The sequence below is a fragment of the Helianthus annuus genome, chromosome 7 (assembly GCF_002127325.2).
Source record: "Helianthus annuus cultivar XRQ/B chromosome 7, HanXRQr2.0-SUNRISE, whole genome shotgun sequence".
In the NCBI taxonomy this organism is placed as follows: domain Eukaryota; kingdom Viridiplantae; phylum Streptophyta; class Magnoliopsida; order Asterales; family Asteraceae; genus Helianthus; species Helianthus annuus.
In genome coordinates this window covers 126,267,970-126,340,058 of record NC_035439.2, presented here as the reverse complement: position 1 = coordinate 126,340,058, position 72,089 = coordinate 126,267,970, and the positions used below count along the sequence as shown (strand labels likewise).

The 72,089-nt window shown below is 39.0% G+C and overlaps 2 protein-coding genes across 3 annotated transcripts; one reads left to right on the top strand and one right to left on the bottom strand.

Moving 5' to 3' along the window:
• The first annotated feature begins 34,084 nt into the window (after positions 1 to 34,084).
• On the top strand, positions 34,085 to 41,657 carry LOC110868518 (potassium channel AKT1). The gene is made up of 10 exons (XM_022117698.2): positions 34,085 to 34,353; positions 37,822 to 38,190; positions 38,345 to 38,402; positions 38,500 to 38,817; positions 39,389 to 39,634; positions 39,729 to 39,827; positions 39,924 to 40,142; positions 40,244 to 40,438; positions 40,526 to 40,601; positions 40,685 to 41,657. The coding sequence occupies exons 1-10, from the start codon at positions 34,139 to 34,141 to the stop codon at positions 41,575 to 41,577; spliced, it is 2,688 nt and encodes an 895-aa protein (XP_021973390.1). The 5' UTR covers positions 34,085 to 34,138; the 3' UTR covers positions 41,578 to 41,657.
• Positions 41,658 to 42,920: 1,263 nt separating this feature from the next.
• On the bottom strand, positions 42,921 to 47,023 carry LOC110868519. 2 transcript variants are annotated; one of them, XM_022117699.1, is made up of 6 exons: positions 46,591 to 47,023; positions 45,144 to 45,229; positions 44,906 to 45,052; positions 44,250 to 44,373; positions 43,234 to 43,500; positions 42,921 to 43,072 (listed from the first exon to the last, which is right to left on the bottom strand). In XM_022117699.1, exons 1-6 carry the CDS (start codon positions 46,661 to 46,663, stop codon positions 42,957 to 42,959), a joined length of 813 nt encoding a protein of 270 aa, XP_021973391.1. In that variant the 5' UTR covers positions 46,664 to 47,023; the 3' UTR covers positions 42,921 to 42,956. The 2 variants fall into 2 exon arrangements, with proteins under 2 accessions (XP_021973391.1, XP_021973392.1); XM_022117700.1 differs by having other exon boundaries at positions 45,144 to 45,196.
• Positions 47,024 to 72,089: the final 25,066 nt, after the last annotated feature.

Below are 72,089 nucleotides of genomic sequence, written 5' to 3'. Positions count from 1 at the left end.
TCGACAATTCCTGCATCTCTGACGGTGCAAGTCTGTAAGGTGCCCTAGCTAAAGGCGCGGCGCCTGCAACTAAGTCAATGTGAAATTCAACTTGCCTTTGAGGTGGCAATCCTGGCAAGTCCTCTGGGAAGACTTCCGGATATTCCCTCACGATAGGGATGTCTTCGATTTCCGGCTCAGCAGCCTTCTTGTCCACGATGTGTGCCAGGAAAGCAGCACATCCCTTTTGTAAACACTTTCACGCCTTCAGGCAGCTGATGATTCTTAAAGGCGTATCACGCTTTTCTCCATGAACCACAATTGTTTCACCATCTTCGGTTGGAATACGAACGACCTTTTCGTGACAAACGATCTCAGCCTTGTTACTCGATAACCAATCCATTCCTACTACCACGTCGAAGCTCCCCAGCTGGACTGGTAGCAGATCCAAAGCAAACTCACGTTCTCCCAACTCGATTGCACAACCTCTGACCACTTCATTAGCTTCTACTAACTTTCAATTAGCCAATATGATTGAGTACGGGATATCTAATTTACTAGCGGCTAAACCAAGCATATTCTTAAACTCTAACGATACGAAGCTATAATCGGCACCAGTATCAAATAAAACGGATGCAAAGCGTTGGTTTACAGGGAACGTACCAGTAACAACATTGGGATCCTGGCGCGCTTTCCTTGCTTCGATATTGAAAACCCTTCCACGCGCTTGATTCAACTCTGGGCAGTTCCTCTTATAGTGCCCAATGTCACCACAGTTAAAGCAACCTGGTCTTTGCCCGTTTCCACCTCCATTCCCAGCTTGATTGTTGTTCTGATTTCGATTCACATTACCAGCTTGATTCACATTGTTTCCTCGATTCCCATTTCCTCCATTGTTCCCCTGTGGGCGATTCCTAATACCACCACGATTATTATTTCTGTTCCCAAATCCTCCTTGGCCTCCCCGGCCAACAGTGGCCCAGCAACTATCCTTTGAGTGACCAGTTTTTCCACAAGCTTCAGATACTTTTGAACCACACCGGCCAGAATGGTGACGCTGGCAGGTGTTGCACTTGGGATGGGTACCCATATACCCCTTTCCTTTCCTTCCACCACCGGCTGTAGCTTGAGCTGGCGTGCTTGACTCTCCTTTCTTAACAACCCCACTAGTGCCTTGTTTGAAGTTCGAGAACTTTCATTTGTTACCCCCGGATGACTCGACGTGAGTCTCCTTTTTCTTTGACTCATCATCAGAAAACTTGTTTAGGCGGATAGCCTCCTCCGTGAGAGCTACGCTCAGATCGATCGCCTCAGTGATTGTTGCAGGCTTGGATGAGGTCACCATACTTATGATTTGAGGAGCTAAACCCCAAATGAAGCGTTCAATCCGCTTGAATTCTGGTGTGACCATATAAGGTACCACATGTGACAGGTCATGGAACCTTTGAACATACTCTGCGATTTTCGGACCTTCCATCTTCAAATGCCAAAACTCAGTTTCCAACATTTGAATTTCTGCACGAGAGCAATACTTTCTACGCATGAGCTCTTTCAGCTCGTTCCATGTCATTGCGTAGGCTGCGGCTTCACCAAGGGTTTGAACTTGTAAATTCCATCATGACAGGGCTCCGTCCAAGAATAGCCCAGAAATGTAGGTAACTTGCTGGTCTGGAGCGCACTTGCTCATGCGGAGAACTGACTCTGTCTTCTCGGCCCAACGAACAAAAGCAACAGCACCTCCGGTGCCGTCAAAGTTTACAGGTTTGCAGTCTAGGAATTGCTTGTAGGTGCACCCTGCACATACGTTACAATATATGAATGGCATTAGCAACCTTGCTAGAGATATCCAATTGTATCATGGTATGTTTTAATGACTTAGTATTACCATGAGGTGGATTGTTGTTGCCGGTATTGCCAGAATTACTTCCGCTAATTCCTCCTTGAGAGGTTGCGTATTGCGCGATGGCGGCAGCGATGACCTGCTGAAGTTCTGCCTCATTGGTAGGCATGCGTGTCTGACGTCTCGGTGGCATCTTCTAAAAGATGTGTTCACATTGGTCAGGTCATAGTAAAGTGTACGTATATAATGATAGTAGTAGTACATAACATCTCATGTTAAAACAAACCAATCACATAACATCCCATGTTATAAATAAATCAATCACATAACATCTCATGTTATAGAACATAAATAATCAATCAAACATCACATGTGATGAGAATACTGCGATTGCATTGCCATAAATTGAGACCACGAAGTAAAGTTTACAAGTACATAACTGTAACATACAACATCAACGACTAAGGGCTACATCACCCCAGTCCAAAATATCAAATCAATGTCAACAATATCCCATATACATAACAACAAAAGTCATGATCAATATGCAGTCTCCAAAAGCTGTGTAGTCTGTGCAATCGGCGTCTTCTCAACAAAAGTCCACCCGTGCTGTACAAAATAGCCCTACGATGATGGCGGTGGAGGAGGGGGGAAATGAGAATAGAACAAACGGCGCATGTGGAGCCAATCCTCCTCCATGGCTCGGTGAGAACGCAACAAGAAAGCTATCTGCTGCTCCTGTGTCCAAAAACGAGCAGCTGAATCACGTGATAATGGTCGAGGGGGATGTGATATCGCAGGATGAGGAGGGCACTGGCATGGGGGTCGTTGTGCTCTCTCGAGCTCCTATACGCGACGCGTAAGTGCCTCCTGCTGGATCATGAATGACCTGAGAATATCCTCTACAGAAGAACCCATGTGATACGGATGATAGGGATCCGATGGTGGCATGATAGGTGGTGAAGTCCAGAGAAAAGGCTCACTAGCTGGAGTAAAAGGTGGCACGGTAAACGGTGAAACAGGGGGAACAGCAATATGATGAGGGATCTGTGGTACGAACTGATCTCCTCCAGTCAGAAAAGGTGCATGGCCGAAAGGCTGACGAGAAGAGCCCTCTCCAGGACGTGGCGGAGGGATCTCCTGGAGAAATGTGATGGGCAGATCTGTGCGGTGAGCATCAGCAGTGTGGGTGGGGAACAAGGGTGCATCAAAAGGAGCTGAAGCTGGTGCTGAAACAGGTGTAACTGGTACCACAAAAGATGGAAAATCATCATCGTCCTCTATCCACCCATTCCGGGTGTGCGCATACTGAGGGTCGACATGAGTCGCAAAGAGTGCATGGTCGGGCTCTAGAGGCACCGGGTCAGGAAAAGGAGCAACAACAACAGGCTCAGCGGGTATATCAGCAATGTGAGGGGCATCAATATGAGCATCAGCAACAACATGATCATCCTCCAATAGTGGAGCAACTATAAGATGATCATCGATAGGTACATCAGCGATCAAAGGATCAACTGCGGGTACATCAGCATGAATAGGGTCATGCTCGAATACGGGGTCTGGAGCAACTACTGGCTCGGGGGCCACAGCAGGCTCCGGGTCGTCAAACTCCATCTCGAAATCTGCGGGGTCAGCAAACGCAGGATCAACGGGGTCAACAGGGTCCTCAATGGGCTGATCTAGGTGTATAAACTCAATGTCCTGGTCTAGATCGAACCCAGGTGGGAAGACAGGGTCAGAATCCTCATCAATGTCATGATCAATAGAAAAACTCGGGGCAGGGGCAGGTGCAGTAGATGACGCCCTATCGGGGTCTGAATCATGTGAGTAGTGCTGCGCGCCCTGCGCGTGTGATGGTGCCGATGCCACAGACTCGACATCACATATTATATAATTTCTGTACATGCTTTCAATTAGCAATTAGTGTTTAAACATCCAAAACAGCATCAACATCACATATTATATAATTTCTATTATACACATTATTTATTTGTAGAGTAAACTACAATTTTAGTCCTTGTGGCAAACACTTAATGACACGTTGAGTCCCTATTTGACAAAAATGACCAATCAAATCCTTGTGGTTGTCGATTTGGATCAATAAGGTCCCTCTTAACAGAACCTGTTAGTCAACCGTTAGTTAACCCGTGAAAAGTCTAAAATAACCTCATTTTCAATCTCACTTCATCTCCAACCTCTCATAATCAACCTCAGTTCCATACAATTTGATTCCCCCAAATCAAATCATCAAATCATCCTTATTGAAACAAACGTGGACTCCAGAATCAAGATTTCATTGGTAGAAACATATAAAAGACAACAAATTCTACCTTTAACTCGACTATGTTCAAGTAGTTTTATGTAACTTTTTTATGTAAGCATACATTTAAAGTCTACCTCAAATTAATTGCAATACGGTCCACTAATTTGTTCACGTAGAACACCCTCTTTTGGATTGTAAGTAGCAATTAACAAAGGTTTACATGGGTGGGGAAAGTTGATTCCTTTTTCTTTCAACAATATCAACACCATCTGTCAACACATTAAGAAGCAAATTACTTATGCCTTCATCCGGTTTTGACAGATTCTTCAACATCAACATATCCAAATTACTTACGACTCATTATCTGGTTCATGCTTCTAATTCAATAGATAATGATGTTTTTAATGGCTGCACTTAAATGGTGATGAATAATATAGCGTAGATGTATGAATTGCTCATCTATATGCTATTGATGCATTTTTTGATAAACTAAAAGAAATATGGTTCCCTAAATGGCTCAAAAACATGTATGACAATTTTAGAAACTACAAGCCCTAACTCATATGTGTTTATTAACTAATTAGTGTATTTTTCATGTCTGACTTTCATGTCTAGCTTAATCATGAGAAAGTCGAGTCATGTAATCATTAGAATACTAGAGCACACGAATACGCTCGCTCTATTCTGTTGCATAAGCTGGATACAACTTCCATAACCATAATGGTGGTGTATGTGTGAAGGGACATAATACAAGGATAATGGGGAAATGGGTTAATGCTTTAGATTTTATATTAAAATAAATTAATTTAGTTTTGGGGAATTCTGGAGAAAACCGGGGCGACACCATGCATTCTAGGAAAAATTGAGAAAGTGAGGAAAAACTGATATGGAGCTGACGTGGCACATGGGGAAATATGGGGAAAACAGGACGACTCCTCCACCCCTTAAGCACAAATGACTAATTTGAACACTTATTTGCATGTGCTTGAGAAACAACACAACCTATTGTTTAATATCTAGCGGTTAAGAATTGTTTTTTTTTTCTTTTATTCGTAGACCCCTTTCAAATTTGACACGTCTAGCCAATGGGACACATGTCTCCCACTTCGCTATAAACTTAAAGTTTCTGTCTTAATATGTAATGTCTAACAGTGTAATGTAATTTGTTCATCACACGTGGAATGTAATTTATTTATCTATAACATTTGAAAATATAATGCAACTTCAAAGTAAGTTGTTATGACCTAATGTTGAGTTGTTCAAATTAAAGTATCCAATTTACATATGGTAAGGCCCATTAAGGTCCATAAGTGTAAAGTAATCGTACATATGTATTGTTAGATTCAAAATGACTTGTTTTAACCTAATGTTGTTTTATGTAACCTAAAGCAACCAATTAACACATTGAAAAGTCTCATGAAGGCTCACAAGTGTACAATAATCATAAACATGTACCAATAGGACCAAAATGACTTGTAATGATCTAATATTGTTTTGTATATGACAACATCCGTAAGTGTAAAGTAATCATATACATGTATCACTAGGACCAAAATGACTTATTATGACCTATTGTGTGTTTGTAACCTAAACTAACCTTGTAACATTTGCCAAAAACGGATATCCAGAAATCCGGCCCGTTTTGAAATCCTGATCCTAACCTTTGAACCTCGGAAATTTTCGCGAAATAAATAACCGTTGAAGGGATTATTCTTTAATTTAATCCATTTATCGATTTAACTATTTATTTATTTACTTGTTTAATTAATTTAATTAATATTTCAATTAAAATTATAAATTTCATAATATAACACAGTTAGTTTTGCTGAGTTTAAAAGAAAGTTTTTAAGGTAAATAAGTTAGTAGCTAAGTTAAATTTTTAGTAAAGTAGAGGGACCATTTGGGATTTAGTTGAAACTTAGGATCCTTTTATTAAAACAAAGAAAGGAAAAAAAGGGGTATAAAAACCGTAGACCACAGGGATCGAAACAACTCACACCACTACACGACACTTCCATATCTGACTAAACTCACATCCCTTTAAATCTTAAAGTTCAGCGCTGAGTTTAAATATCATACATTTTGCCGCCCAAACGCGATGAATGACAACAATAGAAACCATTGATTTTTCGGGATTGAAATCCCGTTACCGTGTTACCATGTTTACGCCAATCATGAACATGACCTTAATCATGCCCCGATCACCTATTTCGCTACGGGTCGGGGTGTGACAGATTGGTATCATAGCCAATGACTTTAGGGATATAGGATAGGGTATTAGACCCCTAGAACCTATGCTTTAGTCAACTAGGACCTATGTTCTTATATGATTTCATGTTTTGTTTAACTTATGATTTGCTATTACTCACACGTTTAAATTCCTTTCACTTCACACACAAACGCATGCAAGCATTCTATTGCTACTTGATTATGTGATACAACAATGTGTTATAATTATGTCATAAAGCCTACATATATGTTACATACATACATATATATATATATACATATATATATATATATGTACCTCACTGTACTTGAAATGTACCAAACAAAACTTATAAAACCCTTATTTGTAAGTTCTCAATTTCCTCTAAATTTTTGAAACACTTCCCTCCATTTTCAAAAACTTATTTTTATGTTATTCAAACTTTTGTGATGTTTTTGTTTTCAAATCTCATCAAAGTGAGTTCATGTGATGGCCATGTAGTAACTGGAAGGGTTCAAGTACCGGTAGTCGGGACCTCCTGTCTAGGATTGGCATTCGTATAAATTCGAATTAACGCACCAGTTTGCCTACCTGGGGACTAACGATGAGAGTACGAAGGACCTATAAGGCCAAAGCATGGCACACCAAACGTAGTGTGAACTAACCCCACTTTGAGTTGTCACCATGTCCACACCAGGATACCTTCCGACTTTCATACATTACATTCATATTTCTTGATTTTCTCTGGGTTTTAGCGTACGTTACCAGGCTAACACATGCGAACCATACGAAAGCTCGGTAATCATGGGGGCCCACATGATTACGAAGGTGAAGTATGGCGGCATGCAAGGCCCAATTACGAGCAAAGCCCAAGAACACTTTAAAAGTGTTGTATTATCATGAGTTACTGTTTTCTAATACACCCCAAAAGTTTTCATTTTATCATACGTTTATATTTTTCGCATATCTGCTAGCAATTCCATCAAAAATCTCACAATCTCGTTTGCGTTGATTTCTGTAGATGTCCTCTAGGCACCTTTGCGGGGGAAAAATAACCGGAAACTCTGGTAAACACATGGCTGCCCGAATTGCCAAGCAAATGGCTGTCGTAATTCCCAACATGGTGATCCAAGTCCAACAAGCCTCGCTGCTAACCAAGTTAACCAAGTCAATCAGGCCGAACCAAATGCCGTCAATGCTCATGCAAACCTATCCAAGTGCTCCTATAAGCACTTCAAGTCTTGTGACCCTCCAAAATATGAGGGAACTGAAGGGGTCACCGCACTCCTTCGATGGTTCGAGGAAATGGAAAGCACCTTCCTAAATTGTGACAGCTCTGACGACTGCAAGGTTCGTTATGCTACTGGCCGTCTCATTGGGGTAGCTTTAACCTGGTAGAACGCTAAAAAGAGCCGAAGAGGGGCTAAAGCTGATGTGGCCCTAACTTGGGAACAGCTTAAGGAACTTATGACCAAACGATTTTGTCCAAGGAGTGAGATCAAGAAATTGGAGGATGAATTTTATTTCTTAAAGCAAAATGATGGGGATCATATGACCTATAACAAGCGATTTCTCGAGCTGAACCTGATGGTCCCGTATTTTTTCACTCCTCTTTATCGTCTCATTGAACATTACACTAGGGGTCTTCCTTCCGGTATCCAGGATTCCGTGATGAGCACTGTACCCGCAATTTTGGAAGTTGCAATGGAGTTGGCCATTGAACTCACGGAGAACCATATCCGAAATGGAGACATTGACAAAGAGAGAAAGTGTCACACCCTGACTTTGCGGAAGCGTGGGTTAATTTGGTGTGACTTCTTAATACCATAGCTTAATCATAACTAAGCTATATGAATGTAAAACCATGCAGATCATCCATTGATTTAAGTTTTAAAACAAAAGTAACATCACATTGTCTTAAGGCGTTGACACATGCAACGGAAATTACAACCTAACAACATAAAACATTGTTTGAAAGACACAACCACAAACTTAAAATAAACGTCGTTTAAGACTTGCGACTCGTCCAGGTAAAAGTCGCAATTCCCTAAACGTGGATGATCCCATACTCTAACGCAGCGTAGCATACCGTGCCAGATCTTTAGTTCCCTGAAATACATGTAAGTTGGAAATATCAACAATAATGTTGAGCGAGTTCATGTGTAGTGAGTATGTAAAACCTTTGTAAGTATAAAAATCCTGCTATGTAGCAAATAAGGAAATAAAGAGATCACCAATGGTTTGCAAGGCCATTGATATGTGTGATGTGCAATAGGAAGACTCAAACCTAGCGGATTTTGCGTTGGGCACAAAGTCACCCCGAGGTCCGTTCAGCTGGGCCTGGGGCTGGGCTCGCTACACCCAGATAGATCTATCGCTACTGTCCCTCGGTCCTACTCTGAGGATTAACCTTCAGTTCACGCCTACCCACTCACATGATCTAAGTAGTAACCCTCCTTACGCTAATCATACCATGTGTAAAGTACTCGTAAACATAGTAACATGTATTTCACCCCCACAGTTTGGAAAACTGAAAACAGTTAAGAGAAAAAGGGGGACATGAACTCACCGAAGTGCGTCTCTAAAAAGTATCTCCCAGAAAATCTGTTGTGCGACGACCTACACGTACTAACTTCTATTAGACGGACGGCCGTGCCTTAGTTTAAGGTTTAAGTTTTTGGGAAACAGTTAGACAACTATTTCGTGATTACACTTCGTAATTAGTTGGTAAACATTTTCCTTCCCAAGGATGGGGGTTTTAATACATGTGCGTTCGTATAACCTCGAAATATTAAGTCACACCTAAAATATATTTTAAACCTTATCTCCAAAATATAAATATTTTTCCCAAAAATATTATATTTTATTCCATATAATTTTCCAAAATAATATTTTTATCAAAACACGCGTTCAATAGTATTTTCCGAAAATACGTAAGTTACGGATAAAGATCGGGTGGTAATAATAATACCGTTGTAACTTAATATTTAATGTGAATGCGTTAGAATTATTTTGGAGTCGTTAACATTCGGTAATATTATTTTTACCCTAAAAATAATATTTACGTAGTTCACAAAATAATTATAAAAATCTCACAAGTGTTGTTACGTAAAATATATACTAAATATATATGTATCAAGTTTTATTTTGTGAAAATCCCACCTCCGACTTTTGGAAGTTTTGTAATAAAAATCGTGGTGAAAGTTATTTGGGAAAACAAGTTAAAAATATATCCATAACACTTGTGATAAAAATATTTACAAGTGTTAGATTTTTGGAAAAATTTCGCCAGAGTTTTCTTTGTAACTGGAGGTGGCCACGCTTTCAAGCGTATCATTTTCTTTTAAAAATTCAAATCAACAATGTTTCCAACATTAATCAACAAAGTTTCATCATCAAAATAGTCAAAATAGATATAAATCGCAAAACACATGAACTTGTGGTTTGTGTAAAATATGTAGCAACTTTCCCCATATTTTAGTAGATCTTTTTATAAATAAACTCGGTTCCATTGAGAATCTTATTTTTAAAGAAGATATGTCTTTACAACTTCTTGTCAAAAATTACAAAAATAATTCTTGGTTAAAACTTTTTGTTAAACAAGTGTCCACACACTTGTGTGTTCACAAAAATCACTTTTGTTCAGGGAAAGATCCGGCTTTCAAAAATATGATTTCACCTTACACTTGGTTCTTCGAAAATACCACTTGTAGATCCTTAGATCTACTAGTTTAGAACTCCATTTCATAAGAAAAATTATTTTTATACAAGTTCATGTTTATGTTGGAAAGGGTTCATCATCAAGAAACTGTACGACTAAACATAAGGCTAGTTCATGTTTCGTGAACATAATCTAGCGTGGTTTGATGACGATCCATTCCCATACTAGCAATCAACAACAATAAATAATCATAATAAAACTAGATTTATAAGTTTTACACTATTATTTACTTATTAACCATTTTGTTTATCTTTTTTTTTTTGTAGACTTTAAACTTTGATCTCTAGTGTTTATGATTTTTGCCCGTTAAATCTTTTATTAACCACTTTAGAATAGATCAAAAAGGCGTTTAGAGTCACTTACTACTAGCTCGAGGCTAGGGAAGAAACTAATCGAAAAACGGGTGGTTAATAGCAACGTAGAGGGGTCCTTGTGTTCCCGAGTGCACCGAGCTTCCTTATGCGTGATCCTTCACACTAGTATGTATGTAGAATGCCTTGAATGAAATCAAAAGGTGGTGGTGGTGTGCTTGTGGTTCTCGGCCGTAAGCAAAGAAAGGAGGGAGGAACTTTCTTTTTTTTTGAGATGGTGATTTGTAAATGAGAGGCTCTAATGCCTTGATGGCTTATTTATAATCAAATCTTATTATCCAACATATTATGTGTTTCATTGTCCAACAACAATAGCAATTAAAATAATAAAAAGGATGGTGTGTGTTCCCTTGAGGGAAACAATTGTTGGGTTTTTTTGTTATAGTTAGATCTTAACTAGTTAGTTAGATCTTAGTAACTAGTTAGTTTAATTAGGAGTTTAGGCTAGATTCTAGTGTGTGGCACTTTATAGCGGGTGTTAGGGTATTCGGGGACTCTAACTGGCTCAGAAAAGAAAAATAATGTTGATGTCAATATTTTTATGTCCCGGGTTATGTCCGGTTGTTCGGTAGGATACTGATCCGTTAAAGTGCTTATTAAAGCTTTAAAGTGTCGTTAATATTAATTTTCGTGACACAAAGAATTCCCGACACTTTGGAAAGTGTCTAATATTATTTTCCCATGTTTTTGCACTTTACTAGTTTGCTAAAAAGCTGAATTTTTATATTAAAGTGCAGAATTTGTGTTTAGAATATGTTTTAGGCACATCCGGTCACTATAACTATCACCTAGTGACGCAGTTCTACAACCCTCATTTCCCTACACTCTCTACTAGTGTAGTAAACTATTCCCGGCTCATACAGGCCTTAGAGGCAGTGCCTGCCTGGTGCTGGCTATGTCCGCACGTTTACTGGGTTATCCGTTTATTGTGCTACTGTGCTTTTGTGCATCGTGTTTGTCACTAAAGTTCTGTATGTAAATAATGGAGTGACAGTTAATAAAGTATGATGCAAGTAAGTGTACGTATCAGAATTCAAGTAGCAGTGTATCCACAATTGAAGGCAAGCAGTAATTAAATAGTAATTAATTCGTTCGGATACCTGATTTGGTGAGGGTTGTCACAGAAAGAAGGACTTAGTTAACAAGGACTCAGTTAACAAGGCCTTAGTAGAAGAGCCAAAGACAACCAGGACTTAATCAGCCTTCCGTTTCGATGCTAACGAAAGCGTGACGGTAAAAACTACGATGTTGCCTCGACTAACCCAGCCCAACAAGTTGTACCTCTTCAAGCCATCCCAATCACCCAAGTGGCACCCAACCCGTCTTACCCAAACAAGAAACCCTACACTGGTCCTCACCCTCAACGCAACAATTGCCACTTTCACCATCAACCCACCGTTTCTTGCCGAATGTGTGCCAATTGTGGGCGTTATGGTAATTTGAGTAACACTTGTTGTGCCCCTCAAAACCAAGCTCCACCTCCTGCCCAAAACATAACCCAAACCTACCAGCAGCCAAACTACCCCATGGTACCTTATGTTAGAGCTCGTTTCAACTGTGGAGATCCTACCCATTTCAGAAACACGTGCCCTAGGCTGGTTAACATCATCAACGCTCAAGCCCAAGCAAACCCAGTTAACCAAGCTAACTAGGCAAACCCAGCACCCCCACCAGCAAGAGGTAGAGCCTAAAACATCAACATCAATGCAAACCCGGCTGACGTCAACGACAACAGTGCGAACGAGCAACCTAACTAGCCTTTTTTCCACCATGAAGCAGCTTCAGTTTAATTGCTCTATTTTCTTTATTATTCCAAGCCTTTTAACATTTTTATTTCTTGTATCGACAGTTCAAGTATCTTTATTTTCAATTTATGTATTAACATTTCAATTTATCATTATTTCATACTATTGTTATTATTTGCAATTTCAATTTACATTACATGTCATTTTCATCTCGGCAAAACCTCATCTCATAATTTAGGAAACATGGATATCGCCTTATTTTTTCATAGGTTGGCCATTTCCTTATAACATGAGATGGAGTCACTACTAACATTTAGTCTCGCTTTCTTCGGACTCGAGGCTCAAGCATTGGTTGTTGTGTTTGTTTATGTTTGGTAGATTTTAGGACGAGTCTCATTGAACTAATCATAACTTGATAACAAAGCCAATGAAAATTTGAGGACATGGTGGATACGCCGTTGGTACTTCCTATATATAAGTGTTCTTGTCAAATGATCAATAGCATTGTTAGACTGTCATGGGAAGTTCTGTGTAAGTAGTGCCAATCACGATTTAGATAACTATGTGGTTAATGATTTGTTTTGTGATTTCACTTGTAACTTTATCATTATGACACTTCGATTTTTTCTCAAAATCCCTTACCATTATACATTATCCAGTTAGCCATCATGAGTATAATCACAATTTAGTAGTAAACCCTCTATCATGTTATAAGTCATCTACGTGTCATAACATTTCCATTTCTACACCTCGGGCATCAAAAAGCGATTTCTGTAGCAGGATATTCAACCCTTACTAGAAATGTTACCGCCTCAATTAAAAATCCAAACTTCACACCCACCTGGTTATGTATATCTTTAGCACCATCGAGATTTTTATTACTTAGCTTACTCGACATCCAATCTATAAGAAACCCTATTAACTAACCCTCAAGAACGGTTTCCCTCCTAATTTCGGGACGAAATTCCTAAAATTAGGGGAGACTGTAACATCCGCCAAAAACGGATATACAGCAATCAGACCCGTTTTGAAATCCGGATCCTAACCTTTGAACCTTGGAAATTTTCATGAAATAAATAACCGTTGAAGGAATTATTCTTTAATTTAATACAATTATCGATTTAACTATTTACTTATTTAATTTTTTAATTAATTTAACTAATATTTCAATTAAAATTATTAATTTCATAATATAACCCAGTTAGTTTTGTTGGGTTTTAAAGAAAGTTTTTAAGGTAAATAAGTTAGTAGTTAAGTTAAATTTTTAGTATAGTAGAGGGACCATTTGGGATTTAGTTGAAACTTGGGATCCTTTTATTAAAACAAAGAAAGAAAAAAAAAGGGGGTATAAAAACTGTAGACCACAGGGATCGAACCCGAGTCTACCCGGCTGAACAAAACAACGCACACCACTACACCACACTTCCATATCTGACTAAACTCACATCCCTTAAATCTTAAAGTTCAGCGCTAAGTTTAAATATAATACATTTTGCCACCCAAACGCGTTGAACGATAACAATAGAAACCACCAATTTTTCGGGATTGAAATCATGTTACTGTGTTACCATGTTTACACCAATCATGAACATTACCTTAATCATGCCCCAATCACCTATTCCGCTACGGGTCGAGGTGTGACAGACATAGCTATGAACCGAACTGAGCGGGCCTTTGCTCATGCTCGGTTCATTTCAAACCGAACCGATCTAAACCGAGTGCCTTTTTCAATCGAGTAGAATCGAACGAGCAAATTCCGAACATTTTTCGATCGAGCAACGAACGAGTCTCGAGCGTCGAGCAATTTGAGCAGCCCTAATAATGACTCGGTTTTAAGGGTCTCAAATTACCCACTAATATATGGCAAGGCCCATTAAGGCTCCAATAAAAATTGTTATTATACACATGTATCAAAAGGCCAAAATTGACTTGTTTAACCCAATGTTGCTCTGTGTAACATAAACCAACTCATTAATACGTGACAAGACCCATTTTTATGTATGTGTATTTACGTGTATCTTATTTGTATGTGTGTATGTGATTTTTATGTATGGTTATGTATGTGTATGTGTGTATATATGTCACACCCCAACCGATGGCGGAATCATCGGGGCATGGCACTGAGCGAAACAGATTGTCTGGAAATTTCCATAACAACTATCATTACCAATCAATTTAAAATAACATGTCCCATACCATGTCTCAAAAGGTAAACAAATTATTACAGACAAAATCTAGGCAAATAGTTCTATTCCGACAACTCAGATTTTTAAGTAGTCCAATTGTTTATCTGCTTCTAGAGACTCCTGATTACATTAGTACAGACAACTATTTGTTGGCCTCTAGAAACTTATTGTTGCCTCGCTTTCCTAACAGATAAGCGTCCTAATTACCTGTCACATACGTTAAAATAAAATTCAATACATGTAGTGTAAAGGCGAGTATACAAGTTTGATAATAGCATATAGAGTTCGAAATAGTTTACGCCTAACCAGCACGTACACAGAGGAAAACGATGCATGTTAGTTATCGACATGAATCTATCGATACCAATGACTGCGGGTTGACTACCCAAGGCAGTTCGTAATACATGATCACCACTGTAATCCATGCAAATAATTGTCCTTAACAACCCCCGTGTGAACGGGTGCTGAGTCCAAACTATAGTACTATCGTCGTTAAGGCAGGTAGACAGCATTCCATGTGTAAACATAACAAACAAGCATTCATTAAGTCACGTAATACATGCGGTAACGGTTAGCGTTAAAAGTATTGCGTAGTGTGTTCGATTGTGATTTTGTATAAGTAACGTATGTAACACCCAAAAGTGCATAAAGCAAAAAGGGATCGAGTATACTCACAGCGGTTGGATAGATTGAAGGGAGCGCTTGAGAGTAAGATTAGCCTGAATAGTTCGATAGAATAACGATAAGTGACACGTAAAACGAGGATAAGTTTTGGTGGGTCGAACAGCGGGTCGATCGGACGGCAGTCCGATCGGACAGCTAATCGTGCGAGTGACTGACCGTTCGGACGGCTGTCCGTTCGGACGGCTGTCCGTTCGGACGATTGTCCGATCGGATGGTCGTTCGAGTGGATTATTTCTTCCTTTAGGAATGATGTGTTTGTGTATGATGGTTTGACTTTTGAAGTTTTTGTTGTAGCATTTGAAAACAATGAAGTGTTTCTACCTTTCAGGTCGGTCGATCGGACAGTCGTTCGATCGGCCGGTAATCCGATTAGTTAGACACTTTAGTGGGAACAAGTTCACGGCAGAATGCCACTTGATCGGACAACAGTTTGATCGGGTGGCATCCTTAGTGCCTTGAACATGTTGAAAAATCGATTAAGTGTTAAAGCCTAAGTATCTCATGATCCGAAGAGTAATTCGATCGGATGGTAGTCCGATCGAGCAGCAGTTCGTTCAATACTCAAACTTCTAAGATTAGGAAAAGTGATTAAGTGTGGGACCCATAGTGCAAGCCGTTCGGCTGACCGGTCGATTGGGTGGTTGTCCGTTCGGACAGCAGTCCGATCGGACGGCACCTCGTCCTGGTCGTCATGTTCGTCTCACACTTGGTTATCTTGATTGTTTGTCGTTTTGACGAGGCATTTTGATGACGTGTAAAACAACTATAACCTTGTCACTACTTGGTGTTCCTGATCGGACAAGAATCACCCAGATCCGGTCAGTTAACTTTTCGTGACGGTGTTCCATGTTTAACCCGAAATCGGTAAACCTAGTGGCTAGAATCCAGATCTTGAGCCACACAACCACAAGAATGAGTAGTATGTCGACACAAGGTCTGATTCCACCGGTTTTAAGTGCATTGAGTGTAAAAGATGAGAAAACTTGTGGTTATTTCTTTCAACTCTTTTATCCTTTTGAAAATGTTCAGATCTATGCGAGATCGTTGTGAAATCATGTGGAAATCCTTCAGATCTGAGTTATTCTTGGTGGAATGAGGTCAAACCTTGAAGTCCATAAGAACTTCTTGATGACATCACCCTAGAATACCCCAAATCTTGATGATTTCACGATTAAAAGTTGAGATTTAAAAGATAGAAAGGTGTAGGAGTGCGTGTAGATAAAGAAAGTACAAGATTTAGGACGAGATCTTACCGGAATTGAGAGAAATCTGAGAAAAGGTGAGGAGGGCGTGCTGTTAGGTCAAAGAGTTTCCAGAAATGGAAAGTGTGAAAGTGACATGGGTATTTATAGGATTCCAAAAGAGGAAAGGGCTAGCCGATCGGTCAGCAGCTCGATCGGACAGCCTGTCCGATCGGACAGCAGTCCGAACGGACGGCTGATCGATCGGCTGGTGGCCTGATCGGTCGGTCGCCTGTTTCGAGTGTTCGGTGCGACGAGTTTTGTTGTTTGTATTTCGATTGCGAGCGTTGCGATGCGATAGAGTTTCCTAGTCAAATTACTTTTAATCCCAACTACTCATATCGCGCGTTGTCTCTTCTCCACTAATTATCATACTATATCTAAATACAATCATCCTTATTTCGTATTCGGTTTGCGATTTCGATTTGATTGCGATTGAGTTCGATTGCGTTTCGATTGATCACCACACATTATATAAATAAACATGCACAAGTAACACATAAGGCACACACACACGTATATAATTACTAAAATGCGAAATTCGAGTTTGCGAGCGTGATGTTGATTAGATTAGATTGATTAGCGTTTAGTTAACTTTATCGCATTGTTACTTCCTACCATTCACAGTCGTAAAGCGATTCGTAGCGATAAATATTGGATTACTTCGATTGTAATTAATTACTCCACATAATACAACTAACGTAAAACATAAAATAGACTAACTACAGTCAAAGAAGTCAAAACAGGGATTCTGCAAGGAGTGACAGATCGCAATTAGCGATCTTTTCTTCCTTTGACTTCAATCTTGACTTTGACTTTGACTTTCGAAACACTGGGGTGTTACAACCTCCCCTTGTTTAGGGAATTTCGTCCCGAAATTAGGTCGAAGCCATAGCAAACAACTGCGGGTACTTCGCCTTCATGTCGCTTTCGAGTTCCCAAGTAAACTCCGCGCCTCGTTTGCCTTCCTATCGGACTTTCACAATAGGAATGCGCGAGCGTCTGAGCTACTTGGTTTGGCGATCCATGATTTCGACAGGCTTCTCCACGAAGTGTAGTGTTTCGTTTATTTGGAGGTCATCGAGAGGTACGATTAAATCATGCTCAGCCAGGCACTTTCGGAGGTTCGACACGTGGAAAGTCGGGTGGATGTTACTAAGTTCCTCCGGTAGTTCGAGTCTGTAGGTGACTTTTCCGATCCTTTCCAGAATCTTAAAAGGTCCAACATATCGAGGCGCTAGTTTCCCTTTCTTTCCGAATCTGACCACACCCTTCCAAGGTCATACCTTGAGGAGTACGTAGTCGCCAACGTCAAATTCAAGGGGCTTGCGTCGTCTATCGGCGTAACTTTTCTGTCGACTTCGAGCTTTCAACAAGTTGTCTCGAATTTGGAGAACTTTGTCAGTCGTTTCTTCCAATAGCTCAGGACCGATTAATTGCGAGTGACCGATCTCATGCCACACAATTGGCGAACGACATCTTCTTCCGTATAAAGCCTCGAATGGTGCCATTTGGATGCTGGTATGATAACTGTTATTATACGAGAATTCGACTAACGGCAGGTATTTGTCCCAATTACCACCGAAGTCTATGACACACGAACGGAGCATGTCTTCAAGAGTACGAATCGTTCTTTCGGTCTGGCCGTCGGTTTGAGGGTGGAATGCGGTACTCAGATTAAGCGTAGTGCCAAGAGCAGCTTGTAACGTTTCCCATAGTCGCGAGGTAAACCGAGCATCACGGTCAGAGATGATGTCGCGAGGCATACCATGATTACAAATGATCTCATCGGTGTAGATTCGGGCTAATCGTTCCACCTTGTAGTCTTCCCGTATTGGCAAAAAGTGGGCGGATTTGGTTAATCGATCAACAACAACCCAAATGCTGTCATTACCTGATGACGTGTGCGGAAGTTCTGTTATGAAGTCCATAGCTATACTCTCCCACTTCCACATAGGGATTGGGGGTTGTTCGAGTAAGCCAGAGGGCCTTTGATGTTCAGCCTTGACCCTTGCACAAGTCAGGCATTTCCCAACGTAGAGAGCAATATCCCTTTTCAAGCCCGGCCACCAGTACTTGTAATGAGGATCCTGGTACATTTTGTCGGCATCGGGATGAATAGAATACCGGGATTTGTGGGCTTCATCCATCAAAATCTATCAGAAATCGGTCCGTTTAGTGATCCAGATTCGGTCCAGAAAATGGAAGATCCCATTCGATTTACTTACAAGTTGAACTCCATCGTGATAGATTCTTCAGAGTGCGTTCATTAGAACAAGCATGCTGGGCTTCGCGAATGAGAGTTTCAAGATCGTATTGGGCTTGGGTATCGCGAATGCTGAGCAAATAACCTCGTCTGCTAAGAGCATCGGCAACGACATTTGCTTTGCCTGGGTGATAACGAATCTCACAGTCGTAATCGTTAAGAAGTTCTACCCATCGGCGTTGACGCATATTAAGTTCTTTCTGATCAAAGATATGTTGTAGGCTCCTATGATCGGTGAAGATCGTACACTTGGTACCATATAGGTAGTGTCGCCAAATCCTTAACGCAAAAACAACCGCGCCTAGCTCGAGATCATGGATTGTATAGTTCTTCTCGTGGATTTTGAGCTGTCGAGACGCGTAAGCTATAACCTTGTCCCGCTGCATGAGGATGCACCCAAGACCAAGGTTGGAAGCATCACAATAGACAATGAAACCGTCGTTCTCATCGGGCAATGTGAGAACAGGAGCAATGCAGAGCATGTGCTTGAGGGTTTGGAAAGCAGACTCTTATTCGTTTCCCCAAATAAAAGGCTTGTCTTTATTCGTAAGAGCGGTAAGCGGCACAGCGATCTTGGAGAATCCCTCGATGAACCGTCGATAATAGCCCGCTAGTCCGAGAAATGAACGGACTTCAGGCGGGTTCTTAGGCGTAATCCAACTCTTAACTGCTTCAATCTTCGCGGGATCGACATGAATACCTTGACTATTTACATTGTGACCCAGAAACTGAACCTCCTCTAACCAGAATTCGCACTTGGAGAACTTGGCATAGAGTTGATTCCCCTGGAGTAGCTCGAGAACCAAACATAGATGTTGCGAGTTCGGCTTTCGATTTAGAATAGATCAAGACATCATCGATGAATACGATGACGAAACGGTCTAGAAATGGCTTACACACACGATTCATCAGATCCATGAAAACCGCGGGTGCGTTGGTTAAACCAAAAGGCATAACAACGAACTCATAGTGGTCGTAACGAGTGCGAAAAGCGGTTTTGGGTATATCTTCCTCTTGGATGCGTAGTTGGTGATAGCCTGAACGGAGATCGATCTTCGAGAAACATGTAGCACCTTGCAGCTGATCAAACAAATCGTCGATGTGGGGCAGGGGATAGCGATTCTTGATGGTTAGCTTATTCAATTCCCGGTAGTCGATGCACATCCTGAACGGCCCATCCTTCTTTTTGACGAAGAGGACTGGCGCGCCCCAAGGAGAGGTGCTCAGGCGAATGAAGCCTTTTTCAAGCAATTCCTGGAGTTGATTTGAGAGTTCACGCATTTCGGATGGTGCGAGTCGGTAAGGGGCTTTGGCAACAGGGTTGGCTCCAGGAATGAGGTTGATACGGAAGTCGATATCACGACTTGGCGGTAATCTAGGAAGATCATCAGGGAACACCTGAGGAAATTCACGGACCACAGGGACGTCTTTTACTTCCGTCTTCCTTTTCTTTTCCTTCTCCGCTACTACAATGTTTGCCAAGAAAGCTCTGTATTGCTTGCGGAGATACTTGCTAGCTTGGACACATGACATGAGCTTGAGACCTTTCGAAGCAGTTTCACCATAAACACATAATAAATCACCATTTGCGAGCGAGAATCGAATCATCTTGTCGAAACACACAACTTCGGCATGGTTTTCGCGAAGAAAGTCCATGCCTACTATGACGTCAAAACTTACGAGTTGCATCGGAATAAGGTCGATTGGGAAGATGTGATTGTTGAGCTCAAGAGTACAATCACGAAGAACAGAATTTACGACGACAGTTCTTCCAGTGGCGACTTCAACATCGAATGCCGAGGAGAGATAAGAGTGCTTACGACTAAGGAGCTTCTCAAATTCGAATGACACAAAGCAATTATCGACTCTAGTATCAAACAAACATGATGCATAAATACCATTCACAAGGAACGTACCATTGATCACGTTGTTGTCGGCCTGGGCTTGGCACACGTTGATGTTGAAAGTTCTGGCGCGTGCGACTTGTTGCTGCTGCTGAGGCTGTTGCTGTTGGTGACGCTGCTGCTGGTGATGCTGGGGCTCCTACTTCACGACCCTGTTAGGGCACATGTTCGTAAAGTGGTTGGGGTCACCACATGCGAAGTAGACTCTGGCGTTGATCGCGGGTGCCTGAGCTGCTTGTTGGCCTTGCGGAGCCGGGAGCGGAGCTTGATGAGCAGTGGCTTGAGCTGGGGTGTTGCGGGGACCAGTATGGCAGTTAGCAGTGAAGTGGCCGTACACGTTGCAGTGAGCACAGAAACGACAGGCAAGACCCACCGGATGATGATATGAGCATGTTGGGCAAACCGGGTGTGGGCCTGTGTATGCACGCTTGGCAGGTGGTGCATAAGTAGTTGGTGCTGGACAGTGATGGTGCTGCTGCTGGGCCGGTACGGCCTGGAAAGGAGCAGCAGTGGTAGTGACTGCGTAGTTCTTGTTGCTGGAGCTGCTGTTGTTGTTCTTCTTCTTTCGGTGTGAGGACTTTGACGGTTGAGCGGCGGCGGTTTCGGCAGTTGGAGCGGGGGCGGTAGCTTGATGCAGGTGCTTCGAAGTTTTATCCCAGACACCAGCCTTGACCCACTTGTCGTTGATTTCAGCGGCCAGTAAGTAAGTCTCCTCGATCATCTTAGTCTTAGCCGCTTGCACGAAATCTGCAACATAGTCAGGCAGGGCTCGGATATACTTCTTGATTGCCATGTCAGAAGTCTTCACTTGATCCAGGCAAATGATACTGAGCTGCTTGAATCGAGCAGTTAGAGCAGCGTTTTATCCATCCTTTTGCTTTATGTGCCAGAATTCATCTTCTAACTTTTGGCGTTCATGAGGAGGGCATAATTCTTCCAGCATAACTTCCTTGAGTTCGTCCCACGATAGACCGTAGGCTGCATCGTTCCCTCGTTTGTTTCTCTCGGCCGTCCACCAGTCGAGTGCGCGGGACTGGAAGACGCCAGTAGCGTTGAGAGTGCGGAGATCGTCGGGGCAACCGCTTTGTCATAGGGTGACCTCAATGGAATCAAACCATTGGAACAACGCTGTAGGGCCTTCCCCGCCAGTGAATTCCTTTGGCCCACAAGCCTTGACCTGCTTGAAGCTGAAAGCAACTTTGGGAGTAGCTTTAGGAGCTTCGGTTCTCGACTCCTCAGATGATTTGCTGACGTTCTCATAGACATCACTCACAGCCTTTGCTGCAGCTTTGGGAGTAGCTTTAGGAGCTTCGGTTCTCGACTCCTCAGATGATTTGCTGACGTTCTCATAGACATCACTCACAGCCTTTGCTACTTTTTTAGCGATGATAGCAGCAAGACGTCAGTCTCTCTTTTCTTGGCGAGAAAGTGGGTGACGGGATCCTGATGACGGTCCAGTTGACATTGTCTGCAACAGACATCGTCATAGGTCTCAGACACATCATATCGGATCTCACCTCACACGTCTAATACTTACTAAAACTTAGGTACACACTGTGTACTACACAGGCGCATAATCACATAAACACATAAGCACGAAATCACAGATTCACATAAACACAGTAGCACAAAAGCATGTAGGGCACAGAAGCACAGAAACACATACGCACGTAATCACAGAGGCAGTCAGAATACAGAAACCTATCATTCAAAGTCCACGATTGTTCGATTATAGCGATCGCATTTAGCGTAGTGTTTAGTATGGTATAAGCGTATAGTGCAGCGAGCTTCTTAGCGTACAGCGTTTCCTCATGAAAATAGCGACTTGTTAACGTTTTGAGATAGATAAGTAATGCGAGTCCTGTGTGTCGATTGAAGCGAATACAAAAATCGAATAGGTCTCAAAATTTAAACACATAAACAGATAAAATCAACGAGTCATCAGAGTCAGCAGTTGCGGGCTCAGAATCAAACACGTAAAAATCGAGAAATAGATTGTCTGTGGCTATTAGACATTGACTGCCCAAAGCGATTCGACTATTCTCAAGGACTTGTCATTCACATTTTAACCTTCAGGATTGGGCCTCTGCCTCGATTCTTGGGCATCCAGCGCACATCCCTCTAGTCATTCTGTGAGTCCACGTCGTTGGAGTCCATCGAGACTTTGGTGAGAGTTTTGTAAAACCGTGGTCAAGCTGTCAAGGTTAGGGTTTCACCCCTAGCTTGACAACTTCCCTTTGATTTTAATAAAATAGAGGAGATTATTCATCAAAATATGGATTTCACTCCTGATTTGGTATAATTCTCCCCGCTGGTAAGTAAAAATGGGGGTTGATTAAGCAAATTTTAGTCGAGAGTTTGCGGTTTTCACACCTAATCTCAACTTAATCGCTTCTCTACTATTGAAAATTCGAGTGCAGTGATAGTGTAGTATAGGTGAGAATGGCGAAGATTAGCGGTAAACTCATACATAATCCCTATTGGACATGCACGAGTTGATCTATTGGGTCCTAACAATAGACTAGGTCTCTAGGACATCAACCCAGACTAGGTCGAGTCTTGCCTAATTCCCTATAGTTATGGCTCTGATACCAATCTGTCACACCCCAACCGATGGCGGAATCATCGGGGCATGACACTGAGCGAAACAGATTGTCCAGAAATTTCCATAACAACTATCATTACCAATCAATTTAAAATAACATGTCCCATACCATGTCTCAAAAGGTAAACAAATTATTACAGACAAAATCTAGGCAAATAGTTCTATTCCGACAACTCAGATTTTTAAGTAGTCCAATTGTTTATCTGCTTCTAGAGACTCCTGATTACATTAGTACAGACAACTATTTGTTGACCTCTAGAAACTTATTGTGGCCTCACTTTCCTAGCAGATAAGCGTCCTAATTACCTGTCACATACGTTAAAATAAAAGTCAATACACATAGTGTAAAGGCGAGTATACAAGTTTGATAATAGCATATAGAGTTCGAAATAGTTTACGCCTAACCAGCACGTACACAGAGGAAAACGATGCATGTTAGTTATCGACATGAATCTATCAATACCAATGACTGCGGGTTGACTGCCCAAGGCAGTTCGTAATACATGATCACCACTGTAATCCATGCAAAAAATTGTCTTTAACAACCCCCGTGTGAACGGGTGCTGAGTCCAAACTATAGTACTTGTTGGTGCATCCGTCTGTCGCCTACGTCTTGTATCGAGTCTTGTATCGTATAAGATAGAACAGGGCATGGAATCCTATAAATTGTTCTTAGGAAGTGATTCCGCTCCAAATGACATTTTGTCATTTGGAGCGAAACCCCATAGAATTCTGATTCCGCCCGAAATGTCCTAGGTCTTGATTCCGCCCAAAAGTGTTTGTATTGCTGATTTCGCCCGAAATGTAAACAATCTGATTCCGCTCCTGATGTTCTTGCATGTTGGAGCGAAATCAGAACCACTATATATAGTGATGTCTTAGGAGCGAAATCACATAGTTCATAGGGTCATTATCTTCCGGTGAGCCACGAAGTGCTGCCGAAGTGTTGTCAGAGCTTGTAATCGTTTCAGTGATCAATAAAACAACAGTTAAAAGTGAATACGGCTGAGATTGCACCAAAACATTAGTTTCCGCCTCTTGTTTTGGACAGGAACTCTTTTGATCGACTCATCCGGGTCCGAAAACGATCCTACAAGTGGTATCAGAGCTCAGGAGGAAGAATTCTTGCCATTTCAGCTGTGTTTTCTGATTTTCTACACCTTCTTCTTAAAATTTGAAAATTTTTCACGGTAAAACCAGCTCAATTTCACACACATCACGCGTAATCATGGTTTAATAAACCCTTGAAAATTTTAAAGCTAAAATCGATCTAAAAATTGAATTTTACTTGACCGCTCGAAATGCATCTCGGATAAGTGACGTCATTGTGATTTCGCTCGAAATCAGTTCTTGATTCCGCTCCAAAATCACACTTTAAGTTAATTCCGCTCCAATAATTCAGGTTGATTCCGCTCCAAAATTACATTTCAGTGATTCCGCTCCAAAGAATCAGTCTAATTTCGCTCCAGCTGATCATTGTCTGATTCCGCTCCAAGCAAAAGCCTGATTCCGCTCCAGTTGTTCATCACATCTAATACCGCTCCAAACTACAAAGTTGATTCCGCTCCAAGAACACAAAAGTGATTTCGCTCGAAACAGAATTGGTGATTCCGCTCCAAGATCCTGATTTTGCCTAAAACTTGGAATTTGTGAACTTTTGGACAATTGAACAATGGACAACGAATTTACAATGCCTTTGCTAGTCCAATTACAATCACTCAGAATGCTTTGCTTGAAAATGAAACCGGGACATCTCAGAAACCGCCTAAGCTCATGGATATTGATGATTACAATGCTTGGTCCGAACGGTTTGGAAATTGGGTTGAAGCTTATCACTTGGATGCGTGGGAACACACTGAAGAACCATATGTTAGACCCACAACGAATGGTATTCAGCAAACAATTAGAGAAATGAGTACTGATGAGAAAAAGAAATATAAAGATGAAAAATTGATGGTGAGTCTGCTTCAGCAAGCAATCAAGGAGGACATTTTGATATTGCTTCAACATGATGGAACTGCTTATTCGATCTAGACTGAATTGGAAGCAAAATTTGTAGGAAGTGATGATATGCTTAAAAATAAAATGTCACTCATGAAGAAAGAATTTGATCTTTTTCGTGGTTTGAAATATGAAAACACCAAGCAAATTATTGAAAGATACTGTAACTTGGTGAGAAATATGTCGAAACTTGGAATTAAAAAAGATACTGATGAATTGATTGAAAAACTTGCAGATGCGCTACCACATGAAATCTGGGGAAATTTTCTGATGATGCTGAGAAACAACAGAAAAGAATATAAAAAGCTAACACTGGGAGAGTTCATCAAACAGCTGGAAGCTCAAGAGATGGAGCAGAGAAAGATTGCTAGGATAAAGAACTACGATGGAGAACAAGACATCAGTCTGTATTTCAAGAGTGGTGTTAGTGAAAAAAAAAAATCTTTCTCCAAAAATTGAAACAGCTTACAATGCAAAAGATTCTTCTGAAAAACCATCTCAGGGATCAAGCAGCAGAACAGGATTCTCTTCATTTCCTACATATGATCCTCAGTTCACTACAACAAAGAGTGGCAAAGTTCTTCAATGCAACATTGCCTTAAAGCTGGAAAATGATCAGAACTATACTGAAGAAGTTGCTAAAAGCCACATGTCTTTGTTAGTGACTGTGCTTGAATCCTACGGAGGCTTAGTTGCAGTGAGGATCGGTAATCCAATGCTCACAAAAGAGGATTATGATCAAATTGATGCCGAGGAAATGGAATTAATGGATATTAAATGGTGCATGGCTAGTGTGTTGAGACGGGCTAAAGAGTTCAAACAAATTACAGGCAGAGATGATTTTCGCGAAGCTCATGTGTCAACTTTAGGTTTTGATAAGTCTAAAGTTACTTGTTTTCGTTGTAGGGAAAAGGGGCATTTCAAGAGGGAGTGCACAAATAGAGAAGCGAGTGGAGCTCAAAACCCTTTTGGAAACAACGACTACCACAAAAAGGCGATTTATCATCAAGTCACACCACAGTCGTATCAACAACAACAGGCACAGCATCAAGCACAAACTGCTCATGGTAGAATGGAGATTAAAGATTCAAAGAGAGCTTGTTTGGGAAAGAATGGTGGTTTCAGTTGGGATAATTACATTCCAACAAACAGCAAAGTGTGTTTGGCAGATCAAGATGATGAAAAATTGGCTGAAGGCTTTAGTTGGGACAATTTCTGCCCAGACCAAGAGTTCATGGCCAAAGAAATGTCCAAAGACACATCAAATGTTAAAGCTTTTATTGCTAATGCTTGCGATCTGAAATGGGCAGAAAAATGCAGAAAAGTCAGGGAAGCTGCAGAAGAAAAGCGGAAAAAGATTGAAGAAGAGGAGGAAGAAGAAGAAGAAAGATTAAGAGCTGAAGCGGAAGCCGAGAGAAAGAGAAGAAATGAATTTTTCTAATCAAACAGAACAGTCAAAGATGTTCCAGAGTTTGAGATCAAAGTTGATACTGAAGCAATCAAAGTTCCTGCAAAATGTCTGAACTGTGATTCTTTGATCAAGCAAAACAATGAACTGTTGCATAATATTAACAGATTAAAAGAATCATATGATACAATGAACAGAGAGATCAACAAGTACACTGAGTCAAACTGTGAACAAGCTGTAGCAATGAATACACTCAAAGGAGCTTACAAAAGACAGCTTGATGAGGTCAATTTTTACACAAAGAAGTGTGCTGATCTGGAGTTGAAGCTGGCAACACAAAGAATAGAAACTGAGAGAGTTAAAAATCTATTGGATAGTTACTCATGTTCTACTTTTGTTGTTGACAGGATTTATCCGATTGTGGAGATTTTATAGACTTTTGAAGAAGTAAAGAATTCTGAAGAAAAGAAATCCGTGACAAAAGACGAAGATGAAGTGAAAATTTCTGGTAAGAAACCAAGTTTGGTCTACAATAGATGTCCGCCTCCGGTCGAAAATGGATATTCGCCTCGAAATCCAAATTCAGAAAGAGTCAAAAAGGCAATTAACTTACAATGGGAGTCTGGGCCATCAGATAACTTGCCAGAAAATATTGATGTCACGTACACATCGTCCGACACTGATCATGAGTCAAAGTTGATAAAAAGTGTGGTCGATCAGGTGTTAGATAAAGATGACTGTGAGGAGTCAAAACAGGAGTACAAACCCGAGTCAAAGTCTGAGTCCGTTGCGTCAAAGCCAACAATCTAAAAGGACAAACGGATTTATGATAAAGAGTTTTTGCTATCAAAATCTAATTTGAATGACGAACCGGTCAAAGTAGCATATACTTTGAAAGATTCTGACAAATTATATTCTGATGAAATTTTTCCAATAAGAAGTGTTAAATTTGAAATGATTAACAAGGTTTCCAAATTACAGAAATTAATATTTCTGAAATAAAAGATTTAAATCTTTCTTGAAAACCTAAACAATACACTTCAAGAAACCAACAAAGAATTAACAAGAAAATGGGTTACAATTGTGGTTACAGTTTTCAAAAGAAACCAAACCATAATCGTAATTTCAAAAAGAAAGGTCTTGAATTTAATCAACCGAAAAATTATAAAAATGAAAAAGTTTATAAACCAAAAACTGTGTTTATTTCAGGGAAAACGATAGAGGCTGAGAAAGAGCAAGCATTCAGAAAGCAGACAAATCAAGAATTCCTTGCAAAGAAGCAACAAGAGCTGAAGAAGAATGTTGTTCAGAAGAAGATTGAAACGAGAACCTGTTTTCAGTGTAAAACTGCTGGTCATGTTGCTAGAAATTGTCCGAAAACATTCAAACCAAAACAAGAAGTCTCTGGTAAACTAAAAGAGAAAGTTGTTGAGAAAACTGAACTTTCAACTCGAAAATTTACAGGCTTTGAAAATTCAACCTTTGAGGTGGGAGAATGTTCAAAGAATGTTTTAAAAAGAAAAGAAAAATTAAAAAATCAAAAATGGGTTGTTAAAGGTTCAGGTAACAGTTCTGGTGATGAATCTGATTCCACAAAATCAGAGGAGCCACATGTTGAAAGAAAGGTTGAAAGATCAGTTCCAACTGTGAATGATGAAAATTTTCCACCTTTGCGTGCTGAAAATTTTATGAAGAAAGTTGGAAAAGTGGAAATTTCAAATCAATTTTATTCTGACAAGAAGAAATTTGATGTTAAAAAGACTTTCAACGGAAATGTGAAACACATTTTTGGCAAAATGGGCAATGGTAAGGCCAAAAGTGTCAAAGAATTTTATGCTGCCAAAAGAAGTGTTCACAAGTTTATTGAAAGTAATGATGAAGAAGAGATTGTTACACCCAAGGCTGGTCAGGCTTAGGTGGATATATTCTTCAAAGAATAGAAACCTGACTTGCCGGCGCTCCCAAGTTGGTAATCGTGGAGCATGAATCGGCATCTTTCTCTAAAATTGAATTTTGAGAAATGTGAATTGCCGGAACTCCCAGGTAGGTAAGTGTGGAGTAGGAATCGGCACCTTGAGAATTCAACCGACAAGAGGGTAATTGGTTGAAAAACAGGTTTGAGATGTTTGATCCTACAAGTGATTCAATCATCGATTTTACAAGTGGTTAATCAATGTCATTAAGTTAAACTTGATTTAACTATTATTCAAAAGTTTTGATAAACAATGTGATGAAATGACCCAAAACCTACAAGTGGTTGATAAACGAACTTATTTTCCGGAAAAACCATTCTGATTAAAACAAACTTAAGTGTTTTGAAATCTTAATGGGAAAATAGTTTGTTGAGAGGGGGAGTTCTGATTGTTTATGCCAAGCGGATGGAGAATTGAAGCGATTCATATCAGTTGTCATGTTCTGTATAGTTTGTTTTTCAATTTCTTTAAATGTTTTTGAATTTTAGGGGGAGTAAGAAATTTTCAGAAAATCTAAAAACAATAGAAAATCTGAAAAAAGACAAAAACATGATAAAATGAAAAATGAGTTTTTGTTGCATAAAAGAGGAAATGATAGTACATCAGTGGGCTATCACAACACGCTAAAAGAAATGAAAAGTCAAAATGTGATAAACAATCTCACTGCGGATGTGTCAGTAGGTTTTTACACATTTAGTAAATTGTGACGAGATATAAACCTAAAAATTCAAACTTGTTTATCTCGTGGGGAACAACTTCTTGGATATATGGGTAACCCCTGAAATCTTGTTTGAAAGGTCCCTTATTCTGAGATACTAGGTCTTTATGCTCAGTGATATCTGGGGTATTATACCGGGACTTCTGCTGTATGGAAATACTGACCTAGTCCCCTTGTAATGCTTTCTGCAAGTTGCTTAAAACATAGCAAAAGCCCTCAGCAATTATGATTAAACAATAAAATTGATAATCATTGCTATTGAAGAAAAGATCCTCTAAAGGGGACACACCGAAAGTCGAAGCCGTCATCTCTTTGCGTATACGGAAGTATCGACCTGAGCTCTCACGGCCCTCGCAATTTAACCCCTTTACAGATCTCATTTGTGGTATACTCACCTGTAAGACTGAATATTGGGATCTGGATACAGGAGTATATTCAAGTGGTGGGACACGCGAATAAGTTTAAATAATTAAGACACTAATAGCGTATATCGAAATAGTTGAACGTTGTGTGAAAATTTAAGAGGACAAACATACTGACAATCTAGGTGAATTGTTTAGAACTTAAAATTAAATCAAGCTTAACGGTGTTAGTGATATGTCTCAAAAACTGATATGATCCTCTTGCACAAACTCACAAAAATATTGACTGTAAATATTTCATTTCTGCATTTACTTTCGCTTAAAAATCCAAAAAGAGTTTAGTGTGTTTTAGCATAAATTTTTTAAAAAAAAAATCCAAAAAGATTTTCGACAACTAGTGTTGAAAAGCTGATTTTCAAAATCTCAAAGTGCTAAACATGAAGAACAGGTTTGGGAGAGAGTGTATGAAGATGGTATGTTTACAAATGGTTTTCAAAGAACAAATCATTTTAGATATTATCTGAAATAGTTTCTAAATTTTTAAAGATTTAATCATTTTGAAACTTATGTGTTGGGTAGAGATTATGCAGGTAACCTGAGCTAGAAAAGAGCCAGATTACGATCCTAGAATGAATCTGTGAATTCCAGACTATGATCCCAGTAAATTGAGAAGGGGAGTCGGAAGGCAAAGTTGAAGAAGCAGTAAGAACCAGTGATGATTCTGGTATTACTGATGCTGATCAAGTTTAAAGATTCAACATTCGAGGAAGAGGAGTTTGTTGCTGATAAAGACTGAAGGATGACAACCGAAGACTCGACACTGAAGACTCTGTCAACATCCGAGGGGGAGTTTGTTGGTGCATCCGTCTGTCGCCTACGTCTTGTATCGAGTCTTGTATCGTATAAGATAGAACAGGGCACGGAATCCTAGAAATTGTTCTTAGGAAGTGATTCCGCTCCAAATGACATTTTGTCATTTGGAGCGAAACCCCATAGAATTTTGATTCCGCTCGAAATGTCCTAGGTCTTGATTCCGCCCAAAAGTGTTTGTATTGCTGATTTCGCCCGAAATGTAAACAATCTGACTCCGCTCCTGATGTTCTTGCATGTTGGAGCGAAATCAGAACCACTATATATAGTGATGTCTTAGGAGCGAAATCACATAGTTCATAGGGTCATTATCTTCCGGTGAGCCACGAAGTGCTGCCGAAGTGTGGTCAGAGCTTGTAATCGTTTTAGTGATCAATAAAACAACAGTTAAAAGTGAATACGGCTGAGATTGCACCAAAACATTAGTTTCCGCCTCTTGTTTTGGACAGGAACTCTTCTGATCGACTCATCCGGGTCCGAAAACGATCCTACAGTACTATCGTCGTTAAGGCAGGTAGACAGCATTCCATGTGTAAACATAACAAACAAGCATTCATTAAGTCAAGTAATACATGCGGTAACGGTTAGCGTTAAAAGTATTGCGTAGTGTGTTCGATTGTGATTTTGTATAAGTAACGTATGTAACACCCAAAAGTGCATAAAGCAAAAAGGGATCGAGTATACTCACAGCGGTTGGATGGATTGAAGGGAGCGCTTGAGAGTAAGATTAGACTGAATAGTTCGATAGAATAACGATAAGTGACGCGTAAAACGAGGATAAGTTTTGGTGGGTTGAACAGTGGGTCGATCGGACAGCTAATCGTGCGAGTGACTGACCGTTCGGACGGTTGTCCGTTCGGACGGTTGTCCGATCGGATGGTCGTTCGAGTGGATTGTTTCTTCCTTTAGGAAGGATGTGTTTGTGTAAGATGGTTTGACTTTTGAAGTTTTTGTTGTAGCATTTGAAAACAATGAAGTGTTTCTACCTTTCAGGTCGGTCGATCGGACAGTCGTTCGATCGGCCTGTAATCCGATCGGTTAGACACTTTAGTGGGAACAAGTTCACAGCAGAATGTCACTCGATCGGACAACAGTTTGATCGAGTGGCATCCTTAGTGCCTTGAACATGTTGAAAAATCAATTAAGTGTTAAAGCCTAAGTATCTCATGATCCGAAGAGTAATCCGATCGGATGGTAGTCCGATCGGGCAGCAGTTCTTTCAATACTCAAACTTCTAAGATTAGGAAAAGTGATTAAGTGTGGGACCCATAGTGCAAGCCGTTCGGCTGATCGGTAGATCGGGTGGCTGTCCGTTCGAACAGCAGTCCGATCGGACGGCACCTCATCCTGGTCGTCCTGTTCGTCTCACACTTGGTTGTCTTGATTGTTTGTCGTTTTGTCGAGGCATTTTGATGATGTGTAAAACAACTATAACCTTGTCACTACCTGGTGTTCCTGATCGGACAGGAATCACCTAGATCCGGTCAGTTAACTTTTCGTGACGGTGTTCCATGTTTAACCCGAAATCGGTAAACCTCGTGGCTAGAATCCAGATCTTGAGCCACACAACCACAAGAATGAGTAGTATGTCGACACAAGGTCTGATTCCACCGATTTTAAGTGCATTGAGTGTAAAAGAATGAGAAAACTTGTGGTTATTTCTTTCAACTCTTTTATCCTTTTGAAAATGTTCAGATCTATGCGAGATCGTTGTGAAATCATGTGGAAATCCTTCAGATCTGAGTTATTCTTGGTGGAATGAGGTCAAACCTTGAAGTCCATAAGAACTTCTTGATGACGTCACCCTAGAATACCCCAAATCTTGATGATTTCACGGTTAAAAGTTGAGATTTAAAAGATAGAAAGGTGTATGAGTGCGTGTAGATTAAGAAAGTACAAGATATAGGATGAGATCTTACCGGAATTGAGAGAAATCTGAGAAAAGGTGAGGAGGGCATGCTGTTCGGTCAGAGAGTTTCCAGAAATGGAAAGTGTGAAAGTGACATGGGTATTTATAGGATTCCAAAAGAGGAAAGGGCTGGCCGATCGGTCAGCAGCTCGATCGGACAGCCTGTCCGATCGGACAGCAGTCCGAACGGACGGCTGGTCGATCGGCTGGTGGCCTGATCGGTCAGTCCCCTGTTTCGAGTGTTCGGTGCAACGAGTTTTGCTGTTTCGATTTCCATTGCGAGCGTTGCAATGCGATAGAGTTTCCTTGTCAAATTACTTTTAATCCCAACTACTCATATCGCGCGCTGTCTCTTCTCCACTAATCATCATACTATATCTACATACAATCATCCTTATTTCGTATTCGGTTTGCGATTTCGATTCGATTGCGATTGAGTTCGATTGCATTTCGATTGATCACCACACGTTATATAAATAAACATGCACAAGTAACACATAAGGCACACACATACGTATATAATTACTAAAATGCGAAATTCGAGTTTGCGAGTGCGATGTTGATTAGATTAGATTGATTAGCGTTTAGTTAACTTTATCGCATTGTTACTTCCTACCATTCACAGTCGTAAAGCGATTCGTAGCGATAAATATTCGATTACTTCGATTGTAATTAATTACTCCACATAATACAACTAACGTAAAACATAAAATAGACTAACTACAGTCAAAGAAGTCAAAACAGGGATTGAGCAAGGAGTGGCAGATCGCAATTAGCGATCTTTTCTTCCTTTGACTTCAATCTTAACTTTGACTTTGACTTTCGAAACACTGGGGTGTTACAATATATGCTTAGTTAATCTGTGTATCTACGTGTTTACGTAATTGTATGTATATGTAAGATTGATTTGGTGAGATGATGCATGTATGCATTTTCTTGTAGAAACTAAGTAGAATGGATATATAGAAATAATGACATAGTCGTAACCCTAAGTTTTATTGATGGAGTGAAAGATTTCTTAGATTTTGTCTATTTCACTGTAAAAGTATGTTGAGAAAAAGGAAACTGCTTACAGGAATAGATTATTATTTGATACCCTTGTATAAACGCGATTTCATGCCTAATAATAATATGTGGTAGAACCATGGTGAAGAAAGGCATTTTACGACTCATTATCTGGTTCATGCTTCTAATTTGATAGACAATGATGTTGATGACTACACTTCAATGGTTATGAATAACATAGCGTGGATGTATGAATTGCTCATCTATATGCTAATGATGCATTTTGGATGAAGTAAAAGAAACATGGTTCCCTAAATGGCTCAAAAACATGTACGACAATTTTAGAAACTACAAACCCTAACTCATATATGTTTATTAACTAATTCGGGTATTTTCTTTATTTCTAACTTAATCATGACAAAGTTGAGTCAAGTAATTAGTTGAATACTATAGCACACATACACTCGCTCTGTTACGTCGCATAAGTTGGATACAACTTCCATACACGTTGTTGAACAATCCAACCGTAATGGTGGTGTATGCGTGAAGGGACGTAATACAAGTAATAGTATGTGTTCATTTTGAAAAAAACGTCTTGAGTTAAATCTCAAACAAAAAAAAACAAGAAATATTTTGTGTAATTTAAAAGTGAATATGATACAATCATATTCACAGTTTAAAAAAAACAATAAAAAAATACTATTGGGTATCAATTTTGAAGTTCTGAAAACAATTAAGAAAGTTGACCAAGTGTAGAAGACTCTCTTGTAAAATGGGCCCCACATATCAACTGGCTTTGTACATATATATAACCTTCACGATATATGCACAACAACGCATAAGAAGGAGAGAGCTCCAAACAAAGTCCAAAGTTAGCAATGGCTGAACCCTTTGTGACTGATAATAATTTCGTCAAGAAAAATGGAGTTTTCAAGGTTTCAATGTGTGGTGGCGCTCAAGAACTCGAACAGATATCGAGAGATGGCAGCCAATACAGTTTAACCACCGGGATCTTACCGTCTCTAGGTGCCAGTAGCAATCGACGTGTTAAACTTCGCAACTTCATCATCTCCCCTTATGATCGCCGTTACAGGTAAATTTTTTTTGAACGGCAAATTTCTTTTATTCTCTGCTGTTTTGGGACTCGAACCCAACACCTTCCCTCCCATAGCGTTTACGTTGCCTTTACCAATGAACCATCACCCAATTGATTCCGTTAGGCATATACATACAAACATAGACACACACATATATATATACACGTGTGTGTGCGCACGCGTGTTTTTACATACATGCATGTTTATGTGTTTTCATATATGTTCGTTCACATGGTAAAACGAATGACTCACTAACAATTCTATCCATCAGCATTCTGTCGGTGAATTATTTTTCAAAGAGGCGGTGATGCAGAGACTTGATAGCACACAACCGCAAATAGCAGTAGTAATAATAATTTGAGTAAATTACGATTTTGACCCACGTGGTTATATCACTTTTACCCTTTTAGCCTAAATTTTTTTTTAACATCTGAGTGCTCAACGCCTTTTTTTCTAACCCTTTTGGCCCCTAATGTCTTTTTTTTTTCTAATCTTTTTGGCCTCTAAAATTTAATGGATGTGGTTAATGTTAGGGGCCAAAAGGGTTGAAAAAAAAACGTTGAGGGCTCAAATGTTAAAAAAAAAAAAAATTAGGCTAAAAGGGTAAAAGTGATATAACCACAGGGGTCAAAATCGCAATTTACTCTAATAATAATAAAAAAATAATACGAAGAAAATCTCTCTCTGGTCTGAATTGTTATTATTTTAAAAAATTTTATTACAGAGAGAGAAAACATTTAATTGTTGTTTTTAAAACAGTTGAGAATCTTGATTGATTTTTGAAAATATTGTATTTACATCTGAATATAAGATTATTTATTTTAGTAGCGATATTTTATTTATATTTTGGAATTTGATTTGTGTGCTAAACTTTAATTGTATGATATCAATTTTGAAATATAACATGCTTTTTAATAAAAGTAAAACAAGACAAGTTTATTGGGGTATCTTTTATTATTGGACGGATATATTTATAGATTCTGTTGGCTTTTTGGTCTTGTAAATTCACAAGAGGTGTTAGGAATATTTGGCTGGTTTTGGATGGTTCATACAATTCTATGGATGCATTAATTACTATCATTTATATATGTATAATATTTATATATTTACATTCACACATTCGAATCAAGTTTAAGCATACTTTCCATGTATTAAATTTAAAGCTAAATGTACACATTTATGTGATTACCTTTATCGGGAGGTTCAATTAAAAACACCTAATTAAAGTGAAAACTTGAAAACTAATTAAAAAAAACATGCCAATTTTTTTTACAAATTTTTGCTACTTTTTATATATAAAAAAAAAAAACTTTTTTTCAAAAAAAAAAACTTATACTGCACCTATGCAGTATTTTTTTTTTTTTTGAAATTTTTTTATATATAAAAAGTCGCAAAAATTTATAAAAAAATTGTAAAAAAAATTGTATGTTTTTTAGGCTTTTTAGTTAGTTTTCAAGTTTTCATAATAAAAGGAGTTTTCGTTTGAACCCTCCCCTACCTTTATAAAAGGTTCTCTCTGTGTGTATATATATATATACTATTTAAGCAGATTTTTTATCTCAGTTTTGAGATGAGTTATTATTATGAATTGAATATAGTTTTTTTTTTTAAAAGTGAACTTCATTAACAAAACAAAGCTACCTCAAACCGAGGCAGTCACCGCTACAACAACTACAAATTTACACCAATCATTCCACGAAGTCAAAATACCCCTATTTCTATTCCACGAATTGAATATAGTTTAATTAGCTGAAATTGATGGAAAAAGAAATGAGTAATGGTCGCTTTTAAATTTTGACAAATTTTGATAGATAATAATGATTTTGCTAAACGTTTCCTCCAAATATCTGTACCTGTAATAGATAATATGATTTTGCTAAACGTTTCCTCTAAATATCTGTACCTGTAAACTGTAGTGGAATCTTTTAAGCATTCTAGAAAAGACATACCATTTAATTTTCTCTTCTATTTATTAATTTGGTTCAGATTACCTGCAACAATTAAACACCTCTTTCTTGTACGTTTTCCTGAGAACCCTATGATTATTTATCATCTTATACTTCCACCAATCCAAGTGTATCTTGGTTCTATCGATATTATATATACGTGTGTATATATAATACATACATATAATAAGTAGTTTTTTTTTTTTTTTTTGAACAATCAACAAAAGTCTGATCACCCGAGTAAACCCAATGGCAAAAGGTCACTTACGCCCGCAAACACAGACGGCGCTGATGACCCGGTCCACCACCATTCCAGAGGAAACTCGCTGCCCATAGGCCACTGTGGTAAAACCTTGGCTCACCTCAAATTATATATTTATTTTTGCTCCGAGTGACCTCCACTTTGGAAAGTCAAGGAGCTGCCAACACACTGGCTACATATAATTGATGCCCTTGTCCCAACCAATCAAATCTTGCCATGTTAAAAATCTTAAAAACTACCCTTAAGTCACAAAACACTGGCGGCGCCTTGTCATAATTTTTTTTAATTCTAATAAAGTCAAGTAAACATTATAATTTAACATAAAAATTAAACATTACATAATTCAACATAAAAATTAAAATTACATAATTCACCAAAAAAATTAAACAAACATCCTTATAATTTGCCGCGCCAAAACGTGTTTAAAGTGAGGGGCGTACGTATGTTTGTACTCCACAACGGCCACTGGAATAACGTCAACTTCCGTGACTCACCGTCAGCATTTTCCACATTGTTGAAGAGCACATCAAATCTTGCACTTTTCCCCGGATATCCATGAAACGTGAATAAAGTTCATCCTTGTTTCTGTTGCTCTCACCAACTTGAATACAAAACTGTTGGAAACCCCTGTCCCAAAACGTAGCTGTTCGACTAGGAGGGCGCTTCATCATGAAGGGTTGAGAGCCAAGATGTAGCCAACGTAATCTCTTCTTCTTCGGTCCATGGTATCCTTGCCATTTGATATATATATTTTTTTTTTTTTAGAGAGAAATAACGTGAAAATTAACAGAGTTTTGTGTGGTAAAAAGTTGGAATGGGTTGGATTAAAATAGAGGGAGTTATTTGGTTTTTTGAATTTGATTAAAAAAAGCAACAGTCATAATTAATTACCTCGCAAACCACACCTAGTTCACGGGTTTTCTTCCCCGTTCAAACAACCCGCCAGCCCTACTCTTAAGGGTGGCGGCGGTGTTGTGGGACCATAACAAACCCGGAGAGGGTATCCGCAAAGTGGCAATGTTGAAACTTGTTTAAGAATCGTCAAAGTTGGAAATTTTATTATTTTAGCTTGTTATTTTAAAAAGGTATAGCAATTCCTTTTACACTACTAGTAAGATGGTCTCAAATTATTATTTTTATGTCCAATATGTATGCCTTTAATTTTCGTGTTGTTCTTCTCAGTGTTTTTTTGGTTTTACAATTCATACTTGTATGTTAATATTTATTTTTACTGTAACTGAATTGAAATGTTTCAGGATGTGGGAGACATATCTAGTTGCATTGGTGTTGTATACGGCATGGGTGTCCCCATTCGAATTGGGTTTCTTAGAAAGACCCGAGAGACCACTCTCGGTCATTGACAACATTGTCAACGGGTTCTTTGCCGTCGATATCATCCTCACTTTCTTCGTAGCTTACCTAGATAAAAGTACCTATCTTCTTGTGGATGACCGGAAAAAGATTGCTTGGAGATATACATGCACTTGGTTGGTATTTGATGTCGTATCCACCATTCCTTCGGAACTAGCTCACCATTTATCAGCTCGATCGACTTTGCCATCCTATGGATTATTCAACATGTTTAGATTATGGCGTTTGCGCAGAGTTAGCGCTATGTTTGCCAGGTACAACTTCCATTAACGTTACTGAAATGATGTCGGGTCAAACACAAATATAAATTATCTAACAGACAGGTCAAAAGTTAAAGTTGTCGCACAAAAAGTATTTCGGGTCAACCTATTTCAACTCATGACTAATCTCTTTTCCTCTTGGGAACAGGCTCGAGAAAGATAAGAACTTCAACTATTTTTGGGTTCGATGCGCCAAGCTTATTTTTGTAAGTCCTAAAAATGTGATTATATACATATATTTGTGTTTATATAAAACAAGTTTTGAAGTAAAACTAACATAGTGTAAATGATTATATATAACAGGTGACCCTGTTTGCGGTACACTGTGCTGGATGTTTCTACTATTATCTTGCTGCGACATATCCACATCCGAAGGATACTTGGATTGGGTATGATAACGAAAATTTCAAAGACGATAATTTAGGGGTTCTTTACGTGACATCCATGTACTGGTCAATCACGACTCTCACGACTGTTGGATATGGTGATTTGCACGCTCAAAACAAAAGAGAGATGATATTTGTCATATGCTACATGCTTTTCAACCTCGGATTGACATCCTATCTCATAGGAAACATGACCAATTTGGTTGTCCATGGCACCAGTAAAACAAGACACTTTGTAAGTGTACTTGTTCTTATGTTCAAAGTTGTAACCGCCCAATCCGAGCTAAATCGGTTGGTTTAGCTAGGTTAGGAGTGAACTGGTCCGATTATGGTTTGGAGCCTGCCAAGTATACCAAACTTGCCTAGATTTAAAAAGATCTTTATAATTTTAATAAAATATTAAAATAAACTAGTTTTTTCTCACTAACAATTATAATTCATTATACGTATAACGGTATAACTACTTTTGTTATAATATGTATTGCTTGTTAGTTTAACCAAGCTCAAGGCTATTAAGTTGTTTTTTTTAGTACTTGTAAGGTAAAATGTCTAGTATTCTTTTGTAGGCCTACCATTTTATAAAACGTTCGAAAATCTAATGGGTCGTGTAAAAAAACCCAACCATGTCCAACAAAACTAAATAGTTTTGGACGGTTCAGTTTAGTTTCTCCAAAAACCGTAGTTACTGGTTTGGCCAAGAAATTCCAACAAAACCAACTTATCTGGACCATAAACATCCCTAGTTTTTGAATCTTAGTGTTTTTATAAACATTTGATTAATTGGTTATAATGTTATCTAAAACTAGCGCGACACAATTCAAGCGGCCTCGAGTTTTGCGCATCGGAACCAGTTGCCGGGTCGGTTGCAAGAACAAATGCTGGCACATTTGTGTTTGAAGTTTAGAACTGACTCAGAAGGACTTCAACAACAAGAGACTATTGATGCACTTCCGAAAGCCATTCGGTCAAGCATTTCTCATTACCTTTTCTATTCACTTCTTGATAGGGCCTATTTGTTTCATGGTGTCTCCAATGATGTCCTCTTTCAGCTGGTATCTTCCATCACTTTATTTACAAAACTGCCATCTCTTTTTTAAATTAACATATAAACTTGTTCTGACTTAATGTATAAATATATATTTTAAGGTTTCAGAAATGAAAGCTGAATACTTTCCTCCAAAGGAAGATGTTATCTTGCAGAATGAAGCACCTACAGATTTCTACATACTTGTTACAGGAGCAGTGGTTAGTGTTTTAAGTTCTTAATAAAAAAAATATATTAAAAGAGTCTAAAGTTATCTTATATATAATTTATAACTCTTTTTTTTTTAAATTGATCAGGAACTGATTGTTATGAAGAATGGAGTCGAGCAGGTCGTAGGTGAAGCGAAACGCGGTGATCTTTGTGGTGAAATCGGAGTTCTTTGTTATAGACCTCAACTTTTCACAGTGCGAACCAAAAGGCTAAGCCAGTTACTAAGGCTAAACCGCACCACGTTCTTGAACATCGTTCAAGCCAATGTCGGTGATGGGACCATTATCATGGACAATCTCCTCGAGGTTTAAGTTTTCCCATCTCAGGGTTTATTGTTTATATAGTTGTTTAGCATGATTTATAATCTAAAACACTGTCGGTTTTTGGTTTGGTTTGGTTTTGTCAGCATTTGAAAAACTTAAATGATCCGCTTATGGAAGGAGTGTTGATAGAGACAGAGAAAATGTTGGCGCATGGCAGGATGGACTTGCCGCTAAGCCTGTGCTTTGCTACTCGCAGAGGAGATGACCTTTTGTTGCACAAGTTGTTGAAGAAAGGTCTTGACCCGAATGAATCGGACAATAATAATAGAACCGCGTTGGTATGGATGTTGAACATTTTCACATATTCGAGTGCATATGAATCTTTGCTGCTAAATTAACATGTATGTGTTTTGTGTTGTTCTCAGCACATAGCAGCATCAAAAGGAAGTGACAACTGTGTGCTTTTGCTGCTAGACTATGGAGCAGATCCCAATTTCATAGGTGATTCTTTTTTCTTCATTTGATTGAATGAAAATAAAAGCCTACTTTTCACTTGACAAGTTATTGTGCATTGACCTATACAGATTCAGAAGGCAATGTTCCATTGTGGGAGGCTATAATAGGTAACCATGAGACGGTGGTCGGACTTTTAGCAGATAACGGTGCCACCCTGTCGTATGGTGATGCAGGCCAGTATTCTTGCTTTGCAGCTGAGCAAAACAACTTAGATCTGATAAAGAAAATTATTCGGTATGGAGGAGATGTCACTCGTGGCAGAAACGACGGAACAACGGCCCTTCACGTTGCAGTCTGCGAAGGTAACATCGAGATGGTGAAACTTCTATTAGATCAAGGAGCCAACATCGACCAACAGGATCATCACGGTTGGACCCCCCGAAACTTGGCTGACCAACAAGGACATGAGGATATAAAAACTTTATTCCTCTCTGTTAAGGTTCCTGAAGACCACTCGTTCACCCAACCACCACTCCTCGTCTCGATTCCTGAGGAGAAACGCGTGAGGTTTCTTGGAAGGTTTAAAAGCGAGCCAACAATTACTCGGCCCGGCCCCCAGGATTCAGATGAAGGATCTTGGAGCCGGTCACGCAGGAGACGAACAACTGATAGTTTCCATAATTCACTTTTTGGGATAATGTCAACTGCTCGAGAGGGTGAGACCGGTATTGACTTGGTGTCACCAAGGCCTAAAAGCATAATGGATGGAGTTGTCGGGCGGGAGAATCCCAGTAGGGTGGTTGTAAGTTGTCCGGAGAAAGGAGACGTTGCAGGGAAACTTGTTTTTATCCCGAGAAGCTTTCAGGAACTACTGGAGATCGGCGTGAAGAAGTACGGTTTTCTGGCGTCAAAGGTTGTAAACAAACAAGGGGCTGAAGTAGATGAAATAGAAGTAGTTAGCGATGGTGATCATTTGATATTTGTTAGTGATTCAAGGCCAACGGTTGAGGAATCAAATTAGCAAGAGTAACAACATCAGTTCTAATCTCTGTATTTGTTTCGGTTTCTAACTAATTTCAAGCAGAAGCAATTATATAGATCTTTAACTTTCTTCCTGATATAAATGGGTTGCAGAAGCAATTATATAGATCTTTAACTTTCTTCCTGATATAAACGGGTTGCTTTTGGGTCAACCTGGTGGGTTCATGGGTTGACCCATTGAATTTTATAGCTACATTTGTTTAAAATGTATTTTGTGTGATAACTTAAACTGATTAGGTGGTTTATGTCAATATTAAAAGATAAAGGAAAAATGAGCATTCAAGTTTTATAGTTTACATACATTATATATTTGGTTGTAAACATGCAATTTTAGAGTTCAATGAGTGGTGTTGGTGACAACGCGCTAAAATCAGACTGCATTGGGGTTCATGTGTCTTGACTCGATTTCAAGTTGTGTCATGTTCGGTTCATGTCATATTTTCAGGTTTGTGTTGGTTACCACCTGCATACACGACCTATTTAAAGCTACATATTGTAAGGCGGCAAAAAGAACACAAACAACTTTAAAAGATGATATATGTATGTAACTATGTATATATATGTGTATGTGTGTATATATATATATGTGTGTGTGTGTGCGGGGGAAGGATCAAATACAAAACAATCTTAACGTAGGACGTGTAGGAAACTGGGTCAAACGAACTCCGATTAACCTCATTCTAGCGGCGTTGGAACCGACTCGTTGAATCCTATTCATATGTATATATATATGTAGAGAGAGAGAGAGAGGAAGGTTAACGTACATTACGGCTTAACGTACATCACGTACGACAGGTAATTACGCACGTTCTTTTTAAAATCACGCACGTTATAATTCAAAAATCCAAAATCACGCATGTTGAAACACAATAATCACGCATATTGAAAACATTAATCACGCATGTTATAGAACAAATCACGCACGTTGTTGTACGTGAAGTACGTTAAGCCGTAATGTACGATATATATTTTCTATATATATATATGGTTTAGTTTTTAGGGTTTATAATTTGTCTTTTAGTGTTTAGCTTTAGGGGTTAGCATTAGTATTTAGGGTTTAGTGTTTAGGATTTAACCTTAGGGTTTAGCTTATGTTTTAGCCTTTAGGGTTTAGCTCTTAGGGTTTATAGTTTAGATTTTATGGTTTAGCTTTAGGGTTTAGAATTTGGGTTTAGGGTTTAGGGTTTCTTGTTAGGTTTCGACGAGCTGGTTACAACGGCGCTGGAATGAGCTCAATCGGAGTTCGTTTGACCCGGTTTCCTACATTTCATATATATGCGTTAATAGACTCGACCTATATAGCTTCATATATAAGCACACATATTTCAAGAAGTGTTCCTATTATTATATATCTGGTATTTAACCCGCATTTCCATGAGAAATTACAAAAGCTTGAGCATCTTTAGGCGCTGCATATGTTCGCGATCGAGTTTTGGAGGGGTATAACGACCATGAAGATCCTCCACCACATACTCCTACACGAGTTGAAAAAAATGGAAACAATCTAAGTTCTTATTTCAGCACGTTTGACTCGTTTCCTTTCCAGCTAACATATTTATTATATTTTACCTGTTTGACCCGTTTTAGATAGAGCATAGCAACCTACCAAAAAGACAACGAGAGTGATAATAGATACCTGTGTTAGTTCTCTTTTGGTGAGGATGTGGTAGTGTCTTTTGCCAAATTCTTTGGATAGCCATGGTAGCAGCAAGAAAGCCGTAGGCAATACCAAGAATGACAAAAATAACCACAAAAACGATAACAAGACCAAAACATGCTTCCATCGAGGAAGGAAAACAGTACACACAGTTCTGGCAGCCAGCCATACGCGGATCATTGTTGAAAGATGAACAATGCAGAAGCAGCCCGAAAAACCCAATCAGCACAAAGAAGAAAAGGACCCCTGTAAAAGTAAATTTTAACTGATTGAGAAGGCTGTGTGCATTAAATATATGCTTTGTGAGAATTTCCACCATTTCTTTTCTAGATCTTTATGTTACCCGTTAAAAAATGAAAAAGACCTGAACCGACCTGATCATAAAATGTCCTTTACTGCATCCCAGTGAACTTTCTTACAAGTTATATTTATTAATATCATTTTTTTATAAGCTGATTCATGGGATGTGCCCATTCATGGGTTGGTTAGGATCGACAACACAACGGCAGTAGAAAAGTGGAGAAGAAATTCCCTTCTGAAGATGCAACAATTATCTGTCTACATTTATGTCTAAAAACACTTGTATAATCATTTACACAACCCGAAAAAAAGATCCCAGACATGAGAGGCTATTTTGTCATCCACATTCTCATCAAGTTGATAAAAAGAGTGATTTTTGCAGCGTCATATACTGAGAAAGACATGTTAGATGGTAACTATACAAAGTAACACATGTGGCTTTGAATCCTAGATTCATCACTGATCAAAGTCTATATCCACGTATCCCCAAAATAATAATCCAAGCATGAATGGATGTCATGCGTTATAATGTATTTGACCTTTTTATTACCGTCCTTTTAAAGAATGCGATGGGATACATTTAAAAAAAAAGACAACCTAACTATTGACATGAGCACTAAATAATCTCACTACTTTAAGTTTCCTACTATATTTAGCACACACGGTTGTATGTTTGCATATAAAGAAAAATGTACCTATGCAATGGTAGAATGGTATAGGATGCATTGACAATATATGTTCCCAGTTGTCATTAATAGAAGTTCTGAAAGACCCATCTTTGTCCACAATGTATGCAAGACCTCCCATCAGCCCAATCGCCTGTATGAGTTAGACGTTTGATTACTTATAACGGCCAATAGTAGTAAGGTGTATAAAGATGCACAAACTGCATTTAAGATGATAATCGTAATACATTTATAGCATAGAAGAAGGGCCATTATACATTAGGATGATGGTGTTCCTTGGTTATCACAAAATATAACTCGTAATAACTTTATCCACATCAGAAAATTCAGATAACGCTTCCGGGTCGATTGCATCATTACTTGAAATCACCAAATCTATCATGCATGCATCGGTCAACAAAAAAAAATCCTTCTGTTGGTTCTTACGGCAATCTATGATCGATATGGTAAGCTACAATGAGAAGGTCTTTAATGATCGTTCACAAAAATGGAGGTGATTATAGAGATATTCAAGGCAAACGTTTCTTTGGCTCAAACACATGGCAAATATGCACCGTTTAGATTGGAACTCATGGCGTGATTTCAATTTCAAGTTATATGTATATGTGTTTTCTTTATTTTATCTAGCTGCTTGCTAGTTGTTTTCTTTTAATAAAAGTTCTCACCGTTTGTACAACCAGAAATACAAGGAAAACATCCCTTGCAACAAATAGCCTGAATTTTATCTTCCTCCAGGAGTTGTCTTTTAGCACAACAACTTGAAGGTGAAACTGAGCTTTGCAAGTTGTGCAATGAGAAAAGGCAAACCCTTCCTATTACAAGTAACACGTAAAAACTTTAAAAACTGGAATGGCTTATAATATACTGTTCCTGAAAGACATCATGGATATCAGTAGGCCTTACCTTAACAGATCGCCAATGATCAAGGCATAAACGATGCACAAACTGCTGGGTGCCTTTACACATGCATGGAGATATCAGATTATCATCTATGGTAAAAGAAAGAAAAATAATTTATGACAACGTAATAACTTAATCGGATCTAATTCTTACCATAAATGTCAGAAATTAAAAGCACAAAAGAATAGATACCAACACCACTATCCTGATATGGAATTAATTACGCCGTCAGCATTCAACGTGTTGTTGAAGTAAACTTTGTCGGATTCTTAGGTCGAAAGCACACGCTATTGAGACAAATGTTTATTACTTTTTTTACATCTTTACAAACATCTAAAATGCTAGCAGCATGATTAAAAACATAAATGAGAAATAGCTAATGCAGTTTCCAAGGAAATAAACATACTCTTAGCATTTTCTGGGGAAGATCTTCTGTGATCAATCATCAAGTCGGCATATTTAGCTTTAAAACACAATTATTAAAACTGCCAATGCGGTCACAAAATGTAGTATCCCAATACCCTTTGAACCTTCTTTGTATGAATCTTACTCAAAAGACCATGACTAGCAAAACAAGTACTGAGTAGCCATTAATAAGTTAAGGTGAAGGTATTGTATCTCTCTCTCTCAACTTATTATACTTGCATCACCACATCACATTCACAGCCAATTAGCTGCAACATAATCATATACTTTTCACGGAAAACTCAAGGTACTTTCAGTTAAGTGAGTCTTGTTTTTACATGACTGCATTACCATTTTCATCTGCAGGCTAACAACTGAGTTTTCGGAAGTTATACAATCAGCATTCTACCATGTGAATTCAAGGGAAAATTTTAATATATAGGGAATTAACAAATTAATAACAATCAAAAGTCAAAGTGGCGAATCGGTATCAAACAAACACAAAACAATTATTTGGATAACCCCCAAACGTTTATTAGATCAGTAAAACTTCTCAAAAAGTTGATTACAGTGTCAAACCCTAACACGGTTTATATCTACTAACCCTAACTTGCTAGTCAAGAGATTGTCATAACTAATTATAACATTGCACGGAAACTAATCTAAGCTTAACTAACTTGTCAACTTAGATCTTCCATATACACCTATGTGCGGATACAGGTTCGCTATTTCCAACAAAGCTCAGGTCATTTTTCATCGATCACATGACGCAATCAACAATTATGACACGAATCAATAGAAACGACGATCAAATAACCAATGCAGATCCCTCCCTAGAGCAACCTTAATACACTATGTATGCAGCAGGTAACTCTAAATGATTTCAATCACACAATCACAAGTACATCAATCAGAGAAAACACATATTACATACACAAGCAGTTGAAGCAGATTATGGTTAAATAACATATCAAATATACAAATTATATGAATACAACATATGAACAAATTAAACTTTATAATTACTGAAAAACATAAGATCAACCTTCTTCTCCGTCGCATTCAAGACAAATACGACACGTGGCAACCGATCCAGCTTCAACGTCTTCACACTTCATCTCACTTGAATCCAAAACAGCAACGGCTGTGAATTCTGGTGAATCAGAGGCAACATTTTGGTGATTCTGAAGTAGAGGATCCGTATCGCTAGGGTTTACAGAACCGCTTTCTTCTAGCTAGATTTCTCCAGCCATTTTATCAATTTTTAACCTAGTTAATCGGTGGAACAACAAACAAATTGTAGATTGTTAAGCAAAGGATTGAATTCATCACACTGATGGAGCAATTGTAGTGTTGAGTTTATTATAGTGAGATTATTGAATGGTTAACAGAATGGTATGAAGAATTGGAGATACTATCGGTTATGGAAATTTGCAGGGATGTATTGGGGAAGAAGATGGTGATGGAAATGTATGATAATATCCACGTCAGCAACCGCCTACGAATCTATACTATATAATAAAAAAACCAATAAAGGGACACATGTCATTCATTGAAGCCATCAATTAAAAGATAATTATAAAATTAAATTTAATCTATACTATATAATAAAAGAAACCACTTTAGGGACACTTGTCAGCCATCTCTTATAGATAATTATAATTTTAGTTTAATCTCTTCTAATTAATTATAGATAAACTCTTAACTCATATAATGATTTTTTTAATAGGCAAATATTTATCAACTATATGTTTACACATGTAAATGTGGCTAAGGTGCTGTTTGTTTTTTCAGATGTAAAATGTCTGTAGTCTGCGGACCACATCTGCAGGCATCTGCAAGAGAAGATGTGGCCCAAATGTCTGCAGTCTACAAGGAGAAGAGGGTTTGTTTTTTTTTTCTTCAAAAACAACTTCACACACACCCAACACACACAAGAGTTTTCTCTGCTCTCTCTCTCTACAAACACTCTCTCTCTCTCTACAACCACCACCACCTTCACCACCACCATCACAATCGTCCGCCACCACTCCTCCACCGTCCACCTGCCACCACCACAACCAACAACCACCGCAAACCCTAGCCCCCACTCCAAGAACCCACCGCAAACCCTAACCCCCTGTCTCCTGCCGCGAAACCACCACCACCGCCGTCAGATCGAACCACCGCCGTCATCGTTCTCATCGTTCTCTCTCTCTCTGTCTCCTGCCGTCATCGTTCAAACCCTAGCCCCCTGTAACAAACCCTAGACCGTCATCGTTCGCAGACTACAAACGAGCAATAGATCGGAACCACCGTCACGGAACCACCTCTCTCTCTCTCTCTCACAGCTCTATCTCTCTCACAGCTCTCTCTCTCTCTCTCTCTCACAGATCTCTCTCTCTCTCTCTACGGTCTCTCTCCCTCACAGCTCTCTCTCTCTCTCTCTCACAGCTCTCTCTCTCTCTCTCTCACAGCTCTCTCTCTCTCACAGATCTCTCTCTCTCTCTCTCTCTCTGCGGTGGTGGTGGCGGAGGTGGTGGTGGCAGGAAGAAGAAGAAGAAGGGTTGGTGGTGTGTGAAGATGTGTGTGAAGATCTTGAAGCAATATTCCATAGCTTTTTTTAAGCAAATAAAGACCCCTTTCAGGTCTTCTTTTTTTTTAAAAAACAAACAGTCTTTAACCACTTATGTCTGCCCGCCCGCATACATAAGCCCTTTGAAGACACTTTAAGCAAAAACAAACACAACCTAAATCGTATATACACCCACCTTTAATCCAAGAATCTATTTAGTCAAACAAATTTATTATTAATATACCAAATTTAATAAATCAATTATCACTAATAAATATTGGGTATTATGATTAAATTTCGGATATTGTATCCTAATTTTACAATAGTAGGTAATTTTGATTTAATGTTAGATTGAATTGGACCAATGATAATGGTTCAACTTAATTAAGAATAAAAAAAATAATTCCCTGTTTTAGTTGTTGATTTAGAAGAAAATAAATAGAATCACATTTTTTTTTATTTCACTCTTTCTTATTACATAATAATAATTTAAATTATTATATGCATCCTCACCTTCTTGTATTCTTTTACCCTTTTGTTTTTTATTTATAATTTCTCATGCCTTTGCTTTATTACACAATACTAAAACTAATACTATGTTGCAAGAACCGTATTTAAGTAACCACAAAATAAGCATAAATAACCTTATTTTTTAAATTAAAATTATAATTGAACATATTTAAGTAATAACAAAATAAGCATAAATAATCTTTTTCTTAATTAAAACTATAAATGAAAATACAAGTAACAATAAAATACATAAATAATCACATATAACAAAATAATATACATAATATAAAACTAGAGTTAGACGTTCTTAATTAACTTGACATTTCGTATCAAACATATATAAAACTAGAGTTAGACGTTCATAATTAACTTGACGTTTAATGATAATTCATTTGGCATTCAAATTTATTTAACAATTTAACCTTAGAATAAATAAAAAATAAAATAAAATGTTATAATAAGCAAATAGTATATCAAAGTCTAATTTTTATGTTTATATTATGATGCCTACATGTTTTAACCAATTACATTATATTTATTTATCCATGTAATATAATGGTAAATTCATCTCTGTAATACATATGTTTTTTTTAAGATATAACCTTTTTTATTACTTAGTATATAAATTACTTTTATTCAACCCGTGTAATACACGGGGTTCTAACCTAGTATAAATATAAACAATTCGTATAGGTATTAATCTAATATTTTAAAATATTTATCAGATTTAATAATAATAATAATAATAATAATAATAATAATAATTTCTCTAAAGGACGATAAAGCATTGGATTACATGAACAACATAAGACCATAGTGTTACTATAATATATTTTTTATGTTGATGGATTAGACAGTGGAACTTAAAATAAAAATACACTTTAGAAATATAATCAAAACTAAGTTATAACCCCGTGTATTACACGAGTTAAGTAAATAAAATATTAAATAGTTAATAACGAAAATTTAACGAAAAAAGATGGATAAGTTGTTAGGGAAATATCATTAAGAATATAGAGATTAGAAATAACTTAGGTAAAATTAATTAATGTTAATAAGTCAAAAAAAATCCTAGGAGGCAAATCATGTGAAAAAATGATTACGTACACCAAGAAAAGTAGTCACCAGATATATTTTTTTATTAAATTCATTTAACCTGTATAATAAATGTGTTTTTTTAAAGATATAACATATTTATTTTTTACCATACAAAATTACATTTATGCAACTCGTGTAATACACGGGGTTTTTAAAAATATAACTTTTTTTATTATGTAGTATATAAAATTAGATTTATTCAATCCATATAATACATAGAGTTTATAAAGATATAACTTTTTATTGTTCGATATATAAAATTACATGTGCTCAACCCGTATAACACATGAGATTCTTAAAAATGTAACTTTTTTCATTATCTCAACCCGTACAATACACGGGATTTCTAAAAATACAACATTTTTTATTATTTAATACATAAAATTACATTTATTCAACCCATAAACGAGATTTTTAATTATATATTGTTTTATTATTTGATAAATAAAATTATATTTATTCAATCCGTATAATAAACAAGATTTTTAAAGATATATATATATTTTTTTATATTATTTGTTATATAAAAATACATTTATTCAACCCGTGTAATACACGGGGTTCTAACCTAGTATCTATATATCCACTTCTCAAAAAAAAATCAGAGTAAATTACGTTTTTGGCCCCTTTAGTTATATCACTTTTAGTATATTAGTTTAAAATAAGATTTTTTTTAACATATGTGCCTTCATGGTCTCTATAACTAACTATTTTGGTCCTTGAGTGTAACCAAACCCCAAACTCTGGTTAATTATTAGTCACATGACTGGCACATGATGGGTATTATGGTAATTTCTCCTCCTCTTTAAATCTAACCCAGATCTTCAAAAACATCATCATTTACTAACCTAGATCTTCAAAAACACATCATCATCTTCAAGAACACATCATCTTCAAACCCAGATCTTCAAGAACATGACCGCCTTCAACCATCATCATCATCCCCAGATCTTCAATTAAATTTCCAGATCTTTAACATATATTCATTTCCCACACTTATTTCACGTACTACCAGAAGCTCAAAATCATTTCAGATTAACAAATTATCACTTAATCTTCAATCTCAAATCCTACTATAACAAAAACACCAATCCACAACTGACATTCATTAATTTCACATCAATCTAAAACAATATCTTCAACTCAAAATACAATTAAGAAAAAAAAACAGATTCAGTAAACGAATTCATCGCACTTTCACAAACTTCAAATTAAACCACAATTATAGAAAACTCTACTTCAAAAAATAATTAAAAAAAATAACAAATTCAAATCTTCAAACCCATATCACACCTTCGTCTCCGGTGAAGTTGTTATGATGATTAGTTTGAAAGTTGTAGCGTAGAGAGCGGTGATTTTGCCCTAACACCGGCGGGTTTTAGGTGGACGGAGACTGCCACCTATCATCATCAATTTTTCTGAAAAAAATAAACGAAACTGAGGAAGGGGGATGGGTGTTTACCATGAATCTCATCGGAGAAGCCTCAACCCACCGCCGTCGCCTCCACTGCCGTCGCGGCGGTGCCTAATCATCTTGTCGCCCTCTCTCTCTCTTCGATCTTTGTCGCCGGAAAACGAGGGTACGGGGGAGGTGTAGGTGTTGTCGGAGAAGTGTGGTCGCTGATAGCTGTCGCTGGCTTGCCGCCGGTGGTCTCGTCGGTCGGCTCTTGGCCTTCATCGAGAAGGAAGAGGATGAACAGGAGAGTGTTTCATGTGTAGGTGTGTTTGAGATGTGAATAACTGAGGAGTTGGCAAAGTTTTGTTTGTGTTTTTGGTTTAGGGTTTTCTAAGGTAGAAGAAGATAGAACAGATTTAAAGGGGAGTAGAAATTACCATAATATCCATCATGTGCTAGTCATGTGACTAATAATTAACCAGAGTTTGAGGTTTGGTAAGACTCAAGGGCCAAAATAGTTAGTTATAGAGACCATGGGGGCATATATGTTAAAAAAATCTTATTTTAGGCTAATATAGTAAAAGTGATATAACCACAGGGGTCAAAAACGTAATTTACTCAAAAAATTAATAAAAAATAATTTAATTTAAATTTTAGGTAAAACTATGTAATATAGTAGGGATTAGAATTTGAAATACTGAATTTTTCGTATCGAATATTTTCAATATCGATTCGGAATCCACTTTCTACCGTTTTCGGTACCAGTGTTTTCGATACGGTACCGATTTGGTACGGTAACAGTATTTTACATAAAAATACCGGTATTAGTACCATACCGAACGTTTTTAGTATGGGTACCTATATTTAACGAATTTCGATACCGGTATTTTCCAAGCTCATCCCTGCTATATCTTATATAAACTAGTGTTTACCTAATCGGTGTGCCACAGTGGCAGGGCCGATGTTGGATTATATAAGATCTGCTGATGATGAAAGCCAAAACCCAAAGGATCCATCATCCTTGCTTGAATAAGTTAAAATACAATCTTCAAAGTCCAACAGTTTCTCTTCATGATAACACGTTAAGCTAAACAATTTTATTCCGGTGCAAATTTTTAAAAATACAAATCACAAATGTATTTAAAAATTAGGTTCTAAATAGTTTCGAAAACAAAAGCTTTTTTAGAAAGCAGTTTTCAATGAAAGCGGATTTACTTTCCATGATAACACCGGTGCAAATATGTGTTATATCCTTTGATTGTGAAATAATTTTATGTATGTTTTTTGGTTTATATAACATATGTAAATGTTTTTCTCATAGTTATAACGAAAGAAGAGTAAACTGTAATTTGCGTCCCTGTACTTATCAGAGTGTCACCTGACTCCCTAATTCTTAAATTGTAACAACATAGAGACGTTAAGGACTTAGCGAGCAATTTTTAAGAATTAGGAAGTCGGACATCTTTTTGACCCAAAGCACAGGATGCAAATTACAGTTTACTCATAAAAGAATTTTAGTATGACTTGATACAAAGCTAGTTTATTATAACGTAATTGCATTATCTGTATTGTATTATGATAACATCCCATTTGGAACCGCCCCCATTGCGGCTTGTTTTTTTGCAACCGCTGCCTTTTTGGCTTTGTCCCTGCCCGGGGGACGTGCCTCCTCTCGAACTTCGTACTCTTCTTCGTCAAATTCGGGCTCGTCGTTTATATTTATTTGGCGTCGTGCGTCCGAGCCCCCTGCACTATAACTTCCAGTCTCCGAGGTTTTTGTTCATTTAGCCATTGCAACCTCGTTTGTAATCGGCGCCCACTTGTTATTGTTCGCAAAACATCACATGCCCTTACGTGTGGGAAAACGACCCGATGCGTATCTCCGTATTTACGTATCGCCTCTTTAAAAACATCTTCGTCACTCATCCCACTACGACGATTACTAGTATATAAATTATTATATATCGCGGCAAATCGGTTCACGACCGGATTCATCTTTCGCCACTTCGAAGAGATGGAATCGAGATCGCAATAATGACCTTGTTCCATAATCGCAAGGAACTTTGATTGTTGGTGCACTACATCTGTAGACATCGTCTTGGATCGAGTCTTAGTCTTAGAGTGTTAGATCAGAGTGCGTTTTACGTGAAAACAGGAAATTGTATGAGTGTTTGTAATAGGTTTCGCTTGTAGTAACATAGGTAGAAGGTTTCGCTTATGTGTCACAATATGGTTCCGCTTGAATGTCAGTTGAAGGTTCCGCTTGAATGTCATGTACATTCAAGCAAAATCTCAGCAACTATATATAGTGTTACAAGCGAAACATTTGTAACAGTCTTGTAACTCGTACCGAAGTGCTGCCGGATCGAGATTTGAATGTAAAACTGTCAGATATCAATACAAGTAGAAGTTTAAAGTGATTTGCTAGCTGTTCCGAAGTCAAATACTTATTTTCCGCATATGTATTTGATAGAATATCCTCTGAACGACTCGTTCGGATCGAAACACGATCCTACAATTGGTATCAGAGCTTCAGGAGGAGGAGTTCTGCAGAGAATAGCTGGAATTCATCAAGTTTTTCTCACTTCTACACTTTCTTTCTTCAGTTCAGAAATTTTCAATGGTCAAAATTAGCTCAAAATTTCAAGGATTGTACGTAACAGTATATAGACAAACCCTGGAAAGTTTGGTATTAAAATTCACATTAAAAATGGGTCAAATTAGCTTCCGAGTTGGTTCCGCTTATACGGACACCCCATAGTTCCGCTTCAAAGAACAAAGTAGTTTCGCTTATTGTTACATCAGTTCAGGAGATTCCGCTTCAAAGCTAAGAGGTTCCGCTTCAAATTTTGGAGGTTCCGCTTCAAAGATCAGACGTTCCGCTTCAAAAGTCCAAATAGTTTCGCTTCAGTGAACATTTCAGTAGTTCCGCTTATTCGAACGAAGGAGTTCCGCTTTTGTGATCATTTAGTGGTTCCGCTTATTTGGTCTTACTTGTTTCGCTTGTTTGAACAATTTGATATTTCGCTTATTTGTACCTTGTGGTTTCGCTCCAGTGTACAACTGCTTTGGTGGTTCCGCTTATAAGGGCTGTTGTAATAATTTGTTAAAATCCGAAAAATGGACGAGGAATTTTTCAACGCATTCGCTACTCCGGTTACACCGATCACTTTTGCACAAAATACAATGCTCGAGAATGAAACGGGTACAATGCAAAAACCACCCAAACTCATGAACATAGAAGAATTTAAAGGTTGGGAAGGTCGCTTTGAGAATTGGGTACAAGCTAATTACCTAGATGCTTGGGAATGTGTCGAGACAAAATATGTTCGACCGATGAATGATGATGAAGAGCCTGTTCCGATAAAAGATCTAAGTGCTGATGCTAGAAAGAAGTACAAAGATGAAAAAATGATGCTAAGTCTTCTTCAACAAGCAGTGAAAGAGGATATTATGGTGCCTTTGCAACACAATGGAACTTCATATTCGATTTGGAAAGCTTTAAGGTCAAAGTTTCATGGTAGTGAAGAAATGGTCAAAAGCAAGAAATCATTTCTAAAGAAAGAATTTGATTTGTTTCGTGGGTTAAAGAACGAAAGTACAAGAGAGATTATCGAAAGATACTGTAATTTGCTTGCTAACATGAAGAGATTGAGTATTGAGAAAAACAATGAAGAGTTGATCGAAAAACTTGCTGATGCTTTGCCATATGAAACTTGGGGCACATATCTTATGATGTTAAGAAACAAGAAGGGTTTTAGCAATTTGACACTCAGCAAGTTCATTGAAAAGATCGAAGCTCAAGAAATGGAACAACGAAAAGTTATTCGAATGAAAGATTTTGATGGTGAACAGGATATTGGATTATACTATAAAGCAGGGGTGAATGAGAAATCATCAAATCTATCTCCGAAAATTGAAACTGCCTACAGTGTCAAGAATTCATCTGAAAGTTCATCTAAAGGATCAAGCAGCAAAACAAGTTTTACATCATTTTCGTCTTCTGATCCAAACATTTCAGCAACGAAAAATGGGAAGAAACTTCAGTGCAATATTGTATTAAATCTTGAAAATGATCAAGATTATTCTGAGGAAGTTGCTAAAAACCAAATGTCTTTATTAGGAATGGTTTTGGAATCATATAGTTGTTTTGTTGCAGGTCGTATCGGGAATCCAATGCTAACCAAGGAAGACTACGACCAGATAGATGCTGAAGAAATAGAGCTAATGGACATAAAGTGGTGTTTGGCTAGCGTGTTAAGAAAAGCTGAGAAATTCAAGCAGATCACGGGGAGAGATGATCTTCGTGAGGCAAATGTTTCTACTTTAGGTTTCGATAAATCTAAAGTCACTTGTTTTCGGTGCAGGGAAAAAGGACATTTCAAAAGGGAGTGCACTAACCGCCAAGCAAGTGGAGCTCAGAATCCTTTCAATAACAACAATGATTACTACAGAAAAGCCATTTACCATCAGGTTGCTCAATCACCATCACAACAACATCAACATCAAGCACAAACTGCACATGGTAGACCAATAATTGAAGATTCTGGAAAGAAAGCATGTGTGGTTAATCCAGATGAAAAGAATTCATTCAATTGGGATAAATATATTCCAGATAATGCAAAAGCTTGTTTGATTGATCAAGAAGATGAAAAGTTACCAGAGGGTTTCAGCTGGGAAAATTTTACTTGGGATGATTATATTCCTGATCAAACTAGAGCTTACACTGCTTTCATGGTAAAGGTTGAAAGTGATAGTGATGATGATACTGAGTATTGGGCAAGAAAATTCAAAGCTGATATGAAGCTGATTGCTGAGAGTGATAGTGAAGATGAAAAAGCCAAGAAGAAAAAGAAAAAGATCAAGACACCAGTGAGCAGTGATGATGAAGATGTTCCAGTGACAAGAAGACAAAAAGTGAAAGAAGTTCCTAAATTCAAGGTTGAGGAAGAAGTTGATGCGAAAAAGATTCCAGTGAAGTGTGAGAACTGTGAAGCTATAAAGAAGCAGAACAGCACACTGATTTACAACTTGAACAGTTTGAAGGAATCTTACGATGTGCTGAACAAAGCAATCAACCAATACAATCAAACGAGTGAAGAACAAGCAACAGCATTGCTGACACTTCAGGGAGCTTTCATGATAAACAGAAAGTTGTGAACAATTACATCGAGAAGTGTGCTGCTTTGGAACAAAAACTTGAGCTGCAAAGAATTGAAACTGAAAGAGTCAACCGTTTGTTAAAAAGTTTCTCATGTACTTCTTATGTCATTGACAGGATTTATCCGACGGTTGAAAGTATGAAGGCATGGGAAGATGATGAGGTAACTGAAGAAAAGGAAGCTGAAAAAATTGCTGATGAAAAGACTTTGGAAAAGAACAAGAATGACACGAAGAAAAAGACTGACAAGAAAGATTCTAGTAAGAAACAAGGTGTCAGTTATAACAAGTGTCCACCCCCGCTGGAAAATGGATATTTGCCGAGATACCCAAATGATGAAAGAGTCAAAAAGGCAACAAATTTACAGTGGGAGTCGGAGTCGTCAGTCAATCTACCAAATAGTATTGATGTTGTGTTTACATCATCTGACACTGATCAACAATCTCAATTGATGAAGAAAGTCGTGGATCATGTGTTAGAAAACGATGAAATAGAGGAGTCAAAGTCGGAGTCCGCGTCTGAGTCAAGCACTCCATGTCAAACAGAAAAACAGGGCAAAATAGTTTATGATAGAAAACTTTTGTTATCAAGATCTAATTTGGATGATGGATTGTTCAAAGTTGCATACACTTTGAATGATTCTGACAAATTATATTCTGATGAGGAATTTCCAATAAGAGGTGTCAAAATTGAATTGATAAACAAGGTTTTTAAACTCACAGAAATTAATATTTCTGAAATAAAAGACTTATGTCTAAATGAAAAACCAAGATCTTACACCTCAAGAGTGCAACAAAGATTGAACAAGAAAAAGAATTACAGTTATGGTTCAGGTTTTCACAAGAAATCAAACCATAATGGTAATTTCAAAAAGAAAGGGTTAGGTTTTACTCCTACAGAAAAATGAAAAATATGTTCGTGATTTTAAATCAAAAATGTCTTTTGTTTCAGGAACGTCATCTGAAGAAGAAGAAGAAGAAGAAGAAAAGAAAGATTTCTGGAGACAGTCTAACAATGAATTCCTTGCAAAGAAGCAAGATGAATTGAAGAAGATGGCTAAGGAGGATACAGATACGAGAACCTGTTTCCGGTGCAACACTGTTGGACATATTGCCCGAGATTGTTCTAAGGCAATACAATCAAAACAGGGAGTATCTCGTAAACTCAAAGTAAGAGTAGTTGAGTTCGAAGCACCAATTGATAGAACTAAATTGTTTAAAGATTCTACATTTGAAATTGGTGAGAGTTCGAACAAGTTTTATAAGAAGAAACCAAAATCTGACAACCAGAAATGGGTTGTTAAGAATGCTGGTGAAAGCTCTAGCGATGATTCTGATAGGTCAAAATCAGAGGAGCTATCTTCGGGCGATGAAACTGATTCCATAAAATCATTTGAGCCACAAGTTGTTTCAAATTGTGAAGCTATTTTAAAAGATGAAAAATCAGTTCCGATTGTGAATGATGAGGAGTTTCCATCACTTCGGGCTGAGAATTATAAAAAGAAAATTGGTAAAACTGAAATTTCTAACCAATTTTATAATGATAAACAGGAATTTGATGCTGAGAAGGTCTTTAACCCCAAGGTAAAACATATCTTTGGAAAGATGATTGATCGAAAAGTCAAAGGGGTTAAAGAATTTTATGAGAAGAAAACAAAGAAAGAAAAGTTTGAACCATCCCTGGTTTGTGACTGGGATGGTACATATTATGAACAGTAAGTCTCAGGACTTCCCGGAGCTCCCAGGTTGGTAAGCGTGGAGCATGAATCGGCATCTTTCTTAAGTTTTATTCGGTAACGTCAATCATACAAACGGTAAAGAGGTTTTGTTCATGTTTGTTGGTTATAATTACAAGTGGGTAGATGATTTGATTGCATATGGTAAATCAAGGACATTAATTTGTACTTGCATTTTCCTACAAGTTATTGAGAGACAATATGATGAACCACATCCCCGTTCCTACAAGTGGTAAAATCAATCAAACTTATTTTCCGGAAAAACCATTTTTGATTAAAACAAACTTAAGTGTTTTGAAATCTAAATGGGAAAATAGTTTGTTGATAGGGGGAGTTCTGATTGTTTATGCGCTAGTGAATGGCGAATTGATGCAATTTGATATTGGTTGTCAAGTTTTGTACAGTTTGTTTTGTGTTCAAGTGTGTCTAGAGCTTAGATATTTTTTTCAAATTTCTTTAATGTGTTTGCATTTTAGGGGGAGTAGAAAAAATTCAGAAAATCCAAAAACATTAGAAAATTTGAAAAAGTAAAAAACATGATAAAATTTAAAAATGAGTTTTGTTGCGTAAAAGAGGAAATGATAGTACATCAGTGGACTATCACAACATGCTAAAGAAATGTAAAGTAAATATGTGATAAACAATCTTACTGTGGATGTGCCAGTAGGTTTTCGCACACTTAGTATGTAACACCCCGTGTTTTCCAAAAGTCAAAGTCAAGTGTTGACTGTTATTGGAATTAAAGATTAATAAAGATTAATTTCATTTTAGTTTCATTTTGATTTTCGTATTATTTGGAGTAAGTGTTGTATAATCAAACTAATCGACCGATAATCGAACTGTGAATCAACGATCGACTGTGAATAATAGGAAGTAACAACGCAATAAAGCTAGTCAATCAATAATCAAGCTAATCAAATCAATCATCAAGCTCAAGTGTGGGGATTTTAATGCTTTTATACGTGTGTGTGTGCCTTACGTGTTACTTGTGCATGTTTACTTTTATGTTAAAGTGTGTGGTGAATCAATCAAATCAATCAAGACTCAAAGGTGAATCAAACTCAATCGAAATCGAACCCGAAATGGTTGTAAGGATGCTTGTATGTTAGATATAGTAGTTAGGACTAAAAGTAATTTGATTAGGAATTCTATCATTCTCAAATCATCGTTCATCGAACTCGAAATATCGAAAATCGTTGCGAAACACTCAAAACTAGGCAAGCCGTTCGAACAGGGCAACCTGATCGAACAGGCTAGCCGATCGAACAGGGCAACCTGATCGAACAGACTAGCCGATCGAACAGGCTGTTCGATCGGACAGCTGCTCGATCAGGGATGCTGTTCGATCAGCTGACCTTTCCTCTTTTGGAAGCCTATAAATAGGGCTGTCTTTGTCAAGCTTTCCACTTTTGGAAAAGCTCTGACCGACCAGCCTCTTCTTCTCACTAAATCTCAGATTTCTCTCAAACCGGTAAGTATTTCGCTCTAATCCTTGTACGTTTTTGTTCATTAATCGATTCTCCATCTTTCTATCTTTCAAAATCTGAATTTCATCCATGAAATCACCAAGATCTAGGTGTTCTTGAGTGATGTCATCATGGTGTTCTTGGTGTTCATCAAGAACTTCATGTTCTTGACTTCATTCAACCATGAATAAGCTAGATCTAACCGATTTCCACATCGATAACCTAAAATCTTCCAAAGATCTTAACATTTCACGGTGGAAAAGGATTGGAAGATGGGTTTTCATCTATCTTTCAACTCTTTTACACTCAAAAAGGTGAAAACGAGACTTGAACCGATTTGCAAATCAATCTAAACAAACACATGGTTCAAGATTCGGGTTCAACCGAGAGATATACCGATTCCGGGTTAAACGTTAAACTTGGGTTTCAAACCGTCTCTGACCAAGTTTGGGTGATTCCTGCTCGAGTCAGTAGGCTAAATGGAGACTTCAGTTTTGTGGTTCAACTCGTAGTCAAAATATCTCTAAAACACCAACAATTAACGGGAATAACCAAGTGTTAAGTGATAGGTTAACCGAATCGAGAAGCTGGCCGAACGGCTAGGCTGTTCGATCGAACAGCCCAACCGAACGACTATGCCAGCCGATCGGCTAGGCTAACCGATCGACTAGCACTTAGACCCACCAACTCACAAAGTGTAGTATTGACGAGATACTGTTCGATCGATCAAGCCACTCGATTGTAATCATTACTGCTCGAATCATGAGATACTATACTTCAAAAACACTTAACCTTTTCGAAACATTGGAACGTCACCCGATCGAGCATGCCAGCCGATCGAGTGACATATTTGAAAACGATGCAATGCTAACCGATCGGTTGGGCTAACCGATCGAACAGCTGTTCGATCGGCCAACCTGAGAGGTAGTACAAACCATCATACACAAACACATCCTTCACATCAAAGGAAGAAACAATCCACTTGAAGGAACCAGCCGATCGAGCCAGCCGGCCGATCGAACGGATGTTCGAACGGACTTTCAAACCAATCGAACAGCCCACTCGATCGAACTGCTGTCCGATCGAATGGCCTACTCGATTCAAGTACATTGTTTACTTTTTCCGCGTTACTCATCGTTGTGTTATCGAACTATTCAGGCTAACCTATTCTCAGTGCTCCCTTCAATCCACGATCAATCACTGTGAGTATACTCGATCCCTTTTTGCTTTCAGCACTTTTGGGTGTTACATACGTTCTCTATCAAATTCACAAACAACTCAAACTATTTGAACGCTAACCTACTTGCATGTATTACTTGTCTAAATGATTGCTGTTTATTATGTTTACACGTGGAGTGCTATCTACCTGCTTTAGCAACGTAGTACTATAGTTTGGACTCAGCACCCGTTCACACGGGGGTTGCTAAGGACAATTTCTTGCATGGATTACGGTGGTAATCATGTATTGCGAACTGTCTCGGACAGTCAACCCGAAGTCGTTGGTATCGATGGTCCCATGTTGATAATTTACATGCATCGTTTGCCCTTGTGTACGTGCTTGGTTATGCGTAAACTATTCGAACTCTATATGCTATATCAAACTTGTGTACTCACCTTTACATAATATGTATTGACTTTTATTTTAACGTATGTGACAGGTGTTTAAGCTACTAGCGTGCTAGGGAAGCGAGGCAATAATAAGCTTCTAGGAGCCTGTGACCTTAGGACAGTGTCCACGTACCTGCCCCAGGGCCATAATTATCTGTAGATCTTGTACTGGCACCTGTAGTCAGTAAGATTTACGGATAGCCGTCTAGAGGTCTTAAAACAATATTTACATTTGGTCTGTAATAATTAAGAATTTGAGTTGTCGAAACAGTTCCCATATTGTTTAGTTGATTTCTATGATAACTTGTTATTATTTGGGACACGGTATGGGACGTGTTATATAACTGAATTGTATGATAGTTGTTGTGGAGACTTCTGAACAATCTGTTTCGCTCAGTGCCGCGCCCCGATGATTCCGCCATCGGTTGGGGTGTGACAGATTGGTATCAGAGCCATAACTATAGGGAATTAGGTTAGACACGATCTAGTCCGGATCGCTGTCTTAGAGACCTAGACTATAGTTAGGAACCAAGAGACCAAGTTTATGTGCTTATTTTATGTTGTTTCCTTCTATTCTATCATTCCATCCGAACTCCGAGCCAAATTTTGTGATTTGGACGGGATTAGGGGTGAAACCCGCAAATTCCTGCCTAAATTACAAATTTTTGCCAATTACCTTGTGCTAATTTCTATCAACAAACGGGGGAAAGTTATACCAAATTCAGGGCTGAAACCCATAAGTTGATGAAAACTTCCTCTAGATTTTCTTAAAACAAGGAAGAAATTGCTAAGCTAGGGGTGAAACCCTAACCTTGGCAGTTATTCCGATTTTATTTTATCTCGCCAAGGCAATTGACGGACTCCAATGACCTGAACTCACGAGTATGGCCTAGAATGCGCATGTATGATGCCCAAGAATCGAGGCAGAAACATGTCCCCTAGAGTCGAAAGTGACGACAAGTCAACTGTGAATAGTTAAATTGCCATGGTTAGTCAAAGTCTAGTAGCCGCAGACAATCCATTTTCCGATTTTGAGTATTGCTTTGTTGATTTTATATGATTTACCTGTTTATGTGTTTTAAGAATTGTTGGTTACTCCATTTGTTGTCAATCTGCGTGACCTTTGTTGCTATCCTATCTCGATTCGAATCCCTGTTGATGTGACCTAAACGAAACCAGTGTGCTATGCTACGCTATACGACTAAGTTAGACGATACAATGTGATGCTATCCGATACGCAAAACGAACGACACTCGACTTGTGGTTATAGGTTTCTGCTATTTGACTACCTCTGTGATAAAATTGCGTACGTGTTTAGGAAATTAAGTGCTCTATTTGCTTAATTGCTTATGTGCCCTAATTGCTTCTGTGCTTATGTGCCCTAATTGATTCTGTGCTTATGTGCCTCTATGATTATGTGCTTATGTGATTATATGTGTTACGTGACGAGAGATGCGACGTGATTCTAAGCTTTAGAGATCTAAGAACGTGTGAGACTCGAATTCGTTGTGTTGAGCCTGTGACGATGTCTATTGCAGACCATGTCGTCATCTGGACAACCTAGATCACACTCGCGCCTTACCCGCCAGGAGAAAAGAGATCGACGTCTGGCTGCTATCATCTCTAAGACCGTGGCGAAAGCCGTCAGTGATGTGTTCGAGAACGCAAGCAAGTCATCTGAGGAATCCCGAACCCTCACGCCCAAAGACTCCAACAAAGCTACTTTTAGCTTCAAACAATTCAAGGCATGTGGGCCAAAAGAGTTTACCGGTGAAGATGGCCCTACGGCTCTGTTTCATTGGTTTGACTCGGTAGAAGTCACCCTTCGTCAAAGCGGATGCCCAGATCACCTCCGTACCCTCAATGCTACCGGTGTCTTCCAGTCGCGAGCTTTGGACTGGTGGACCGCAGAAAGGAACAAGCGCGGGAACGACGCTGCATACGAGCTGACGTGGAAGGAATTGAAAGCGATCATGATGGACGAGTTCTGTCCTCCCCACGAACGCCAAAAGTTGGAGGATGAGTTCTGGAGTATCAAGCAAAAGGAGGGAGACAATGCTGGTCTCACCGCCCGTTTCAAACAATTGAGCATTATCTGTCCAGACCAGGTCAAGACTCCCGAAATGACCATCAAGAAATACATCCGTGCTCTTCCGGATTGTATTGCAGATTATGTGTTCGCCGCCAAACCCGCATCAATCGAGGAAACCTACCTACTCGCTGCTGAGATTAACGACAAGCGAGTTAAGGCTGGTGTCTGGGATAAGCCATCCAAGTCGTTGCATCAAGTTACTACCGCATCAACCGACAACCCTACTGCTCAAGCCTCCAAGTCTTCGAGAAGAAGAAAGAAGAACAAGGGTTGTGCCGCCGCAACCAATGCTGCTCCACTACAGTCAGTACCGCCACAACAGCAACAACCACAGCGCACTGCGCCAGTGATCAATGCGCCGCCAGCGAAGCGTGCGTACACCGGCCCCCACCCACTCTGTGCTACGTGTTCCTATCATCACCCGGTGGGTGTGGCCTGCCGATTCTGTGCCCACTGCAACGTTTACGGGCATTTCACTGCGAGTTGCCGCTATGGTCCCCGTCAAGCTCAAGCTCAAGCCGCTGTCAACCAGGCTCTACTCCCTGCTCCTCAAGCTCCTCAAGCTGCACAGGCCCCGGCAAACAATGTTCGGACCTGCTTTGCATGTGGTGACCCTAACCACTTCGCAAACCGGTGCCCAAACAGAGTGGTGAAACAAGAAGCTCAACAACCCCAGCAACAGCAACAACAGCCTCAACAACAAGCCGCTCACGCCAGAACTTTCAACATCAACGCACGCCAGGCTCAAGCTGATAACAACGTGGTCAATGGTACGTTCCTTGTGAATGGTATATATGCATCATGTTTGTTTGATACTGGAGCCGATAACTGCTTTGTGTCATTTGAATTTGAGAAGCTTCTTAGACGTAAGCGCTCTTATCTTTCGACACCCTTCGAAGTAGAAGTCGCTACCGGAAGAACCATTGCTGTCAATTCTGTGCTCCGTGATTGTACTCTCGAGCTCAACAATCATATATTCCCGATTAATCTCATTCCTATGCAACTCGGAAGTTTCGATGTCATAGTAGGCATGGACTTTCTTCGTGAAAACCATGCTGAAGTTGTGTGTGCCGATAAGATGATTCGTTTTGTGCTAGCTAATGGTGATATTCTATGTGTTTATGGTGAAACTACTGCGAAAGATCTCAAGCTCATGTCCTGTCTTCAAGCTCGCAAATATCTCCGCAAGGAATATCGAGCCTTCTTGGCCAACATTGTTGTAGCTGAGACGGACAAGAAAAAGAAAGTTGAAGTCAAGGATGTTCCTGTTGTCCGAGAATTTCCTCAGGTGTTCCCTGATGATCTTCCTGGATTACCTCCAAATCGTGATATCGACTTTCGAATCGACCTCATTCCAGGAGCCAACCCAGTGGCCAAAGCTCCGTATCGACTCGCTCCATCTGAGATGCGAGAACTCTCAAACCAACTCCAAGAGTTACTTGAAAAAGGCTTCATTCGCCCGAGCACTTCTCCATGGGGCGCACCAGTCCTTTTCGTCAAAAAGAAGGACGGGTCGTTCCGAATGTGCATCGATTACCGGGAATTGAACAAGCTGACCATCAAGAACCGATACCCCTTACCAAGAATCGATGATCTGTTTGACCAACTACAAGGTGCTCAGTGTTTCTCCAAGATTGATCTACGTTCAGGCTACCATCAGTTGCGGATTCAGAAGGAAGATATACCCAAAACCGCTTTTCGAACCCGATACGGCCACTACGAATTTGTTGTCATGCCTTTTGGTTTGACCAACGCACCCGCGGTCTTTATGGATCTGATGAATCGCGTGTGTAAACCGTTCTTAGACCGTTTTGTCATTGTATTTATCGACGATGTCCTGATCTATTCCAGATCGAGGGCCGAGCATGCGCAGCATTTGCGATTGGTTCTCGAGTTGCTTCAGGGAAATCAACTCTACGCCAAGTTCTCCAAGTGTGAATTCTGGTTGGAGGAGGTTCAATTTCTGGGTCACATTGTGAATAGTCGGGGTATACACGTTGATCCTGCAAAGATTGAGGCAGTCAAGGGATGGGTTACGCCAAAGAATCCGTCAGAAGTTCGCTCTGTTCTCGGATTAGCTGGCTACTACCGGCGATTCATCGAAGGATTCTCAAAGATTGCCGTACCGCTTACCTCCCTTACTCATAAAGACAAGCCTTTTGTGTGGGGAACCGCGCAGGAGACTGTTTTCCAAACCCTCAAACACATGCTGTGCCATGCACCAGTTCTTACACTGCCGGACGGAAGCGATGACTTCGTTGTCTATTGTGATGCTTCAAACCTTGGACTTGGCTGTGTTCTTATGCAACGAGACAAGGTTATAGCCTACGCATCTCGACAGCTCAAAATCCACGAGAAGAACTATACAACCCATGACCTCGAGCTGGGCGCAGTTGTCTTTGCCTTAAAGATTTGGCGACACTATCTGTATGGTACAAAGTGCACGATCTTCACCGATCACAAGAGCCTACAACATATCTTTAACCAGAGAGAACTCAATATGCGTCAACGCCGATGGGTAGAACTTCTCAACGATTACGACTGTGAGATCCGTTATCACCCAGGCAAGGCGAATGTAGTTGCAGACGCCCTCAGCAGAAAGAATTACGTGATAGGTGTTCGAAACATCCAGGCTCAGTAAAACCTCGAAGCTCTCATCCGCGAAGCACAACACGCTTGCTTTAACGAGCGTACGTTGAAGAAAGAACGAATCTATCACGATGGAACTCAGCTCGTGAGCAAAGCCAACGGGATATTCTACTATCTGGACCGAATCTGGGTTCCGAGGAGGACAGATTTGCGAAAGATTATCATGAATGAAGCCCACAAATCCCGATATTCCATTCATCCCGGTGCGGACAAAATGTACCAGGACCTTCGCTACAAGTACTGGTGGCCTGGGATGAAAAGGGATATTGCTCTATATGTTGGTAGCTGTTTAACTTGTGCAAGAGTTAAGGCTGAACACCAAAGACCTTCAGGCTTACTCGAACAACCGCCGATACCCGTATGGAAGTGGGAAAGCATAGCTATGGATTTCATAACTAAGCTTCCGACCACGCCATCAGGTCACGACAGTATTTGGGTTATAGTCGACCGTCTAACCAAGTCAGCCCACTTTCTGCCAATACGAGAAGACTATAAGGTGGCCAAGCTAGCCCAAATCTACACCGACGAGATCATTAAGAATCATGGTACGCCTCGAGACATCATTTCGGATCGCGACGCTCGGTTTACATCGAGATTGTGGGAAACTTTTCAAGCAGCTCTTGGTACGACGCTGAATTTGAGTACCGCATTCCACCCGCAAACCGACGGGCAGACGGAAAGAACGATTCGTACTATTGAAGACATGCTCCGTGCGTGTGTTATCGATTTTGGTGGTAGTTGGAGCAAACACCTACCGTTAGTCGAATTTTCGTACAATAATAGCTATCACTCCAGCATCGAAATGGCACCTTTCGAAGCCTTGTATGGTAGGAGATGTCGCTCGCCTATTGTATGGCACGAGGTCGGTCATTCACAATTGACTGGGCCCGAGATCCTGCAAGAAACGACTGACAAGATCCACCAGATAAGGGAAAATTTGGTGAAGGCCCGGGACAGACAAAAGATGTACGCCGATAAACGACGCAGGCCCCGCGAATTTGCAGTTGGCGACTACGTGCTCCTAAAGGTATCACCTTGGAAGGGAGTAGTCCGATTCGGCAAAAGAGGGAAACTTGCGCCTCGATTTGTTGGACCTTTTAAGATTCTGGAAAGGATCGGTAAAGTTGCCTACAAACTCGAATTACCGGAGGAACTCAGCAATGTCCACCCGACTTTCCATATTTCAAACCTTCGAAAATGCGTAGCCGACCACGACGCAATAATACCACTCGACGATCTTCAGGTCAACGAGACGCTACACTTCGTGGAAAAGCCTGTCGAGATCATGGACCGACAGACCAAGCAACTCAGACGCTCTCGCATTCCTATTGTAAAAGTACGATGGGAAGGCAAACGAGGCGCGGAGTTCACTTGGGAACTCGAAAGTGACATGAAGGCCAAGTACCCGCAGTTGTTCAGATAGATCTGAAGCGTCAAATTGGTAAAATCACACGGCGATGTACGGTTCTCGGCCTAATTTCGGGACGAAATTCCCTAAAGGAGGGGAGACTGTAACACCCCGTGTTTTCCAAAAGTCAAAGTCAAGTGTTGACTGTTATTGGAATTAAAGATTAATAAAGATTAATTTCATTTTAGTTTCATTTTGATTTTCGTATTATTTGGAGTAAGTGTTGTATAATCAAACTAATCGACCGATAATCGAACTGTGAATCAACGATCGACTGTGAATAATAGGAAGTAACAACGCAATAAAGCTAGTCAATCAATAATCAAGCTAATCAAATCAATCATCAAGCTCAAGTGTGGGGATTTTAATGCTTTTATACGTGTGTGTGTGCCTTACGTGTTACTTGTGCATGTTTACTTTTATGTTAAAGTGTGTGGTGAATCAATCAAATCAATCAAGACTCAAAGGTGAATCAAACTCAATCGAAATCGAACCCGAAATGGTTGTAAGGATGCTTGTATGTTAGATATAGTAGTTAGGACTAAAAGTAATTTGATTAGGAATTCTATCATTCTCAAATCATCGTTCATCGAACTCGAAATATCGAAAATCGTTGCGAAACACTCAAAACTAGGCAAGCCGTTCGAACAGGGCAACCTGATCGAACAGGCTAGCCGATCGAACAGGGCAACCTGATCGAACAGACTAGCCGATCGAACAGGCTGTTCGATCGGACAGCTGCTCGATCAGGGATGCTGTTCGATCAGCTGACCTTTCCTCTTTTGGAAGCCTATAAATAGGGCTGTCTTTGTCAAGCTTTCCACTTTTGGAAAAGCTCTGACCGACCAGCCTCTTCTTCTCACTAAATCTCAGATTTCTCTCAAACCGGTAAGTATTTCGCTCTAATCCTTGTACGTTTTTGTTCATTAATCGATTCTCCATCTTTCTATCTTTCAAAATCTGAATTTCATCCATGAAATCACCAAGATCTAGGTGTTCTTGAGTGATGTCATCATGGTGTTCTTGGTGTTCATCAAGAACTTCATGTTCTTGACTTCATTCAACCATGAATAAGCTAGATCTAACCGATTTCCACATCGATAACCTAAAATCTTCCAAAGATCTTAACATTTCACGGTGGAAAAGGATTGGAAGATGGGTTTTCATCTATCTTTCAACTCTTTTACACTCAAAAAGGTGAAAACGAGACTTGAACCGATTTGCAAATCAATCTAAACAAACACATGGTTCAAGATTCGGGTTCAACCGAGAGATATACCGATTCCGGGTTAAACGTTAAACTTGGGTTTCAAACCGTCTCTGACCAAGTTTGGGTGATTCCTGCTCGAGTCAGTAGGCTAAATGGAGACTTCAGTTTTGTGGTTCAACTCGTAGTCAAAATATCTCTAAAACACCAACAATTAACGGGAATAACCAAGTGTTAAGTGATAGGTTAACCGAATCGAGAAGCTGGCCGAACGGCTAGGCTGTTCGATCGAACAGCCCAACCGAACGACTATGCCAGCCGATCGGCTAGGCTAACCGATCGACTAGCACTTAGACCCACCAACTCACAAAGTGTAGTATTGACGAGATACTGTTCGATCGATCAAGCCACTCGATTGTAATCATTACTGCTCGAATCATGAGATACTATACTTCAAAAACACTTAACCTTTTCGAAACATTGGAACGTCACCCGATCGAGCATGCCAGCCGATCGAGTGACATATTTGAAAACGATGCAATGCTAACCGATCGGTTGGGCTAACCGATCGAACAGCTGTTCGATCGGCCAACCTGAGAGGTAGTACAAACCATCATACACAAACACATCCTTCACATCAAAGGAAGAAACAATCCACTTGAAGGAACCAGCCGATCGAGCCAGCCGGCCGATCGAACGGATGTTCGAACGGACTTTCAAACCAATCGAACAGCCCACTCGATCGAACTGCTGTCCGATCGAATGGCCTACTCGATTCAAGTACATTGTTTACTTTTTCCGCGTTACTCATCGTTGTGTTATCGAACTATTCAGGCTAACCTATTCTCAGTGCTCCCTTCAATCCACGATCAATCACTGTGAGTATACTCGATCCCTTTTTGCTTTCAGCACTTTTGGGTGTTACATACGTTCTCTATCAAATTCACAAACAACTCAAACTATTTGAACGCTAACCTACTTGCATGTATTACTTGTCTAAATGATTGCTGTTTATTATGTTTACACGTGGAGTGCTATCTACCTGCTTTAGCAACGTAGTACTATAGTTTGGACTCAGCACCCGTTCACACGGGGGTTGCTAAGGACAATTTCTTGCATGGATTACGGTGGTAATCATGTATTGCGAACTGTCTCGGACAGTCAACCCGAAGTCGTTGGTATCGATGGTCCCATGTTGATAATTTACATGCATCGTTTGCCCTTGTGTACGTGCTTGGTTATGCGTAAACTATTCGAACTCTATATGCTATATCAAACTTGTGTACTCACCTTTACATAATATGTATTGACTTTTATTTTAACGTATGTGACAGGTGTTTAAGCTACTAGCGTGCTAGGGAAGCGAGGCAATAATAAGCTTCTAGGAGCCTGTGACCTTAGGACAGTGTCCACGTACCTGCCCCAGGGCCATAATTATCTGTAGATCTTGTACTGGCACCTGTAGTCAGTAAGATTTACGGATAGCCGTCTAGAGGTCTTAAAACAATATTTACATTTGGTCTGTAATAATTAAGAATTTGAGTTGTCGAAACAGTTCCCATATTGTTTAGTTGATTTCTATGATAACTTGTTATTATTTGGGACACGGTATGGGACGTGTTATATAACTGAATTGTATGATAGTTGTTGTGGAGACTTCTGAACAATCTGTTTCGCTCAGTGCCGCGCCCCGATGATTCCGCCATCGGTTGGGGTGTGACATAGTAAATTGAAACGAGATATAAACCTAATTCAAACTTACTTGATTCATGGGTAACTATTCTTGGATATATGGGTAACCCCCGAAATCTTGTTTGAAAGGTCCCGTATTCTGAGATACTAGGTCTTTATACTCAGTGATATCTGGGGTATTATCCCGGGTCTTCTGCTGTATGGAAGTACTGGCCTAGTTCCCGGATAATGCTTTCTGCAAAATGCTTGAAACATAGCATCGCCCTCAGCAAGCTGATGAAACAATAAAATTGATAGTCGCTGTTGTTGAAATCAAAAAGATCCTCTAAAGGGGACCCACCTAAAGTCGAAGCCGTCATCTCTCTGCGTATACGGAAGTATCGACTTGAGCTCTCACGGCTCTCGCACATAATCCCTTTACAGATATCATCTGTGGTATACTCACCTGTAAGACTGAATATATACAGGAGTATATTCAAGTGGAGTGATACACAATTAAGTTTAAGTTTCTAAAACATTAATATCGTATCTCGATTCGATTGAAATTTGTGTGAAAATTTAAAGTGGACCAATATACTGACAATCTAGGTAAATTGTTTAGAACTGAGAATGTTCAAAACTTAACGGTGTTAGTGATATGTCTCAAAACTGATATGATCCTCTTGCACAAACTCACAAAAATATATTGTCTGTAAATATTTCATTTCAGAAAATACAAAAAGATTTTTGGTGTGTTTTAGCATAAATTTTGAAAAAGTCAAAAAGATTTTCGACAACTGATATTGAAAAACAGATTTTCAAAATTCTAAGTGCTAAATATGATGAACAGATGGTTTGAGAGATTGTAATGTTTTGATAAAGTGATACAATTCCAAGTGGTTCATCAGGATCTGATTGATTGATGTGTTTGTGATAGTTTATATGCTTAAGTGTTTGTCATAAAACTTATGCATGTGGTAGAGTTTTATGCAGGTAAAGTCTTTATTTGAGGGGGAGTGAATGTGGAGGTGAGAAACTTAAAAGATTTCAACATCAAAGTGAGGGAGTTTGTTGGTGATAAGAGAGAAAGAGATGAAGATAGAGAGAGAGAAGCCCAGAGACTGATCAAGACTGAAGATGTGAAGATACAGCATTGTCGTGACTCGATGGACGACTCCGTCAACATCTGAGGGGGGAGTCTGTTGGTGCACTACATCTGTTGACTTCGTCTTGGATCGAGTCTTAGTCTTAGAGTGTTAGATCAGAGCGCGTTTTACGTGAAAACAGGAAATTGTATGAGTGTTTGTAATAGGTTTCGCTTGTAGTGACATAGGTAGAAGGTTTCGCTTATGTGTCACAATATGGTTCCGCTTGAATGTCAGTTGAAGGTTCCGCTTGAATGTCATGTACATTCAAGCGAAATCTCAGCAACTATATATAGTGTTACAAGCGAAACATTTGTAACAGTCTTGTAACTCGTACCGAAGTGCTGCCGGATCGAGATTTGAATGTAAAACTGTCAGATATCAATACAAGTAGAAGTTTAAAGTGATTTGCTAGCTGTTCCGAAGTCAAATACTTATTTTCCGCATTTGTATTTGATAGAATATCCTCTGAACGACTCGTTCGGGTCGAAACACGATCCTACATTGATAATATTTCGTTCCAAAACCCATCGCCAGTTTGGTTGTTACCTATATTTTTAGAATGTAACAAAAGTATATTAAAAAATGTGACATTTATATATTTTTACATACCGACAATGGGGCTTTTCGATGTGCTAACACACGCCTTCGCTAACGCCTCCTCCTCGATCTTTGTCCAAGGTTTTGCCTTGGCTCTCGAAGGTTGATCTTTGTCACCGGCTTCACGCGTCACTTGTTTCCTTTTTTTTCCGTTTCGAGGATTGGGATTGCGTCTCCGGAACACATTCTTCAATGTTGTGACAACTCGAGTTTCCAAGGTCCTTCAGCTAACAGACCGTTTCTA

What these genes read in the sequence shown, in the direction of transcription:
- LOC110868519 (XM_022117699.1), bottom strand. Translation starts at nt 46,663, where the DNA reads ATGAAGTGTGAAGACGTTGAAGCTGGATCGGTTGCCACGTGTCGTATT. An exon ending in TATTTCTGGTTGTACAAACG is followed by an intron (nt 44,374 to 44,905) that starts GTGAGAACTTTT and finishes TAACTCATACAG; the next exon opens with GCGATTGGGCTGATGGGAGG. An exon ending in ACCATTCTACCATTGCATAG is followed by an intron (nt 43,501 to 44,249) that starts GTACATTTTTCT and finishes TTACTTTTACAG; the next exon opens with GGGTCCTTTTCTTCTTTGTG.
- LOC110868518 (XM_022117698.2), top strand. Translation starts at nt 34,139, where the DNA reads ATGGCTGAACCCTTTGTGACTGATAATAATTTCGTCAAGAAAAATGGA. An exon ending in CCAGTAAAACAAGACACTTT is followed by an intron (nt 38,818 to 39,388) that starts GTAAGTGTACTT and finishes ATCTAAAACTAG; the next exon opens with CGCGACACAATTCAAGCGGC. An exon ending in TACTTGTTACAGGAGCAGTG is followed by an intron (nt 39,828 to 39,923) that starts GTTAGTGTTTTA and finishes TAAATTGATCAG; the next exon opens with GAACTGATTGTTATGAAGAA.